Source organism: Notolepis coatsorum (genome assembly GCF_963971535.1).
Source record: "Notolepis coatsorum genome assembly, chromosome: 12".
Classification (NCBI taxonomy): domain Eukaryota; kingdom Metazoa; phylum Chordata; class Actinopteri; order Aulopiformes; family Paralepididae; genus Notolepis; species Notolepis coatsorum.
Genome location: NC_140176.1, coordinates 53,147,777 through 53,219,865, shown reverse-complemented (window position 1 = coordinate 53,219,865; position 72,089 = coordinate 53,147,777). Strand labels below are relative to the sequence as shown.

The 72,089-nt window shown below is 43.7% G+C and overlaps 2 protein-coding genes and 1 long non-coding RNA gene across 4 annotated transcripts; 1 reads left to right on the top strand and 2 right to left on the bottom strand.

Moving 5' to 3' along the window:
• Window positions 1–1,692: 1,692 nt before the first annotated feature.
• Window positions 1,693–11,630, bottom strand: LOC311238489 (inositol monophosphatase 1-like). 2 transcript variants are annotated; one of them, XM_084326574.1, is made up of 9 exons: window positions 11,612–11,630; window positions 9,714–9,810; window positions 9,087–9,220; window positions 8,635–8,739; window positions 8,317–8,362; window positions 7,108–7,216; window positions 5,218–5,326; window positions 4,345–4,496; window positions 1,693–2,126 (listed from the first exon to the last, which is right to left on the bottom strand). In XM_084326574.1, exons 2-9 carry the CDS (start codon window positions 9,774–9,776, stop codon window positions 1,999–2,001), a joined length of 846 nt encoding a protein of 281 aa, XP_084182700.1. In that variant the 5' UTR covers window positions 9,777–9,810; window positions 11,612–11,630; the 3' UTR covers window positions 1,693–1,998. The 2 variants fall into 2 exon arrangements, with proteins under 2 accessions (XP_084182700.1, XP_084182699.1); XM_084326573.1 differs by lacking the exon at window positions 11,612–11,630 and adding an exon at window positions 11,014–11,185.
• A 34,690-nt stretch (window positions 11,631–46,320) lies between these two features.
• Window positions 46,321–61,340, bottom strand: LOC311238490 (inositol monophosphatase 1-like). The gene is made up of 9 exons (XM_084326575.1): window positions 61,290–61,340; window positions 60,828–60,911; window positions 53,387–53,520; window positions 52,664–52,768; window positions 51,700–51,745; window positions 51,342–51,450; window positions 50,975–51,083; window positions 48,029–48,180; window positions 46,321–47,818 (listed from the first exon to the last, which is right to left on the bottom strand). Exons 2-9 carry the CDS (start codon window positions 60,888–60,890, stop codon window positions 47,700–47,702), a joined length of 837 nt encoding a protein of 278 aa, XP_084182701.1. The 5' UTR covers window positions 60,891–60,911; window positions 61,290–61,340; the 3' UTR covers window positions 46,321–47,699.
• A 1,662-nt stretch (window positions 61,341–63,002) lies between these two features.
• On the top strand, window positions 63,003–63,682 carry LOC311238440. Its single transcript, XR_014620362.1, has 3 exons — window positions 63,003–63,051; window positions 63,161–63,226; window positions 63,355–63,682. It is a non-coding gene; the product is annotated as an uncharacterized lncRNA (long non-coding RNA).
• The last annotated feature ends 8,407 nt before the right edge of the window (window positions 63,683–72,089 follow it).

Below are 72,089 nucleotides of genomic sequence, written 5' to 3'. Positions count from 1 at the left end.
TCTGTCTGTCTGTCTGTCTGTCTGTCTGTCTGTCTGTCTGTCTGTCTGTCTGTCTGTCTGTCTGTCTGTCTGTCTGTCTGTCTGTCTGTCTGTCTGTCTGTCTGTCTGTCTGTCTGTCTGTCTGTCTGTCTGTCTGTCTGTCTGTCTGTCTGTCTGTCTGTCTGTCTGTCTGTCTGTCTGTCTGTCTGTCTGTCTGTCTGTCTGTCTGTCTGTCTGTCTGTCTGTCTGTCTGTCTGTCTGTCTGTCTGTCTGTCTGTCTGTCTGTCTGTCTGTCTGTCTGTCTGTCTGTCTGTCTGTCTGTCTGTCTGTCTGTCTGTCTGTCTGTCTGTCTGTCTGTCTGTCTGTCTGTCTGTCTGTCTGTCTGTCTGTCTGTCTGTCTGTCTGTCTGTCTGTCTGTCTGTCTGTCTGTCTGTCTGTCTGTCTGTCTGTCTGTCTGTCTGTCTGTCTGTCTGTCTGTCTGTCTGTCTGTCTGTCTGTCTGTCTGTCTGTCTGTCTGTCTGTCTGTCTGTCTGTCTGTCTGTCTGTCTGTCTGTCTGTCTGTCTGTCTGTCTGTCTGTCTGTCTGTCTGTCTGTCTGTCTGTCTGTCTGTCTGTCTGTCTGTCTGTCTGTCTGTCTGTCTGTCTGTCTGTCTGTCTGTCTGTCTGTCTGTCTGTCTGTCTGTCTGTCTGTCTGTCTGTCTGTCTGTCTGTCTGTCTGTCTGTCTGTCTGTCTGTCTGTCTGTCTGTCTGTCTGTCTGTCTGTCTGTCTGTCTGTCTGTCTGTCTGTCTGTCTGTCTGTCTGTCTGTCTGTCTGTCTGTCTGTCTGTCTGTCTGTCTGTCTGTCTGTCTGTCTGTCTGTCTGTCTGTCTGTCTGTCTGTCTGTCTGTCTGTCTGTCTGTCTGTCTGTCTGTCTGTCTGTCTGTCTGTCTGTCTGTCTGTCTGTCTGTCTGTCTGTCTGTCTGTCTGTCTGTCTGTCTGTCTGTCTGTCTGTCTGTCTGTCTGTCTGTCTGTCTGTCTGTCTGTCTGTCTGTCTGTCTGTCTGTCTGTCTGTCTGTCTGTCTGTCTGTCTGTCTGTCTGTCTGTCTGTCTGTCTGTCTGTCTGTCTGTCTGTCTGTCTGTCTGTCTGTCTGTCTGTCTGTCTGTCTGTCTGTCTGTCTGTCTGTCTGTCTGTCTGTCTGTCTGTCTGTCTGTCTGTCTGTCTGTCTGTCTGTCTGTCTGTCTGTCTGTCTGTCTGTCTGTCTGTCTGTCTGTCTGTCTGTCTGTCTGTCTGTCTGTCTGTCTGTCTGTCTGTCTGTCTGTCTGTCTGTCTGTCTGTGTGTGTGTGTGTGTGTGTGTGTGTGTGTGTGTGTGTGTGTGTGTGTGTGTGTGTGTGTGTGTGTGTGTGGAGCAGAGATTTAAATGGTGTCAAATTAGTAAAGTACCATGAACATTATTGAATGTGTTTCCATGGTGAGAATCCATGCAGACTGTAACATATAAACACGCACAGGCAGGCAAACACACATACATATGCAAATCACTCTGGTGCGGAAATGCGGGCCGATGCTGTGAGTGCAAAATTATAGCCGTCTCCCCTCTTCAATCAAAATGTGATCGACGAATGTAGCCTTGAGGTCGCTTGAACCTTCGGTTAGAGAAGTTATTTACGGTGATTAAAATGCACTGCAATGTACTTTCAGACACACACCCAGTATGCAAATGAAGAAATCAACCATTATTACCGTACACGGTATCTTCATTTTATTATGATGTTATACGGTGCATTCCTTGAGTTCCAACTGGTTCATTCATGTCTTATAATCATGAATATTGTTTATACATTTTAAGCCAACATTGTGCATACTAGGCATAGATGATGGTGAAAAAATTATTATCTGCATACTGTTTGAAGTAACATTAACTTCAGCCTCTGTTGTATGGCATTGGAAAACACGTGAATACTTGAAAACTGTCAAAACATTTGAAAAAAAGGACAGCGGCAGTAGACATATTCAGTGAAAACATTTGTAAGTGCCATCGTTTATTTCTTGGCCCTGGGGGCGTCATCCCTCTCCGCTTCGAAGATGTCGATCTCCTTGATGAGGCGATCAGCAATCGTTTTGTTGTTTGCTGAGACCATCCTTCGAGACATCAGGTCAAACGGTCCCCCTGGATCGTCAAGTAAAGTAAGAAAATAGTTTTCACTAATTATATAATAGAGCGATAGAATCTACTCATAAGGGTTAGTCATAAATCGTGTGCATAGCCACCAAATCCGGCCAAATCCTCCCCCCTGACAGACCTTTCCATCACAGTCGAGAATGCAGCTGTGACCGCGTCCCCGACCGCCAAGAACCTTGGTGTTGTCCTCGACGACCAGTTGAACTTCTCTGCTCACATCGCAGCGACAATCAGAACCTGCAGATTCCTCCTGAGCAACGTCAGAAGGATCCGCGCCTTCCTGACAAAAGAAGCCACCCAACTCCTCATCCAATCAACAGTCATCTCCCGCCTCGACTACTGCAACGCACTGCTCACTGGCCTCCCGGCCACTGCCACTAAGCCTCTTCAACTCATTCAGAACGCAGCGGCCCGCCTGATCTCAAACCTACCGAAGTCGGCCCATGTCACCCCACTTCTTAGGGACCTGCACTGGCTCCCCATTGCTGCACAAATCCGCTTCAAGGCCCTCGACCTGGCATACCGTGCGGCAAAGGGAACCGCTCCCGCCTACCTCCGGTCAATGGTCTCTAACTACACACCCACAAGACCCCTACGCTCTGCATCTTCTGGCCGCCTCAGACCTACTCCTATCCAAGCTCCGGGAGGGTCATCAAAGAGAAGTCGCCTATTCTCAGTCCTTGCCCCACAATGGTGGAATGAACTACCCACCCCAGTTAGGACAGCCGAAACCCGTCCAATCTTTCGCCGTCGACTAAAGACGCACTTCTTCAACCATTATCTGAATAAAAAAATTATAAAAAAAAAATCTAACCCTAACTAACCTTACTGTCATGCACTTGTCCTAATAAACTAACCTACACTGTAGCACTCAACACTTTATGAACATTGTTACTCAGCTGATAGAGTTGTGCTCTTCCTGATGACTTACAGAACTTGTAAGTCGCTTTGGATAAAAGCGTCAGCTAAATGACTAAATGTAAATTTAATGTAAATTAACTCACTAATACAAACACTTGACATAAAGTGCATTTAGTTTAACTCAATGGACGCCAGACCTGAGGATAGTCTGGTTAACTCGCCAACCATTCAGCGCCAGAGTATAGTCGGGTTTTCATCGTTATTTCTTTTATTCGATATTTCTATTCATTTCAGGCACACGGACCTCGGGTTACCACAGGGAATCATCCTGAGATCGCTAAAGTGCAATACTGGCCGCATCCTGCTGGGTGGCAGTATCGAGCACCCTTTGGAACCTTGTATCTTACTCTGTGTTACGTTCAAATCCCTCCGGGCGCAGTTTTCTGGGTCAGGGGAGTCGAGCCCTATGCATTTGTTGTGGTGGATTATGTTGGAGACACGATGGACACCAATACTTGGAATCGCGATCAGACAATTGGAATATTCTTTTTGGGGTACCTCCTAGTGAAGGTAAGGACTATTATGACATCAATCCTGCTTTCACATCGATCGCAACGTGTGTGTGTGTGTAACGTTACTCCACAACGTATGCCGTTGGTGACGATCAAAGCATCAAGAAACGACGCCCCCCCCCTTTCATGCATTCATGATGAAACATAATACCTATTATATACATTTTATTTGGAAATAGTAGCGTGTCCAGGCAAGAAACGCCAACACTTTTAGTGAAATTCACATATTGCTGCATATCGCCGTTTTCTGGGATTAACCAGGATCACTCTAAAACTATACTTATATTCACCACGGTATAACACGCGAACGTATGGATGAAAACATTTATTATTTTTCACATATTGAACGATAGATAGTTGATGTAAAAATGGCCATAGTATTGTATCCATAGCTATAATATAGGATATAGATATAGCCCTGCAAATACCACCACTTATTCCTATCTCTTAGAGCGTTGGCGTGGTAGGAACAAAAGATGCTCAAGTCCGTGGCGTCCAAAGAGTTAATACATATTTTTATGTTATCAACTTTTCATTCACTAACTAGTTGACTTGTAATTACTTGACAAAAAAAAAAAAAAAAAAAATTGACCCATCTCCAACCATGCCCTCTTTTATTGATCCTCCAATCACAACTGTTGGTTTCCTCTGACAAACTGTTGCTTTCCTCGAAAGCAACAGGTGTGATTGGAGGATTGAGAAAAGAGGGCGGGGCTTGAGATAGTCAATAGGCCTCCGCTCATTACGAGGTGAGAATCTGAAGACCCACTGACCGTTGACGTCCAGTAATACTCCTCCAGCCTCAGTGACTATAACTGCCCCGGCGGCGACGTCCCAGCAATGGATCCCGATCTCAAAGAAGGCCTCCACTGCCCCTGAGGCCACCAGGCACATGTTGGTGGCTGCTGTCCCAGACCCACGGATCCTGTGATGGGACAAAACCGTGGAATGTACGAGAGGATGAGAAATATGCTCTTTGTCTCAAGGGGGTTGAATAATAACGTATCACCTATATATGCCTGTGTATAATGCACCTGTGTATACTGTTTACTTTACTTACTCATAGTATATATATTCAGATTCTAAGTGTCTTATTGCCCATATTTATTTATTGCCCAGCTTTGCAATCTGAATTGTGTTCTTTTCAGGTGGCAGAGATCAGATGGGATTTGAATACTGTGTAGGGTCACATGGTGCCACGGAGCTCTCACCAGTCCAGACTGGCCACAGGACTAGTGCCGAGTGAACATTGATCAACATTGATCATAATTATGCACAATACGTGTGTGTGTTAGCCTAAAATCTGCAATACATTACAGACTACACACCAACTTAGAAAAGAAGATGATTTTTTAGGTCAGTGGTTAAGGTTAGGGTTAGGGGCTACGGAATGAATGTACGTAAGTAAATCCAATGTCCACAAAAGTGGCATAAGTAATGTGTGTGTGTGTGTGTGTGTGTGTGTGTGTGTGTGTGTGTGTGTGTGTGTGTGTGTGTGTGTGTGTGTGTGTGTGTGTGTGTGTGTGTGTGTGTGTGTGTGTGTGTGTGTGTGTGTGTGTGTGTGTGTGTGTGTGTGTGTGTGTGTGTGTGTGTGTGTGTGTGTGTGTGTGTGTGTGTGTGTGTGTGTGCAATGCAGGTCCACTCACCCATGCACAGGGATGCAGAGAATCTTCTGCATGGTGGAGAAGATCTTGGAAACGGTGTCTGGGGTTCTGTTGGACCCAAGCTCACTAATGATCATGGACTTCTTGATTTCTGCAACAAGAGCATACTATGCTTTGAAGTGCTGCTTCGTGACGGTACGTAGGAGAAATGTGCTGGCGAGCATGGATGGGCACATACACACACATACACTCTTAAATACTAAACACTGCATGGACTCTGGCACAGTGTGCTACTACTATGTATACAATGTATCCTATGATCGATAGAATATATTATTTAAGCATTACATCACACGCAGGAGTGGTTTGTGAACAATAAACCATGCCTAGGGGTGGTCGTTAGACCCCCCTAGGCATGGTTTATTGTTCACAAATCACGACTGCAAGTGGTGTAAAGCTTTTATACAACTGCCAGATTCATCCAACCTTATTTCTATACAATAAACACACATTAATCGAAGATTTATTGAAAAAACCATCCGCCAGAAAAAGTAGTTCCCACAACTACAAAAAAGACAAATTGCCTCCATGTGGAAGCAGCTTGAAGTGCATCCAACCAAACTAACACATCCAACTGTGTATTATTGGAATGATTGAGAGAAGTTGCCTCATGTGGAAGCAGCTTGAAGTGCATCCAACCAACTAACACATCCAACTGTGTATTATTGGAATGATTGATTGAAAATTTTATTACCAGATGCAGAATGGGTACAATACAGTACGGCTCAATACACACAATTGTTAAGGGAATGCAGACCTACTTTCCATAGAACTTCATTCTTAGATGCTTCTATATAAAGTAGGTAAAACAAATTAAAAAGTTTTCTTTGCCCTATAGGAAAAAAACGTTTTCTTCACCCTATTCTTTTATTTATTTTTTTAAACCTACTGTAGAGGGCCTAAACTTAACCAGTTGGAAACCAAGCGTACAGTAATAAAATTAGCAATCAATCAATCAATCAATCAACTCAATAGGCCATGCTCACTTAGAACAGCGCAGCACCCAGCTCTCTGACTATCCCCCGCGTTGCAGGCAGAGTGTGTGTGTGTGTGTGTGTGTGTGTGTGTGCGTGTGTGTGTGTGTGCGTGTGTGTGTGTATGTGGGGGGGGGGGGGTGTGGCGGTGGGTGGAGACTAGAGCGAGCGCTGACAGTCGAAAGGAAAAAAAAATTGAAAATAAAATTGAAAATTAATCAATCAATCAATCCGCGATTTTTCTTTTGTTACAGAATGATTCAAGACTCATCAATTACATCATCCAACATTGTTTAAACGACTAAGACATTCGCTGTGACAGAATCGCTTGATATTTAGTCGTTTAGTCGCTATCAACATATCCATTTGTAAAGATTATTGTCCACCTTCTTGTGATCCGGCGGAGTGATGTGATGTGGTTCGGTTGTGGGCGGGTCCTGGGCCAGCAGCGTGGAATTGTTGCCAATAAAGACGTGTAAAATGACTGTTTCAGCCAATCACAATCGAGAAATTTGCATGCCGTTGTATAATATTATATACAGACAGTGGCTCAGGAGGTAGAGCAGTCGTCTGGTAATCCTCTTCCCAGCAGCATGTCAAAGTGTCCTTGAGCAAGACACTTAACCCTTAACTGCTCCCGATGTTCATGGTTACCGAACTTGCATGGCTGCCTCCACCAAGGGTGTGTGAATGGGAGAATGTGAGGCACGAGTTGTAAAGCACTTTGGATAAAAGCGCTATATAAATGCAGTTCATCCATTTACCATTATTATGTTCCATTTTATTATTATTATTATCGAGTATTATCTTTTTTCCTGCCTGTACCTGCCCTCCCCCCCATGCTGCCTGCATTTCCCCAAGGGGATTCATAAAGGAACACTTGACTTGACACACACACCTGTCACATCAGATACTTGCAGTCTATCTCCGTCACAGAAGGCTCCCTTCCCCTTCCGTCCGGTGTACATCTTGTCCTCTAAACAGCTATACACCACACCAAACTCCAGCTGGAAACACATAAAACAACACACATACAGTACACACACATACACACACACACACACACACACACACACACACACACACACACACACACACACACACACACACACACACACACACACACACACACACACACACACACACACACACACACACACACACACACACACACACACACACACACACACACACACACACACACACACACACACACACACACATTGTTTAAGTTACTCAAGTCATGTGATCTACTCATAAGCAGTGTGTATGTACCCAGTTGTTTAATTAGCTGCAATCAAGCAGCTGGTACAGGTTGGTCTGCCCACCCATCAGTTAGAATTGAATATATATTATAATTTATAACGTACTTTCAGGAGAACCTATGACACATATCACCATTCCTCATGCACTCATCCTAAGGCCCCCTGCTCCACCCTATCTCTCCTCACACACACTACAGGTAGACACCCATGCAGCTTTCCCCTTCCACCATGAGTCATTCCTGACTCTGTCACTTTGTTCCATTCCCCCTTTGCCATTCCCTATGCTCAACCATCTACATACCAATCACTGCCTATCACAGCCGGGTAAGCACACTTGTGTAGTTTGCATCCACGCCAAACCGCCAGTTTGGCACAACTCTTCTTCTCTGCACTCTCTTGGTTATTGGTGTAAGCCTGAACTAATGTAATGTGTAACTTTAACCCTTTCACTGCCACACCACAGAAGGTTAACCCTTTACTATCACACTACCGACGGTAACCGTAGTGAAAGGGTTAACCTTCTGTGTGTTGTCGCAGTGAAAGGGTTAACCGTTTGGTAGTGCGGTAGTGAAAGGGTTAAGGGGCAACCATTGGTGTGTTGTGGAGGGCCCAGGGCCAAGATGAGGGCCCATAGGAATGTCCCTACCCCTGCTGCTAATTCAGCACCGCTAGACCCAACAATACCACTTACCCTTCACTCAGAACACTCCTGCTGACTTGTCTTGTTGTACACAATTAGTAAGTTGCTTTTGGATAAAAGCGTCAGCTAAATGACTAAATGTAAACATAAGAAACTCTAAACGTATTGGTCACATCGATTTCAGTCATTATTTTAAACATACCTCTTTGTTGACAGCAAAGCCAATTGACACTGCTACAAATGGAAACCTGTGAATAGGTAATGCAGAATGACACGTTTTTCTACGCAATTCACAAGAATCAGCCATCGCTAGTGTAAGTCAACTCGGTATGAAAGTGCTTGTAACAATAACAGCTAATAACAATGTATTCCAACAACACTGGTGCTAATTTGTCAGCAACACAATCACCAGTGTGGAACAGTTTTTGAAAGTACCAACAGCAGACTTGGTTAAATAGGCTGCCAATGACTTGAACCTTCATTTAAAAAGGCAGATAGAAGTTATCTGAAGATATCTTACCCATGGACAAAGTTTGTAGTGCCATCCACAGGGTCAACGATCCAAGTGGGGTTGTCTGTAAATACACAAGGCTCCCCAGCCGCCACCGACTCCTCTCCAATGAAACTGAAACACGAGGGATGAGATAAAGGCTATATTATGACACTTGTGTTTGTATTATCTGTTGTATTATTGTCAGTGGTGCAAGGTAACTAAGTATTTTTACTCAAGTACTGTATTTTGAGTATTTTCATTTTAGGGAACTTTATACTTTTACTTTGTACTACATTTATCTGAACCCATCAGCTACTAGTTACCGTTGAGTAAAAATATTTTGCATAGAAAACATGGCAAGAATTGTGTCCCATTTGAAGCCTGCCCACTTCAAGAGGACGTAATCAGAGCAGCATAACTGGACCACATACCACTTTAACTTAACATAAAGGTAAATGGATCAATGGATGTGTCACCACCTGTGTGTGGGGAACTTCTCCTTCACAGAGGTGATGATGATCTTCTCCACCCTCTGGTCGGTCTGCGTGACCAGGTCCACCGAGCAGCTCTTGGTCATGACCTTCACCTCGTTCTCCAGGGCAGCCCTGATTACCTGGTCAAACAGAACGTGCAGAGGTTGTTCTTTTTCCCTCTTGGAAACGCTATCTTCTAATTATAAAACAATGTTACGAGTCTCAGGGTGCCAGTAGCTGTTGTTACATCATCGTCAGAATGATCTCATGTATGCGAGATCAGACATATGAAAGGGTTAACCACACATACTCACATTTCTCTTGGCAAACATTCCCATATTAGGTTTTTTGGAGGGAGTTCTGATATTACAAACAATAAATCATCTCTCCGTCACCATGACAGCTTCCAAGCACTCTCTTAAGTTGAACCAGTCAACAGTTTTGTTTTTCTGCACATTTTCTCCTTATGATAAATGTTCAGACTGAGATACACCTAGGAATACAAGGGAATGAGAACTACGCTATTTGAAAATGAAAAGCCTTGAGCAACATTGTTTGGCCTCCTCACCGTTGCTTTGTGTAGAGGAACTACTGAGATGAAACGTATATTATGAGCCGATCGCTCAAGCTTACCACTCCGGCTTTCCTCGCCACTGCAACAGCGTGGTCAAAAGCTTCCTGCCAGGGGTCAGACATGTTGTTTCTCAGCGGGTTCCTCCTCTACGAGAGCCTGCAAAAAAACATACGCTTATCAGACCACAGCGATGGCTTTAAAAGCATGGAGATTAAAAACATTAGCAACAAATATTATTGATAGTAGTCGATAGTTGTTCTGCCGCAATTAGGCACTCACTTCAAATTCGAAACCACCATTGAAAGGAAAATAGTTTGAAGTGAATTAAGTATACCGTTTGAAAGGGACGCTGTATAATTTTGTATCTTATGTTCAAACGGTGTATTTAATTCTCTTCAAAACGTGTCCAATTGTATTAAAGGTTTTTAGAGAAAACTGGACGAAGCACCCGTACTCTGTAAAAACTGAGCGTCATCTTGTCACTTTTAAACTATCAGCTAATTCTATTCAACTAAGACTGTGTAAAATGCAATTCATAAATGGTTCAAATTAATTGAATTCAGCTCAATTCGATTTCAAATGGCACATAGTATTTTTTTTTTATTATGTATAGGTTACTAATAATTATTTAATAAATATTAATTAACCCCAATCCCAGTGATATGTCTCACTGAGATGAAACAGTGATACACTGTCTGAGGCTCACGGAAGGATACTGTGAGAACCACGGCAATCGTCTCTCAGGACAGATCGGGGTTATATAACACTTCCCTTGTTGCTGGCATCCGTCTGTCCTCAGAGAACAGTTTTTCTTTCCTGAGAACTGGCAGTACCACAAGCCATGGATTTTACAAGCGCCACAACTTAACTACAGTACACATGGCTTGTTGTAATAAGAAGCATTAATGTATGATCATGGGTCAAAAAACAACTTGTCTTTTTCAATTATCCCACAAAAAGATCATGTAATTTTCAAGAAATCATCCAAAACTAACATTTTGTCAATGTAACACAGTGTAACAGTAGAATAAAAAGAGTGAAACTGTTATAGCTGCAGAGAGGATGCCCCTTCAGTTTGTAAGACTGAGACCTCAGCTGAACTTGTTGTACTAACATACACACACAGTTTCACTGCATTAGTACACTCATAGCCTTCATCCACCTCTCTCAATAGTCATCCATCACATCTCCCTAGTCTCTCTAACATAATGCAGAGAAGATAAGTTGAGCAGTAATGCACGCTTTTATTGGAGACTAAACGTCCACTATGAGGATAATCGCACACCTGCACATCATCTTACTGATAGCCGTTGCATCTATTTATTATAAAAAGTTTTAATGAAAAGAAGAAAATCATACCTTGAAAAGTTGGGTTTTATCAACGGCGCTGCCTTTCTGTGTAATTCCACGAGTAGAAGTTGCCTCTACCAGAGGATATATAAAATAGCTGGCATACGACTAACACAGGGAAAAGTACTAGCACCGCCCTTGCCACATTTCCTCATTACTACCCCCTCGGAAGGTGGAAAAAAAACCTTGTGTTGTCATAAAAGCCAGACTTGCAACAACATGATGCTGATGGTTACCGAAATGAGGACAAGCCTATATGGGAAATTGCAATGCATGAGATGGTTGTAACCACTCGATGATGCAGTGCATCCTAATCCTGTGATGTTTAAAACCACCCAATAACAGAAGTAGAGAGTGCTTCATCACTCACACATATTCTACCATTTCTAGTATTATGTGGTCTTTGCATTATTTCCCATATGCTACAGCACACGACTAGTACAGTATACTGTATACTGTATATTGATCAGTGTGCAAAGTTCCATATTCTCAAGAGGACAGCCCATTGCCTGACTTGGTTCTGACATGGGATTGGTACACCGGCGAAACAAAAAAAAATTCTTGGCTGGTTTCCTGTTTCCTGACAGTCTTGTTATTGGGTACTCACATTATTGTCCTTTGTTGCATTCCACTGCTGGAAACGATTTTGAGAGCTCCCTTGGCAAATCATTGTAAATTTCGCATCCCTGTGCGTGCATGCATCCATGCGTGCATCCGTGCGTACATTTGTGCGTGCATGTGTGCGCACACGGGTGCAGGTGTGCAGTCTGTATGACTGCCTGTGTGCCTGTTTGTGTATGTCTCTCTTTTTACACAGAGATTTTGTTCCATAATCATCGAAATCAAGAACGTAAGCTATGAACAAGTCACGAAGCATGAGCAGCAGCAGTTGTAATCGGACCTTATCAAAGCAGATATTACGCCATAGCAGCGTTCTCATGTCTCTACATGAGAGTAGTGAGAGACAGCATTACTTAGTAGTCCCATGGATCTCTGCCAAAAAAACAACACCTTTCATTCTCAGCCCCCTCCTTTTGCGCTCTGCATATCTCGACATGTTTCCATTGTTAACGCTTCTATTTCACAAGCAAAATTAAAGCGTTTTGCATTGGGGAACTGTCTCAGAAAGTAACAAGCAGGGGGTGTACGTTTAAATGAGTGTCTCCTCTAAATCTGCCAGCACTCTTCAAGCAAATTGGTGCCCCACAGAGTCGTTGGGATACCAACATTTGAGGCGCGCCTTATTAGAATGAAGCTTTGGGCAATCTTTAATAAAGAGAAATTCCCATGCACGAGGACTGTTAAGTTTTGTAGGGAATATCTGTCTTCTAAAATTCAAATACAAGCATTCTGGTAACACTCCCACCAGACAGAAGTGCAGGTCACATACTGGAACCAGAGGTGGAAAAAGTACTGAAATATATTACTCAAGAAGAAGTACAGTAGTTACCTACAGTTTCTACTGTACTATATTTGTATTGCCTGTATTTATGTCTTCTACTGTTACCATGTCCATACCTGTACATCCCTTCCCCCCTCCCCTATGACGCCTGCATTTCCCCAAGGAGATCAATATCACCTGAGACAATCACCTGCCTCTATCACCTGAGACAATTAAGGAAGTACAGAAGTATCCTGACTGGGAATATCACTGCCTGGTTTAGCAACTGCACTGCCCAGGACGCGTGAATATTTTAGGCAACCAACTTGTGTTCAGCGTTTCTCTGATTGGCCACTACGCCCATGTGACCGCCACTACGCCCATGTGACCGCGGCAGCGCGAGAGAGCTGCAGTGCGGAAATAGGCTGCATTCTATTGCCATTCTCTGCGACAAACTCTAACCTTAACCAACTCCGAAACAGCGCCTAAACTTAACCCTTCTAACCTTAACCAACTCCGAAACAATGCCTAACCTTAACCAACTCCGAAACAATGCCTAAACTTAACCATAACCTTAACCAACTCCGAAAGAATATTGCCATGCTCTAAGACAAACTCTAACCTTAACCAACTCCGAAACAGCGCCTAAACTTAACCCTTCTAACCTTAACCAACTCTGAAACAATGCCTAACCTTAACCAACTCCGAAACAATGCCTAAACTTAACCGGCGAAAGAATGCACGTAAAAAAAAAAAAAAAAAATTTAAGGGATTCGAACTTGTCACAAACGCACCGCAGGATCCACAGGAAGGCGGCGAACCAGTTGAGCTAACCGTCAATGTTAAAAGAGGGGGAATTACGGCTACATAATGCTGCCGCGGCAGAGCGCTCCACGGCAGAGCGGAGTGGCGCAAGTTGGTTGCCTAAAATATTCACGCGCCCAGGACAGGAAGGCTCTACAGAGAGTGGTGCACTCAACAGAGCGTACTACTATTGCACTACCACCCCTGCAGGACTTATACAATAGGAGGTGCAAATACAGAGCCTGCAGAATAATGAAGGACCCTCACCACCCCAACAACAGCCTGTTCAAGCTGCTGCGGTCAGGCAAGCGCCTCTGCATACATGCAGCAAGAACAGAGAGACTCAGACTCAGCTTCTTCCCCCAGGCCATCAGAACACTGAACACTGATCTCTCCATACACAAGCACACATGAACACACACCACACATCCTGCACTCTCTCACACACAAACTAACTACAGGTAACTTTAAACACAAAAGAAAAGGTCATTTTAAAGAAGAAAACATAACTGTTGTTTGTATAGTATAGTTACTATTAGGGATGCTCGATATTGGCTTTTTTACCGATACCGATATTCCGATATTGTCCAACTCTTAATTTCCGATACCGATATCAACCGATATCAACCGATACCGATATATGCAGGGTTTCCCACCCCAAAAAACGGAATAATTTCAGGTAACTAATCATTTCACTGGATATATATATAACAAATATTGTTATTGTTTTTTTCTTTTTTTAAACCGATACCGATATTTTCCGATATCACATTTTAGCTAGTATAGGATAGTTAATATATAGGTCTCTGTGTGCCCAGTTGAGGTCTAGCACCCTGCCATTGGCTGTGGAAATGGATAGATTCCAAGGTAAACCTGAGGAGGAGCGGTTGTGTGTTCTCTGTGATCTCGGAGTGGTGGAAGATGAATATCATTTGGTTTTTTATTGCCCCTTGTACACCGATTTGAGAGTTGTATGTTGAGTTATTTTTTTGCGGAGGAGATCTTCAGTTTTGCAGGATTTTTGGAGAAAGCATGGCACTTGAGACAAAACACACTATATCCTATATAATTGTATATGAATTCCTCTTGTTTCTTTGTTTGCATGCATTGTTTACAGCTTGTTATATTACGTTTTATTTTTTTTGTGGCCATCTTGGTCTATATAACTTATTGTTAATGTCAAGTATACTATTATATACTTATTGTTTATGTGTCTTGTAAGCCCATATGGGCTGGGCATACACCTGTATGTAAGACACGAAAATAAAAAACATCAAATCAAATCAAAATGGACTTCCGGTTTGACGACAGTATGTGACAGTCGCATTGTCACAAGCTCCGCTCCAGTTTTTGTTAATTTCGCTTAAAAACCTACTTTATACAACACTAATGTGTTTAAACCTCAACTTATATATTAACTAAGACCTTCAACTAACTATATCAACAGGAAAAAACAGCATGCCAGCAAAGAAAGATAATACAAAGAGCCGTGAAGCAGACATTCCAACGGCAGAAGTTGCGGTGACGCGCTCTACTGTGAAGGGGAAAGCAGACACTATTGAGAACAAAAAGCTCGACAATCTCATGGATTCCAACATTCCTACGACCTCATCCGAGACAGACATGGAGAATACTTCACCCGATTTCAAAACGGTGACAGCTCTGATAAAGATCTTAACCGACAAGGTTGATAAAGTTGATGCCAAGGCTGGTAATATAGCTAGAGCGGTTGAGAGAGCCGAAGCTAATGCTATCGCATTTAAGTTAGCTATAGAGGCTAAACTTGAAGACATCAACGCACAGATTGTAGTACAATCCGATCGCATAACGGCAGTTGCAAATACTGTGAACGAATACTCACTGAAACAAGAGGAGAAGAATAAGGAACTATTTGATACTATCGCCGAAGTATCGAAGGAGATGCAACTGGGAGACAAACAGCTTTGGCAGATGATCCAGGACAACAAAGAGGAAAACTCGGTCAGACTGCTCGAAATCGAACGTCACGCCCGCAGATTTAACCTCTGTATAGTGGGTTTGGATGAATCAGTCAATTGCACAGATGCCAAGTTTGCTGCAGTGCTAGTCGAAATTCTAGGTCCTGATATCCTACCTACAGAACCGATAGTGGACAAACGCTACAGAATTGGCACCGTAAACTACAACAACAACAAGGAAAGAGTGATCATTGCTAGTCTACGGGAAACTGTAACAAGAGACACGATTATCAGGGAATCACGCAAGAAATGGGGAAAACTGATATACAAAGGGAAAAAAGTGTGGTTCTATGAGGACATGTGCAAAGAAGCCATAACTCTACGGGCCCGCTACAAGGATGTAGTACATCGGCTATATGAGAAAGGTCTCCACCCTGTCTTACGGTATCCAGCTATTCTTTCCATTGTGGAGGGAGATGGAAAGAGATTCGTGCTACGTTCGCTTGAGGTGGCAGAAGATTACATGAAGAATATAAAAAGTGGATGACAAGAGTCATCTTTCTTGGATAACTTCACAATTGCATGGACATCAAAAACGGCATCATACAAGCTTTTGACAACATTGAGGGACAAGTAATTTGATATAAAACGCTAAACACCATATATATATATATAGATTCATGGTAATATGCAGGTCATGATTTGATACCGACTATTTTGGAACATTCTAGAATTTTCTATTCTCTTTTTTTACTTGAAGGCTATGAGTCATAATGGAATATACTGGAATACACTGGATTGTTATTGTTCTATGACACGAGGAATGTACTGGAACATTATAACAACAATCTGCAAGTCATGAGCGGCTGACAGCATTCTGGAATACAATGCCTTGTTCAATGATGGCCCCGGAAAATAACAACGATATGAGACTTGGTCATGAAATAGATGTGAAGAACAACGACCACCATAACAGATTAATGATCACTCATGACGGGGGACGATCTGCATACAAGTATTTAAAAATCTCCTTGTCATTTAGATGTGTAAACATGCAAAGTTATTTAAAAAAATATATATATTCAAGTAGTTATTCCCTGATTTTATGGGTTTCATATCTAATTCTAAACATCATTATTTCTTATTCTTTATTCTGAAATGTTCTAACCAATGTTAGTGGAAGGTTTAAAAAAAAATTTAAATGAGTATACTAATTGAGGTATATTTTTCATTTTGTTTAATTACATTAACGGGAGAGTGGCTTGGCCACAGGTGACATTCTATTAAATTAGAATTAAAAGGATAGATTCTATGGTATACATAGGAAAGCTTAGGATAAATTGCTCATTCTGGGCTGACCGGAGGTGCAGGATAGGAAGAAGTTGTACGCGAAGGAGGTATCAAATAGGTACCTTGTACGGCTCTGGAAGGGAGGGGGGATCAGGGGTTTATTTGTATATATGTATGTTTTTATGCTCGGCTCTCAACGGGACCTCAATAGTGGGATGTAAATCCATTGTGAATTCGCACTCCAGAAGTATTACCAACAACTACAAAACAATATGTATAGATTATGGCTAGTTTGAATATAATGATCTGGAACACTGGGGGAATAAATAATCAACATAAACGCAAAAGCGTGCTCACATTGATGAAAAACAAACAGGTTGATGTGGCTCTTTTAAGCGAAACGCACATTTTAGTGGGAGACAAAGCTACGTTAGCGGACAACATATACCATAACATTAGTCACTCTTCCTTTGGAACGAGAACCCGTGGAGTTGCTATAGTCGTGAAACGGAAGTTGAATATTGAATTGAAGGGAGTATGGTCTGATGCAGATGGTCGGATAACCATAGCTAAGATTATACACAAGAATAGGAAAATAGCGTTGGTAGCGGTATATGCCCCAAATCTATACAAAGCTAATTTCTACACTACACTTACCAGAACAATGTTAGACCTTCCAGAATACTCATTTATAATTGGTGCAGATTTTAATGCCATCTGGGATCCTGCCAATAAATCCAGTGTGATGTATTTCCTGTCCTTAAATCTTTTAAATCTGTTTGCCATGCATCTTCTATAGACACCATTTTTGGATATATTCCGTCGTCCTCAATTCTAGGCAGACACATGGACACAGACACCCATCTGCTTACTCTACTTTGTTTGAACACATAATCTGGTCCAGGCCAAGCTCTTGAAAGTTGGGTCTGACACCGGTTGTCTGCTGCTTTCCTTGTCCTATTCATGTCCCTAGCCTGGCGGGAGTGTGGCGGTAGTCTCACTCCAAAATCTATATCTGGAAATACACCATCCGCATATATAAGATAAAAATTAACCTCTCCCAATACTGTAAGTAGTGAATGTAAGAAAAATAAAATAGTGTCCACTGTCTGTTCATCTTTACCCGATTGTCGGCAAGGATATAATACTGTGTGCCAGCTGGGCGTCTCTTCTAGAAGCCCTTCGCTGCGCAGTGATGCATTTAGTATAGTCATGATATTTGCTGTAAAGAATACATTCTCTCTTGTCAACGTCAATGCATTCTGGCCCATACAAGACTGATTAGTTGAGCATTGATAACATGGTGAGTCGAATGCTATCTCTCCTTTCAACTTCCTCTCTTTTATGTGATGTGTAACCCATTTGCAAATGAGGCCTCCTTGTCTAGTTAATTGGTCCATTAAATTTAGTAATCTAGTAGCCACGCATCTCTCTACTTCAGGAAATATCGTCTGCCATGTCACAAATTTGCTCGGCTTCTAAGAGTCAATGCTATTGGCAAATTATCAAATGGGTTTGATACGTCATTTGTCTTTGATATGAAATATCCTAATTCTTCTTCCCAAAACCATTGACACAGAAGAATTGGTTTCCAGACAAATGCAGTAGGAAATATGGTAGCATTATTCAAAGTTGTGACCTTATCATCTCCCCATATTACAATCCAATTTTCCCCATATTGTTTTTGAATTAAATCTACTGGTTTCATCACTTTATATTCCTGCATTTTAAAAGATCTTCCACAACGACTCCCTGGCCTTTTTGCCGCCATCTCTGGTGGGCAAGGACTTGTGGGAAATGTATTGTAACATGGAAATAGATTGTCTGGGACATTGGTCAATGAACCATTTCCATGTAATCGTGCACTTGATGGGATTCTCACAGCCATACGCACTTTCCTAGAGGTACTTCCCTCCAACATTGACCATGGCCCTCCACTTTCAATTGCAATCCACAGAGTCATACTTAATGCAGACCATCTTGCATCACTTGGGATTATCATTGAATGTGACCGAGGGAACTGAGCTAATGAGCCTATATATTTTGATACTCCTTCTTCATCTACTTCCGCTGTGATATTCAAAATTAATGTTGAATGGGATGTATAGCCAACATACTGGGTCACACAAGTTCTTTCCTTTAAAAACACTAATATCGGCGGTTAGGTGGCCGAGCGGAGATTGCGTTCGTCACCAACCCCGGAGCTGTGAGCTGGATTCGCCTGTTCGAATCCAGCTCACAGCTCCGGGGTTGTCACCAGCTTGGCTGGCCGTCTGCACTAATACAATTGGCTGTATTAGAGGGTGGGAGAAGCTGGCGGGGTGGGTCCGGGTCGTTGTAAACAGCGACTCCTACAGTTCGGTCGGGGCGCCTGCTAAGCGCTGATAGGACTTGAGGGGGATAGTGTGGTCCTCCCACACGCTACGCCCTCTCGATGAGAATCCGCGCTGCCAGGTGAAAAGAAGCGGTGATTGGCTGGACGTGTGTCGGAGGAAGCACGTGGTAGCCTCCACTCTCCCAGATGATCTGACTGTGGGGGGTAAGTGCGCAGCGACCAGGAAGGGACTGGGAATTGGCATACGACTAACATTGGGATGGGAGAAAATCGGAGGAAAATGGAGGGGGAAAAAGATAAAAAAAAAAAAAAAAAAAACACTAATATAATATCTTTGACACCTTTCCCTGTCCTGCAAAGTGTGAACCAACCGTGTCATCAGCTGTGTCATTTACACAAGTATTAACTGGTTTACTAAAAAACAATAAAATATAAAACATAATTCTTAAAACAAGCACACCTTATTGTAATAAAACACCTATAATTAATACAATATCATTCATTACTACCAGTCTTCACATATTATCACATCATTATTTAAGCACACAATAATTACTGTTTCTTTTCTTTTACTCTTGTTCTCCTATATCAGTGGCATAACCTTCTATACCAGTAGATGCTGCTAATAATATTTGTCCCTACTTTTGTCAATGCTGTATAGAAGCCTATGGTGAAAAATTTATCAAATTTCCCATTCCCTACCTTCCAAAAATGTACATTAACAAAGGGTAATTCCTTACAAACAACAATCTACATAGTCTTAAAGAGCTAATGCCACTTTGATACAAAAGTAACTAAAACATTGCAGCAACACTTTTTCTCACTTTCATTCAATCAAGTAATTACCATCCACACTTTGAAATAAACCCACCACCTGTGGGGAAAGTTACAGTACTTCCCTCCTTTTTATCCACAAGAGCATAATAAAAACATCTACTCTAGAACACCAATATTTTCCCCACTTTACCCAACATTAACGGTCTTCACACCCCAAATGGCACCCCCATTAAATTAGTTCTTCTTATAACCAATAAAACATCCAATCTAGCTTGAAAGTAAAAAAAAATAATCTGGTCAGACTAGACACATACCCTTCTTTCCTCCCCCATTTTAACATTTTAATCTCTGCCAACATCAAGTCACTTCTATGTGTTAGCTGCGTGAGTTTTAACCTGATACTCTGTGTATGTATATTTGTGTATTAAATTTGCAATGTGATCAATCAGGATGCAATATTTCTACTGAAATACAGCGTTTCAACAGCTCAAAACTGTCCTGTGACGCTGTTTTCTAGTTTCTATAACCATATCTATCTATTTATTTATCTGTAATTATTTTTAACTTCCATATCATTTAACCTGTAAAGTAATCTTCTATTTGACAGATATATTTGCTTTGTAGCATAGGCAGTGTCTCCAAAGTATTCCGGTATATTTGCCAAACTTCTTGTCAGTAAAAAGAGCTAATATATTGTAAACAACTGCTCCATTCACTGTAAACCCTGGTTGTTCCATCCAGAAGCAACTGCATTTGTAAGCATACTGCTCAAATCATACTTTAGTTCCCCCCCACAGGCTATACATATAAAACATTCGTCCAACATTATCCAAACATATTTTCCTTCTCTGTTACGTTGATACAGCACGTCAACGATACTAGTCATTTTTGTCAATGAAACCTATTCTCCCGTGGGAACTGGCGGTGCTGACGTAACACTCGTTCATTTAAGCCAATGGACGTTCACATTGTTCACAGTTATACAACACACAGACCAATGAGAGACGTCGATATTCGATGCAAACTCTCCATTCATTCAAATACCGGAAGTAAACACGTTCATTTTGTGATTTCTTTAAACGCTTTTTTATCACATGAAATCATAAGATAATATCCTTATTCTAACGTGAATCGATATAAACTATATTATACGTGTTTATGCTGTTCTTAAAATGCTCTAAGTATAGTTTTGAATTTTTTTTTTTTTTTAAACACGTATTTTTTAAGTACCAAGGACAGCGCCTTTATTAGAGTGCTCACGCTGCCTTATTAACTTATTAACCCTTGTGTACCCCTGGTCCCTTTTTCTACTTTTTTGAAATATTTTGAGTGTGTGTGTGAGCACAGCGGTGTCTGTGTTTATTATTATTTCATGAAATTGGGTAAATATCTTAATTTTACATATATGTTCATTGTGTGAAAAGCTTATAACATGAAACACTCTAGAAAAATAGTTACAGTATTTAGTGCCTTGTTTACCCTTGGTCCCTTTTTCTACTCTCCGTCCGCGCCAATGTTAAAACGGCATTTTTAACCATTTTTAAATATGCTCTTATTCGTTCAATTCTCTATATATCTTCCAACCCTTTGCATATTCCACGAGCTAAGGACCTTGTCTAGGCCGGGATGTGCTGTTACCGATGTAAAACGCATGGTGGCGTCATCGCTCCACAGATAACTTTGCCACAATTCAGGGGAGGTGAGATATGCTGTACCGGGCTGATAGTGATTGAAACGCCGGAGACATCGTTTGGGGTGGTGGGGGGGGGGGGGCGAGTGGATTTTCTGAGACAGAACCAGATACGAACCGGGCCGCGCAGTCGACAGAGCGCCATACGCCGAAATACAAGCCCCCCATCGCCGGCGCGCGCCAACGAGGAAGTGGCAGGCACGGAGCAAGTCTGGTTCTATTCCCAACAGCGAGGCGTGTCCAATATTTCTGCCGCAGAACAACATGAAACAGCCCGCAACAGATTTGGGTAAGTTGAGCGCTTAGTAACGTTTCGCCTCAACGCCGTTTCTGGCCGAACTAGTCATCGAATCTTTAATATTTTTTTTGATTCGTATTCAGAGGTAATTCGTCGAGATATTTCTAAATGTTATTTATCAAAAAAAATATGGGAAATATGGTCAAAAACAACATTTATCCGTTTTTTTTGATGAAAAAACACGTTCTATCAAACAAACACAGGTTTGAGTGGTTATAATTCATAAATATGAGTAATCTGTTGAGAGATATATTGAGATTATGCTATTACTGTTAATCATGGGTAGAAAAATGTTTTAAAAATAGTAAACAGTTAAAATTATATGGCTTTAAACATGATGTATCATTTCATCTCCCAAGCCCAGTGAGTTCCACCATTGCTAGGGAGCCACAAGGGTGCAATTTTCATAGTCAAAAGTTTTGGAAAGACGTCTCTTTCTTTAGTACATATATGTAGACTTCCATGGATTCGTTCTCTATTCCTCAGAGCTTGGAAATGCGTCTTATCAGACCGTCAACGTCATTGTTTTTGGGACTCTGAATACATATATTTTTTATAACAGTCTTCGTCCACTTCTTAACAGCACGGGATCTGCCAATTTCATCCTATAGTAATAATTTGTACTTCGTTACCTGTTAATCAGTGCGGGATCTTCCAATTAACCTAGGATTCTAATTTTTTATTAAATAATTCTATATGATTCAGAGTATTCAATAACCATAACTTTGAGAACCCCTAAAACAGGCTTATTTCCGTTCCCCACCTAGGCGCGACCATAGATTTCAAACGATTTGGCAAGTTTAGCAGGTTTTTTTAAACATCTATTCCTAATGAATTATGCCAATAGCTTAATTAAACAACTCATCGTCCCCAATGTGGAGTTGGCGCATTTCCACCTCTGGCACTATTACCACAATGTTCTCTCTTTATCAATAGTAAGATTATAATTATCATTCTATAATTTTCATCACATCTCTAATAGTGTGGGATCTTCCAATTCGTTTATTCAATAATTGTCTTCGTCCACTTCTTAACAGCACGGGATCTGCCAATTTGTTCCTATATTAATAATTTGTACTTCGTTACCTGTTAATCAGTGCGGGATCTGCCAATTAACCTATATCTAAATTCCTACTATTTGGCAATTCGCCTGACAATGAGACAACTTAAAAGATTGATTCTTTTTATTCTGTGATTCTCCGTTAACTCCGTTGTGTCTTGCCAACATGTTACTTTCCTCTCTGAGTCAGTCATTCTCTCCTTCTGGCAGTGGTACACAATTTTACATTTTGTCAACATGTTGCAGTTCTACTCACCTTCAGCTTTTGAAGAAAGGAAACTCAGTGTTTGAAGAGAATAGCGATGTCCTCCTTAGTTCTTTTGAAGAGTTCTGCTGGCGAGGTCCAAAAGTTGTTTGTTTCTTTTTGTTGGTTCGGTCCTAATTCTGGTTTATCGTCCCTGGGTTTCTGGCACCATTAACACTATGATCGCCGCGGACGAGTTTTCACGTCATTCCGAGCCATGCTCATTCTGCGGAAGACGCCGTAACTCGTCTTTGATGTCAATATTTCAAAAATCTGTCATCGAAATCATATTTCCTTTCCGGAGCCCTGAGACACACTGCTGATCTCCTCTCAACTCTCTAGCGGTTCAAGAGCGCCATCTGGTGGCCGATCGGCAGATCGCCAACCGGATATTAACCTTTGAACCGGTAGTGCTCATCCATATGTGGTCCGGCCACTCGCTATAGCTCCCGCGACTCCATCTTGAAACACTGGATAATAGATCGCTCGCCCTAACTCAATAAACAACGTTATTTGGACGTATATACTATTATACAACCTGGAAATGGATCGGGCATTTCTACATCCCATAATAGAAAAAAATCTGTTCCACGCTCATCTGCCAGCGGCGCGAGGAAGCCACGGTAAGATTCAGCGTTATTTTCTAACGTTTTCTATACTAACTGATCTGATGAACATATGACCCACTCTGGATGAATCATCTAACGCTGCCCATGGAATTATAAACGATCCCCCGCCCATCCGGTCATCATCAGATGATGCGTAGAAACTTCTAGAAGTACGTGCAGTTGAAATTTTTTATCTCGCACAGATTCCTACCAAACTGTATTTGATCATCAATATAATGCATTTGGGGCTATAAATCACGTTCTGAAGAAAGCTGCAGAAAACGATAAAAACATACTTATACTTTAGACCATATTTTTTGTATGAATATGTGAATGAAAAAGTTTAACGTTGCTACACCCTGAACAATACATATAGGACATTGAATGGGCCATAATAATGGCAATTTAGCAATAGAATTTAAAAAGTTATAGCCCTGCAAAGAAGAGGAACTTCTCCATAGACAAATAGAGCTGGCGAGGGATGGTAAATTATGAATTTAACCCATGGCGATTAAAGTGTTAATGAGGTTACAAATCAGCTGTGACTTTGTAAACAACAATTATGGAATGACCAATTTCAGAGCAAGAAAGTAGACGCTAGATACAAGTTCAAAGTCAATGGCTTCAGGTTCTCAGTCGATTTATTCAGCAGGGCACCAGCGTAGAATACGGCAATATCATCACAGGATGCAAAAGAATCTCTCAGTGACACAGCCAGTTTGGTTCTGTCGTGTGTCCCTAATGTCGAGACTGCTCAGTATTTAAACACTTTCTCGACCCCCGTACCTGGTACTGGAGTCGACTGGTCCACATAGCATAATGACAATACATTTATTTGATCACAAAGGCTGACTTTCGTTCAAGACATTAACATGGTAATTCACTCATTCTGGCTCCTGGGTGGGGATGAGATAGTGTGTGGGTGTGTGTGTATGCATCTATTGTGTGCCTCTCTCGGTCATCAGGTTTGCAACAAAACGGGTTCCTGGGTGGGGGTGAGATAGAGTGTGTGTGTGTGTGTGTGTGTGTGTGTGTGTGTGTGTGTGTGTGTGTGTGTGTGTGTGTGTGTGTGTGTGTGTGTGTGTGTGTGTGTGTGTGTGTGTGTGTGTGTGTGTGTGTGTGTGTGTGTCAATCAGGTTTGTCAAGGTAAATATAGAAGTAAATATAGTAGCACCACATAGACTGCAGGACATAGTATTAGGGATGGGTACCGAATTCGGTACTTTTGAGGTACCGAACCGAAACACGTCGGTACTACCGAGTATCGAATCAAGTGAGAAACCAAAAAAATAAAAAATAAAAATAAAAAAATAAATGTTACTTTTTTTTTTTTTTTTTTTACTTTTTTTTTTTCATGTCAACGTTCACACGCACAATATATGCTTACCTAGGATTTGACTTGATTCAACAACAAAGCAGTCGGAGCAATGACAAGCCGAAAACTGTCGAAATTGTAGTTATTTGAAGTTTGGATTTTTTTTTTTTTTCGACTGAGGTAGGTAAATTACATTTCTTGAGACTAAAGTACAGAAAAAAGGTACCGTTGGGTACCGGTATCGATTCACAGGTACCGGTACCGGTATCGGTTCAAATGTGAAAGGTACCCATCCCTACATAGTATACACCAAATTATCAATTAAGCAATGCGAACTGAAATTTGGCCCCATTATTACTCATGCGATCCGGATATGGCGTGAAACACACACAAAAAAATATTCTAACCCACATAAATGGCATAATCATACTCCCTTATTCAATAACAATGCACTCCTGATTGGAAAATGACCTATAAGATTCCCTAGATGGGAAAAGCAGGGCATACACACATTAGGAGATGTTTTCAACAAACAGGGTTTTTGTAGTTATGAGGAAATACACAAAAAATGTAATCTCACCGGTTCCACATATTATTTTTACGCACAGTTATTGTTATGTTTGAAGGCTCACGGTGTTCCATTAAGGATACCAATTGTACACCACAGATACCACAAATTCTTCTATGAAAGAGAGACATCGAGAGGTTTTGTATCAGATTTTTATCATCAATTACTAACGTCCTCGTATGAAATCCTCCACCTAGACTCAGTCTGGGGGAGGGATATACCAGACCTGGAAATAGATTTTGATTGGCAAGAAGCCTGGGCAAATGTTCGACTTGCATCAAGGAACCCGGACCATCAACAAATCAATCTTAACTATATTCATAGGACATACTTGACTGAACAGAATGGGTCTTAAACAAGACTCCAAATGCTCCTTATGTACAAATGGGGACGAGGGGACATTTATGCACATGTACTGGGACTGCAAACCAGTTAAGATATTCTGGAAAGAAGTGACCCAGCAATTATCAAATCTCTTAACTCTGAATATACCTGTACACCCCTCTGTATTACTGCTGAATGATGTTTTTGAGTGTGCAGTACCTATACAGCTAAAGAGATTGGTTTTATCTGGTATCACAGCGGCTAAAAAGCTGATAGCATCACGATGGTTTTAACCGGAAAAAATGTGCCGGAAGGTCTGGATTCTTACATATCTAGATGTGATTTATCTAGAAATATCTACAGCAAGAATTTTGGGTCTCAATGAATCCAAAATGACAATGTGGTTAGAAGTGGTAGAGAGAATAAAAGCTAGCATATAATGGTAATGCCTGGTTAGGAGCGAATAATAATGGATGGATTATCCAATGGGGGGTCCGGGGGGGGGGGGGGGGGGTAGCGAGCAAGAGCATAATTGTATGTAGGGTATTAGATAGCAGGTATTAGGTGTATATCTTGTATAAGACATTTATCTAAATGGTGATTTCATTGGATGTGCACTGTTAATTAATGCTTGTATATCTAATTTTGTTGTCATGTTTGTTTATGTGTTTGTTTAAAAAATAATAAAAAAAAAATAAAAATCAAATCAAATTATAACTGTATATTGTATAGTAGTGTATATAGGACTCATTACCTTTTAAATCGGAAGCTTAGCATTGTATTGTATATATTTTTTTTTATCCACTTTTTCTCCTCCTGATTTTCTGTGTTTTACTCCCATCCCAATTTAGTTGTCATGCCAATTCCCCCCTCCCCTTCCTGGTCGTTGCTCGCATGTGCCCCCCACTGGTTGGTCTAGGGAGGGTTGATCGATACTATCACATGTCCCCTCCGATACATGCGGAGTCAGCCAGCCACTTCTTTTCACCTGCCAGCATTTGTGAGGTGTAACGTGTGGGAGACTCACATTACCCTCACCATCTCCCTTCCTCGCTGTGCAGGCGCCCTGACCGACCTGTAGGAGTCGCTGTTCACAACGACCAGATTACCACCCAACGACTTCCCTCCTGCTGACTCTGCCAATTGAGCCAGTATGACGGCCGGCCAAGCCGGAGGCAACACTGACAGCTGGATTCGATACCAGTGTCTCATGCGTTGGTGACGAGCGCTTAGTCCGCTGCGCCACCCAGCCGCCTAGCATTGTATTGTATCTTAATACTTTTTATCATGTCTATTTTATTTTATTATTATTTGTATTTTTGCACAATCAAGGCGGGCATGGCCACCTTCATTTCACTATATCTCGTGTATGTATGTGACAAATAAATCTCTTGAATCTCAATAAAGGAATATCTTATCTTACCTGGCACTCTAAAAAGTATTTTCAGACAAAAATCATAAAGATTATGTGCATGCTATATGGTCCCCGAGTACTCATTCTGGCTCGGTCTATGCAAATATTTTTCAAATATTATCATTCACTATAAATCCATGGTTTGAGGATAGTCCCCATTTAATCAGACCAACAAAGCTTGTGTCTGTTATGTCCAAAATTACTGTTAGACTGTAAATGACACTTACAACATGTGTTTATCATCTTCTCCAGAGTCAGACAAGAAGATTGATATCACTTTCCTCTCTGTGCGTTCAATAGAAACCTAGCCTAGCTTAGCACAAATAAATGGAAGCGGATACGGACCACTAAGGAAATTGGTGTCTATCTTCTTGTCTGACTCTGGAGAAGACGGTAAGCACATCCCATAATGTTGTTCCTTTAAGTAGAAGTGAAAGTACAGAAAGTAGTTTTATCAACTTTATTACAGCGAGTAGGAGTAAACAGAATTTCTTTTAAAGAAACTTGGCAACAGGTCAAAGTATAAAATAAAGACAAGCTAATGACACTACACCATGCTTCAAATGAATGAATGAATGACGTTTATTTCGAGCCATTTAGCATGCACAAAAAAAATATATATACACAAAACAAATTACAATTTGGCCGAAAAGGTTAGGGCTGAAACTACAAGATTGTAAATGGCCTAACCCAGTGCATCATCTTAAATGTATCGTTGATCTTTGTTATCAACCAAATAAAATCTTAAAGAATAATAATCATTAACACATTGGGTGCCAACAACGAGAAATATCGTTGTTGGCCGCCATGCGTTGAGTGCCAATGACGAGAAATCTTGTTATTTAATCGTTATTTCTTTTATTAGCAATATCCATTCATTTTTCATCCATCCAGCCTCACGTTATCATTGGGACTGGCTCTGAGCTTGAAAAGTGCAAATACCGCCCCCTATCGTCTCCCGGATGGTATTGCACCCATTGGAATGAGCCATGTAACCTGGGACTATTGCATTCATTGAGGCAACCGAAAGCAGCATGGATTATCTGTTTCGAGGTCTAACGTTGGATCAATAAACACGATCGATATTTGGAATGGCGATCAGGAATTGGATTAATCTTTTTGCAGAACATCTGATGTGAGGTAAGGACTTTATTTTACCAGTCTTGGGGTAATCAGAGTTTTTTTCACAGATTTCACAACGTGTCTCATATGTGTGTGTGCGTAACGTTAGCGCCAGGCAGGGCATAGATAATCGATTTTTCAGCCCGCTTCTCTAGCGTGCATAAGTACACATACTATCGATAATCTAGCGTTTATTTGAAAACGATTCATAAATAGGCCGAAAAATGACAACGTGGTTTGTGTATTCCAGTAAAGGGCTATTTTCGCGGATTTTTCTGGAATCACTAGACATCTTCAAAACTATACTCGTATTCAAAACGGTATAAAATGGAATGAAAAAACAATCCGTACATGTTGACTGCAAGCAAGTTATTGATAAGCAACGGTTGTATTAGACACATAATTTAAGATATAGTTTATGCGTTCGCAAATATCCCTGTCCTCTTATTGACTAAAGCGCTGGCACTCAAGCGATAAATAGCGCACCCCCTGCTGGCAACCAATGTGTTAACAACAATCAGCAATACAAAATTTTAGCAATTGATCTAATCAATTTGATTCAAAAACACATGGTTAACCATCCACGGCATACTTTTCAAGAATATGTTGTTTGTACTTCCTTTGGAAATTTGTCGTATTTTTACTTTCTTTTAACTCCTCTGGTAGACTATTCCACAACTTCACCCCACAGACAGAAATGCACATGCTAGGGCGGCGGATTGGCGCAGTGGGCAAGGCGCTTGCCTCTAACGCAGGATACGCTGGGTTCGAGCCCAGCTCTCTGCGTTGCTACCGGCTGGCCGGTCGTTCATACTAACACAATTGGCAAGTATTAGAGGGTGGGAAAGCTGGTGGGTGGGGATTTGACGTTGTGGACAGCGACTCCTACAGGTCGGTTTGGTGACGCCGGTGCGACGGAAGCAGGAAGTGACAGGGGCAGCGCGAGCCTCCCACGCGTTACTCCTCGCCACAGAGTTCAAGCTGCTGTGGCGAAAAGATGCAACAGGCTGCCTCCTCGTGTACCGGAGGGGACACGTGATGCAAGGCTTCTGTCTTCATTACAACCTCCCTGTGGGAGGCATAGTCTAGCAACGTTCAAGACAGGGGAGGGAAGAATTGGATATACGAAATTGGGATGGGAGAAAAATTGAAAATGGGGAGAAAAAGTAGATAAAAAAAAAATGCACATGCTTTTTATAGTGGTGTGTACAACCTGCTATCACACACAGGTCCAACTGGTTCAGAGGAAGCTGTGGCGTGACATGTGATGAGAACATGTGCGTGTGTGTCTGCAGCATTATCACCAATACGCCTCCCAGCAGTGTTGTAAGAATTCCAAAAACAACTTGTGAAAGAAGGTGTCAAGCGTCAATGTGCAGCAACGCTTAACCGCAGGTGAAATAACAGACGTCCTCTGAACTGATCAGAAAATAACACATGAATCCATTTACATCGTATTTACAATTTCCCAATGTAATATCATGGTATGTATCACTATCCTAAGGCACTAGCCTGCAGCCTGAATATGTCATGGTTATTAAACTGCTTTCTTTTTAATAATTTCCCAAGTGGTGTAGGTAGATCATTTTACTTTAATGCACAGAGAGGAAATTGATCTTCTATCTTCTTGTCTGACTATGGAGAAGACGCACGCATTTCCCATAATGTTGGCGTGTTCCAACATTACATTTAATACTGTAATTTTTTTATTCATTTAAAATAAACAGTATGTATACATATATATACACCTATCATAGGCACAGCATGAGAAGTTCTGTCATCACTGTACAGCGTGTGCCAGTCGTGCTGAGGAATGTTGTAAGTTCTTCCTATGTCTGCACCATTGTAGCCTCAAAACGTCCTGCACATGTATCATATTAAGCTAATTTAATCTGATAAAAGATAACCTTGATGAGAATATTCTGTATTCAAAGACCGACATTCTGACTGTATGACCAAACCACTGTACTAAAGTAAAAAGGGGAAACTGAGCGGCTGTTGGGACAGGTTCAGACACAATGTTGAGTGATGCACCACACCTTGCATAACTGAACAGTTAGTGCAAAGGCATGTTGAGACACTCTAGACCCTGGTTTGCCATGTGGTTCCCACCAGCATACAAACTACTAGGATTATTTTGTACCAAACCTGCATATCACACCACCTTACTGTAAAATATTTAGGTGTCGTTTATAAACCACAAACAGTTTCAGCTCATGCTGTCTGGCAGACGGTACCGCAGTCTCAGATCCACATCAAAGAACACTGAAGAGCTACTTCCACCGGGCAAACAGACTGCTGGCGGACAGACTCTAAATGATCACATGAGCAGACACACAAAAGCACCTTAAGTGACTTACACACTGTGGTAGAACTGGATTCCCCCCCACGACCCCAAATTGTAATTAACCCCTCCCTGACAGACAGCATTGCCCCCCAATATCCAAGTTCTGTCTAAACCTGTCTAACCTTCAACCCCACCCCCCTACCACCACCTCAAGCCCCCACCCTCCATTGTATCCAAAGACCCCACACACTCACCTCTCCTGTCCAACCACCCCAAGCCCCCTCCCAGAGCAGAGCAAACCACACTAACTCACCATTCCAGACAAACCACCCCGAAACACATCAACCCAGTTCCATGGACCCGAAATCCCCCCCATGGAACAGACCAATCACCCATCTTTCCAGTTCGACCACTGACAATGGACACACCTATTGCCCCTCCTGTATAGACTGTATATAATGTGACCACAATGGTTGATCGAGAGCTCAGTTGGGGACACTCGGCCAGTGTACTCTCTGAGTCATCCTGCTGTAACTCTTTGATTCTCCTGAACCTGCTTTGGTATTAAACCCATGTTTGTTCAAGCCTACCTGACTGTCTACATTTGATTACTCCGGGAACAATTCTCCCACAACACACAGCTGATATTTATACTGTAGAAAAGTATCCACCGTTGTTTACCTTGTAAAAAACATATACCTTGTATTGTATAGTTTGTATAGATTGTTGTGTATTGCCGTTTATACAACGGCATGCAAATTTCTCGATTCTGATTGGCCATTTACACGTCTTTATTGGCAACAATCCACGGTCCTGGGCTCAGGACCCGCCCACAACCGAATCACATATCACTCCCCGGCTCACTCCGGGAGAAAACAAGATCGCGGACAACAAATGGATATGTTGATAGCACCATAACGACTAAATATGAAGCGATTCTGTCATGGGGAATGTGTTAGTCCTTTAAACAATGTTGGATGATGTAATTGATGGGTCTTGAGTCAATCTAGAACAAAAGAAAAATCGCGGATTGATTGATTGATTGATTAATTGATTGATTTAAATGTCTACTTCCTTCCCACTGACTGCAGCGTTCACTCTCACACTGTCCGACGCTGGCGTACCCACAAACACACACACACACATACACACACACACACACACACACACACACACATACACACACACACACACACGCACACACACACACGCACACACACACACACATACACACACTCCTGTCTGCAACAGCGGGGGAGTCAGACTGAGAGAGAAGCAGCGCTGTTTTGAGTGAGCATGGTCTATTGAATTGATTGATTGGTTGATTGCTAATTTTATTACTGTACCCCTGGTTTCCAACTGGTTAAGTTTAGGCTAAAAGAAATAAATAAAAAAATAGGGCGAAGAAAACGTTTTTTTCCTATAGGGCAAAGAAAACGTTTTAATTTGTTTTACCTACTTTATATAGAAGCATCTAAGAATGAAGTTCTATGGAAAGTAGGTCTGCATTCCCTTAACAATTGTGTGTATTGAGCCGTACTGTATTGTACCCATTCTGCATCTGGTAATAAAATTTTCAATCAATCATTCCAATAATACACAGTTGGATGTGTTAGTTGGTTGGATGCACTTCAAGCTGCTTCCACATGAGGCAACTTCTCTCAATCATTCCAATAATACACAGTTGGATGTGTTAGTTTGGTTGGATGCACTTCAAGCTGCTTCCACATGGAGGCAACTTGTCTTTTTTGTAGTTGTGGGAACTACTTTTTCTGGCGGATGGTTTTTTCAATAAATCTTCGATTAATGTGTGTTTATTGTATAGAAATAAGGTTGGATGAATCTGGCAGTTGTATAAAAGCTTTACACCACTTGTAGTCGTGATTTGTGACCAATAAACCATGCCTAGGGGGGTCTAACGACCACCCCTAGGCATGGTTTATTGGTCACAAACCACTCCTGCGCGTGATGTAATGCTTAATTACAAATCTACTACGGTTGAGGAACCGGGAAAAACAAGCATCTCACGTTTTTTTAATGTACGTTTAAAAAGGCTGTGACAATAAAATAATCTGAGACCCATGTTACTGACCAAACACTATATCAGTGATGGCTGTCAGAATGTAGCAATCTTATAAACACTCTTGTAACACTTATTTTTGCAAAAAACATTTTATTCATTTAATTTGTAATTTTTGCCACAGCCGCTCTGACACTCTTGATACTGATACTTCGACTTGTGTTTAATAAGCTCAAATGTTTCTAACTAACTTTTTGTCCCTTTCAGGCCTATACTTTAAAGGTAGAATCTGTAATGCTGTCAAACAGCTACCTCTAGGCATAAGAGCCCCTGCTTGCACGTGCCTCAGAGATGACAGACTGTTGAAAAGAAACATCCTTATGTATCCTCCTGCATATGGTCAGTCCCTAGCCATAGAGTACAGTCAGGGATAACTCCATTGAGAAACCTTTAGGTCCAGAGATTGAAGCCGCTGTGCTTCATACTGTAGATGTGATCAGTTTAGGTCTAAACATATAATAAGATTTCATTTGCAAAAACCTATATCTCTGTTTTTTGTCATTTTCATAAAAGAGTTTCTTATTGTGCATTCCAGTTATATTATCGTATAGCTTACGCTCTGCTCTCTAGTGGAACTATCCCTTTATCCAATCTAATAATGAAAAAAAATTCTCCACATGTACACACCCATCCGCCTGGCCACACTCACATCCGCTCCTCTACATAAGCGGGGTCGTGGTCACACTAACAGCTCCTTCCCTATTTTCACCACGTAAAGTGCCTGTATACACCACTTTAAGTTTAGTGCCGAAATAGTTGTTGGTAAGGAGCTACGTTGACATTGTATCTTTGTTTTTTTCTCTCTCGCAATTTTATGAAAAAAACTAAGAGATAATGTCTTCACCGTCGGAGGGTCTAATGAATGAATGAATGAATGAAAACTTTATTTAACAGATTGCAGAATGGGTACAATACAGTACGGCTCAATACACACAATTGTTAAGGGGATGCAGACCTGAGAAAGACGTTTGTCTTGTTTCCATCAGGGTCCCCCATTTTCAATTCATATAGACATTTATGACATACACAACATACATGACATTTATGGCATAGGGACATATAGGTATTTAGTACTGATACATTTGTGACATAAACGGTATTCAAATATACAGTACTGTTACCCCTAGATCCTGACAGAGTATATACATATGATGGGGAGGGGACTGTACATTAGGAGGGGGTGGGTGGGTGGGAGAGAAATATACATACGGCGGGGAGGGAATATATACATGCAGTGGGGAGGAGACTGTCTATTAGGAGGTGGTGGGGGTTTTGGGCATTTACGGTGGCCAGTTTCGAATTGCAGCCTCCCGTAGGTGCTCTTTAAGAGCGGCTTTGAATGTGGGTAGGGATTCACATTCCTTTACAGCTTTGGGTAGGGCGTTCCACATTGATGTGCATTCGTGTTCTGACCGTCTTGGTGGCGCTCTCTGTGATGTTTTGGATCGACACGCGTACCTACCCCCCTCTTAGGACTGGGGATGGCGGCGTGACTAGGACACAGGACTGGTTCTGGTCGCGCCGGACCAGGTCAGTTAACCCGTTGTCCGCCGGGGTGCAGATCTGCTGTTCTGGTACCCTGAAGGACTTTCCGGGGGGGAAATGCCGGGTCGGCCCGGGTGTCGCAGGGATTGATGTTATGGATGTGTGTGTCATAGATATGTCACTACGAGTTGTCCTTCACAGAATGCTTGGTCCATATTGTATTGTACCTTGCGCTGTGCTAAGGGGACTGGTCCTTCTCCATTCGTTTTCGCCCCTCCCTTCCCCTGCTGGGAGGGGGCTGTCGAGGAGGTTTCTATTGAACCCCTCTGGCATCCCTGTGTACGTCCCGGTCCGCTGGGCCCAGGTCCGGACTTGTTCTCGTCGACCTGTTGGCCTGGGTTAACCCCTTTTGAAAACTGAAACACTTGTACTGCCTGTATAGCTGGTGTATACGCGCAGTTGTGTTTCTGAGTTGTTTCTTGGGGGGTTAAGGGAACAACCGCCTCCTGTTAAACTAAACATAGGGGGGTGGTTGATTCCCCGGTGTGTTGGTAGCAGAGTCGACTCTGGGGTTGAGGCCGGGCTTGACCCCGTCTGCCCGCGAGTGTGCCCCCGCACTTTTCATGACATCTGCCAATCATGTCAGCCTTCTCTTGGACCTCGACCTCTCTAAGGGGTCGGGTTTGTGGAGGTTGCGACATGGTGCACAGCATACCGAACGCCCCTTCCGCCGGGGGGGGGGTGTTTCACAGTAGACCCCTTAGGCGCCTGTCTAGTCCGCAGTGCTCGAGTTATGCTCTTGGGCCTGTTGCCTGGATTGAGGGATCAACCTCTTGGGGGTTGTCTCCGGTGCGCCGACTGGCCCAACAGTATTGTGGGGGTGTAGCCTCTGTGGAGTGCTTCAGGGCGGCGTGCTGTAGGGGGGAAGGGCCTGCTCTTGGATTGGGCCCTGTCCGATACGCTGGCGATTTGGGGGGTGGTGTCACCAGTGACCGTCTGGTGGGGTCTCAATGCTACGGCATCGTTGGCCTCACCGGGCCCCCTTTTTTTCGGGGGGTCCTGGCCCTCAGGCTGTTCCTGGGGCTGGGTCCTCCACGCTCCGCTGCTATGGCCTTGCCACGGGGTTGGGTTCTTGACCTTTGACCCCGTGATGTTGGGGGCTGTGATGGGGGTGTTTTTTCTTCCCGTTCGTTCCCTAGTGGCATGTGGGATGCGCGCCTGAGTGGTCGCGGGTCCTTCTGTGTGAAGGTAAGTCCCACGATCTGCTCACCCTGTGCGTTTGAGGTGCTAAACCCTCTTCGCACAGTCGGATCCGATTCCCTCCCGTCCCCCTCTATGGGGGGTCCGGGGGCTTGGGTCCTCCCCGGTTCTGATGGTTGTGGGGGGCCTCAGCGGGTACATCTGTCGAGCTTCCGCTCTGCTCAGCTCCTGTGTTCCACTAGAGAGCAGAGCGTAAGCTATACGATAATATAACATACGGCAGGGCTATTCAACTGGCGGCCCGCGGGCCGGATGATTCTGACCGGCCCGCCAAAGATTACATGATAAGAAAAAAAAAGAAAAAATGTTTTAACTTTTTTCTTTTCATGTCAACGTTAACACTTTGATTGCCCAAGGTTAAATTCATGATATACCATCCCTTGTCAGCTCTATTTAACATGGAGAAGTTCCCCTTCTTTGCAGGGCTATAACTTTTTAAATTCTATTGCTAGATTGCCATTATTAGGGCCCATTCAATGTCCTATATGTATTGTTCATGGTGTAGCAACGTTAAACTTTTTCATTCACATATTCATACTAAAATATGGTCTAAAGTATAAGTATGTTTTCATCTCTTTCTGCAGCTTTCTCCAGAACGTGATTTATAGCCCCAAATGCATTATATTGATGATCAAATACAGTTTGGTAGGAATCTGTGCGAGATCAAAAATTTCAACTGGACGTACTTCTAGAATTTACTACACGTCATCTGATGTTGACCGGATGGGCGAGGGGGCGTTTATAATTCCGTGGGCAACGTTATACCATTCATCTAATGTGGGTCATATGTTCATCATAGCAGTTTATATCGAACACGGTAATACTACACGCTAAAACTCACCCCAGTCTCCTCGGGCCGTTGGGCGATCAGCGTGGAGTAGACAGTTTTCGATTATGGGATGTTGAAATGCCCGATCTATTTCCAGGTTGTATAATAGTATATACGTCCAAATCATGTTGTTTTTTCGAGTTATTTCCACCGATCGATGTTCACTGTGTGAAGACAGAGTCTCTCTAACATTAGCGAGTGCCCGGACCCCATATGAAGTGAGTCCTGCCGGTTCAAAGGTTGATATCCGGTTTCGATCTGCCGATCGGCCACCAGATGGTGCTCTTGAACCGCTAGAGGGTTGAGAGGAGATCAGCACTGTGTGTCAAGGCTCCAGAACGGAAATATGATTTCGATCACAGATTTTTGAAATATTGATATCAAAGACGAGTTACGGCGTCCTCTGCAACTTGAGCATGGCGGGGAATGACGAGTTCCGGCGTTTTCGGCAGTTAAAGTGTTAACATGCACAATTGAGCCAAAAGTCACTCAATTAATGACAGATTTCATTGATAAATTGAGGGAAAACTTTGCAAGTCGATTTGATGAATTTGACATGTCCAGAGAATTGATGCATTTTGTGAGCAACCCATTTGCCAATGTAGCTGCTATTTCCACAAAAGGACAAGAGTTCCTTGCATCACTTCACATTGATGAAGGTCTCCTGCAACTTGAAATAATTGACATGCAAGCATCATCTGCTCTGAAGCAGGCACTTGAGAATGAATCCACCACAACATTTTGGATAAAGTGTATTCATGTCAAGACATTCCCCAAAATAAAAATGCTGGCAATATCTGTGCTAACAATGTTTGGCTCAACATACACCTGTGAATCCAGTTTCTCTCACATGAATGCCATTAAAACAAGCAACCGTGCCTCCTTGACAAATGAGCATTTGCATCACTGTTTGCGGGTAGCCCTCACTTCCTATGAATCAAATCAAATCAAATTTATTTATAGGGCCCGACAACACACGTTAATGTCCCCATGGGCCGTACAGGTCTTCTTTAAACAAGTCAAGAAGACAACATAACAATAAGTCAAGAACAGAACAAGAACACCATAGGGTCCAAACATTTTTTAGATGAATGCAAATAAATGAAAGAATGCAAGCACTCCCAGACATACCCCACGCGAAGGTAAGGAAAAACTCACTAAAACCTAACAATAGGGAAAAAAAGCTCCACAGGCAATGTGGAGGAGAGAAACCTTAGAAGGGCCGTTCAAGGGGGGATCTCCCTTCTTAGATGTCGGTGATAGTAGTGTTGCAGACGGACAGTTGGTAAGCATGCACTCATGTGTGTGGTGAAACACAGATGAGTGCATGCAATAGCAACTGTACATTTTGAAAAATTAAAGATAGAGCTAATAGCGATAGCAACTGAACATTTTGAAAGATTAAAGATAGAGTTGATAGCGGATCTATTTGAGGCACAGGGGCGGCGCAAGAGGGTCAATGAATGACCCTCTTTCTCTGCCATTGCCCAGTCAAAGAAGTGCAATCGCTCTCATTAGATGTGTGTATGTAGGCTAGGCCTGTCTGCCCCCCACCCCCCTGATGTTTGAGAGTTAAGAGTGGACAATAAGTGCTAATAAGATGCTGTGATTTGCTGTTGTTGCACAGACATGAAGCACTTTTTCATAAGCTCAGCTGCACTATAAATGTGTTTTTTTGTTCAAGTGTTGATGTTAGAATGTTCAGATGCACATCATGCACTTGTTTGTTTTTTATTTTATTTTTATATTGAAATGTTGAAGAGGAGATGTTGCAGTTGTTGCACAGTCATAAATGAAGCACTTTTTGCAGGAGATGTTGCAGATGTGGCACATAAATGAAGCACTTTTTTTTTAAAAGTATACTACTTTTGCAATGTAGTTAAATAAAAGTTGTGAAAATGTGGTTGCGTGTTGTGTCAAGTGTACATATATTCATAGCACGGGGAGGCGCGGTGGCAGTCCGGCCCCTGGCCCCTTGGGTTTCTGACAATGTGGCCCCCTGAACAATTTAGTTGAATAGCCCTGACATACGGTTATCCTATAACCATAGTTATACGAGTGTAGCGAGCGCTCTGCTCTGACTCACTGAGGACCCCGTGGTCTTCGCCTTTGGTGGTGAAAGACTTGGGAAGGAGCCGTTAGTGTGGCCACGACCCCGCTTATGTAGAGGAGCGGATGTGGGTGTGGCCAGGCGGATGGGTGTGTACATGTGGAGAAAAATGATTCATTATTAGATTGGATAAAGGGATAGTTCCACTAGAGAGCAGAGCGCTCGCTATACTCATATAACTATGGTTATAGGATAACCGTATGTTAATATCAATAAAATTGCAGCTGAATTGTTTTGATCAAGTAAAAATAACATAACAAAATACAGGTAACTTTATTGAATAATTGTTTTATTGCAAATTAAAGGTAACTTTTTTAGCAAAGGCAGATAACGACACAGTCATAATTTTCAGCTTTTCTCTTCTTCTAAAGTAGTTGTCAAATTGTATGTTTTTGAACTTGTGCACTGTCCCCAACTTGAGAAGGATATTGTATGTTCACCTGAAGGGTTAACTGGGTTTCACTCAAATGACCAGACCGAATTACCTTTTCCCCTTTATTGATATTCAAAGGTTTTTCCATTCATTCACCCATTTTTTACTTCAGCCATGTTTTAGCCAGTAGATGGTTTTGGTCTTTAGCAGAATAATTAAGCTAAAAAACCTTAGCATAGAAACACAGAAAAAAGCAAGCAATAAAATACACACATGTAGAAGTTTAACAGTCAAAGTAAATTAAATGACTCTCTACCATAAAACATTGCTGGTGCTCTACATTATGCATCATATAACTCAGTTATCTAAATTAGCTATGCAACATAAAGATCACCACTCTTGTGACTAATCTTATATTTCATACCGGCTTCGCGTCTTGCTTCGCCTATTGGACTATGCACGACTATGCATTGCACGTGTCTATTGCACACGTTGAAATAACTTTTCATGCACCTTACAGTACATCTACCTAGCCACACCCACTTCCGTAGTATATAACCAGGTGTAGTGGCCATGCTCACCCTTCCTCACTATTTCACGTGAAAGGACAGCATGATCTGCAGCGCTGTACAAGAGTGTTTCGAAAAGAAAAAGAAAAATATATATAGTGACCGTAAGATGGACAGAGTTCCACCACCACAACAGTCCCTTTCGGGGCTACGTCACCCTGCTCTTGTGGGGAATCTTTGGACCGGCGTGCTCTCACTGAGAGCTTGCAGGTGTCCAGAGTAGACGTGGCGGAGGATAGGAGTGTGATGCGGCCGCTGTGTGTCCTTCTGGCGGTGTCTTGGGGACGAAGCGGGTTTCGCCTCCGGGCCTCTTGACCTCAGTTCCCTTGATGGCTGACGACCTCAGCCTCACTCTCGGGGTATGCGCTCAGCGCACCAATCCGTCGGAATGCGAGAGCAGCGGCCAGTCTGTGGGGGTAGGCTACGGGTATCTTAAAGCCGGGACCGTAGCCCCGTCCTCAGACAAAATGGAAGTGGTACATTTCCCTGGGTGTTCTTCTCTATCTAAATAAATAGAGATGAAGGACCCCGAAACGTACGTTCTGTGTGGCGTGTCAGGGCTAACCACCCCGACCGCACAGCATGTATCCCTGGCGGAGGGGATGCAGTAAATTATTTCTGCAGCTTTCCCCCAGGGTTATCATGGTTGTGGCCGCAGCCTGCGATATTGAGCTCCCTAGGGAGAATACGCGCCCTGATCAGGCGCTAGTGTGCATTTGACCCTCACCATGAGATTGTGTCAAATGTGAGGAGTTTTTAACAAAACATAAAAAGAGCCCTACTTGTCCTTAAAACGGCACAGGTGTGAGGCTGGGTCTGGGGGCTTTAGACCGCTGGGCGCGCTTTGATAAGCCGCTTGCCTCAGTCTTTTGCCCGAGATGATGTGCGCTCTGATCAGAAGCTTTTTACCTATAGTTAAACGGGCGCGCGTAAAGTGGCAGGTTGGCAGATAAAGCCAACGCCGCCGCTGTGCATGCGTGTCATTGGACGTATTTATCAGAGAAGAGGTGCGTCCAGTGATACATCGTATTTATCAAAGGTGGTGGTGGGCAATGCGGTCTTGGATCTCAGAGATGCCGAGACCCTTGCCCGGGCCTCCGGGGCTATACTGCACTTAAAGGATAACTCCACTTTTTTTTTTAAATTAGCTTATTTAACATCTTCCCTGGAGTTAGACAAGAAGATGCATACCTTTTTTGTCTCTGTGCGTGCATTTTAGCTTTGGGAATAGACGCTCCATTAGCATAGCTTAGCTTCATCACTGGAAGTGAGGCAGGACAGTAGCCTTACAGTGCCTTACAGTGTATTGCAAGGTCTGACATTGACCAAACTTGATATGCATGACCTTGGTGGGCTCTAGGTCAACTCCTGAAAAGGGGGTCAATGTCAGACCTTGCAATCAAAAGTTAGGGGGCGCACTGAAATTATGGCAAGGGTTATTAGCCCCCTAACTTTTGATTGCAAAGTCTGACATTGACCCCCTTTTCAGGAGTTGACCTAGAGCCCACCAAGGTCATGCATATCAAGTTTGGTCAATGTCAGACCTTGCAATACACTGTAAGGCACTGTAAGGCTACTGTCCTGCCTCACTTCCAGTGATGAAGCTAAGCTATGCTAACGGAGCGTCTATTCCCAAAGCTAAAATGCACGCACAGAGACAAAAAAGGTATGTATCTTCTTGTCTAACTCCAGAGAAGATGTTAAATAAGCTAATTTCCCAAAATGTTGGAGTTCCCCTTTAAGCTGGTTTGGGGGACCCTGCTGTTTTTATCATAAATCGATCAATACAGACCGTATTAATTAATGTTTTGTTTATTTTTCAAATGTAGCCAAGAGTAAAGACCTTAACCCTATCAAAACAGCAGTCAAAGTGTATATTTTCAGCATTTGTTTACCAATGTTTTTAAGATAAGAATTTATCTGAAAAATTTGAATTATATCTTTAAATTTAAATGACTACATCCAGATTTAGCTGCCATTGGAAAGTGGAGCTTTGTCCCTATCCATAGATGTATGATTTGGCCATAATAAGGTCAATGTAAATTTTTTATGTATAATTCAAATGGATTATCATTTATTACTACAAATCCTTCCGTTTAATCATCTTCCCTTTATTAATTTGCTTAGATTTTCTGTACACTTGATCTCAAGAAGGTGCTGAATGAGCTCAGTGAGCGAAATCATAAGAACCTCAATTATAACATGGTGTTATTCACCGGCAAAAAAAACATAATTTATATTCTCCTTTGTTTCATCACAAAGTGTGGTAGAGTACAGGGGAGGGGGGGGTGTTTCATGATGAGAAGGGAATAAGCTTTTAAAGTGCCCTAAACACTGTTTACTGTTTTGTGATGATAGGTCGGTATAGAATGATGTTGTGCAGAATAATTTAAGGTGTAAAATAATGTTTGTGAAAATGATCACAATTAATTGGTTAAAACCCAGTCCCCCAACACATAACCAATGGCTAAACAAAGTTAAAGAAATTCAGGACATGGAGACCGGAGAGGATGACTCATCTGATCAGGTTGCAAGGTGAACAGTTCGATAGAAAGTGGGCTTGTATAGAGCGAATAGGGCTATAAAGGCACCGTATTATTTATTTTCATCTTATTATTTTCTATCTTATCCCCCATTTTATTGTCATTTTCTTTTTTAAATGGTTTGATCCACACATGTAGTATTATTCTGGTTTACCTGTTTTTATTTAAATTTTTATTTATTTAAATTTTTATTTTTTTAGGCCCCTTCCCCTTCCCCAAGCATAGCTGTCTCTTAATGACACGGTACAGACATGATGTTAATTGAGAACGAGTTGTAAAGTATATCTGCATATCTGTACTGTCTTGATTTTGTGCTGAATAAAAAAAAAATATATGAACAAAAAATAATAATAATGTTTGTATTATCTTATTTGGCGGTTACCAAAGTCACAAATGACTTACTGCTCTCTCTTGACTCAAACCTCACTTCTGTGCTCTTATTGCTTGATCTCAGTGCAGCCTTTGACACTATCGATCACTCGATTCTTCTAGGTCGGCTTGAGAATCATGTTGGCATTCGGGGTCTCGCACTAGCTTGGTTTAAATCCTATTTAACTGATAGAACACACTGCGTGGTCTATAATGATTTAACATCTGAGACCCTCCCAGTGCAATGTGGTGTCCCACAAGGCTCTGTCCTGGGCCCTTTGCTATTTTCGATTTACATGCTACCCCTCTGCGATATCATACGCAAATTTGGCATAAACTTACATTTTTACGCTGATGACACCCAATTATATATACCTATTAAGCCAAATGATTCCTCCCAACTACAAAACCTTGAGGCCTGCTTGCTTGCCGTCAAAAAATGGATGTCGCAAAACGTTCTACTCCTTAATGCAGATAAAACTGAGATGTTAATTGTTGGCCCCCCAAACCACAGAGGCCTGTTTCAGGACATCTCCCTCAACTTTGATACCTGTCATGTATCCCAGAGCTCCACCATAAAAAACCTCAGTCATTTTTGATTCCTCCCTCTCATTTAATGCACATATAAAAAATGTCACCAAAATTGCATTCTTCCATCTTCGTAATATCGCAAAAATTCGCCCCATTTTAACTCTGGCTGATGCTGAAACCCTGATTCATGCTTTTGTCTCATCACGTCTGGACTACTGTAATGCACTTTTTTCAGGCCTACCTAATTCAAGGATAAAAAATCTTCAACTTGTGCAAAATGCGGCTGCACGGATACTAACTAGAACTAGAAAATTTGATCACATCACACCAGTTTTGTCCGCCCTACACTGGCTTCCTATCCAAGCCCGATCTGATTTTAAAGTGCTACTCCTCACCTACAAAATTTTAAATGGGCTTGCACCGCTTGTATCCGATCTCATCTCCCGATACTCGCCCGCTCGTGCTCTGCGCTCACAAAATGCGGGGCTTCTATCGATCCCTAGGGTTAAAAAGAAATCCGCCGGCCACAGAGCCTTTGTCTACCGCGCTCCCTACCTGTGGAACAAATTACCTGCCGTCATCAGGGGCGCCTGCTCTGTCGAAGCTTTTAAATCCCTGCTTAAGACCCATCTTTTCTCTCTCTCCTTCAACCTACCCTGATCTCACCTGGTCGGGGACTGACCTTTAGATTAATCTGTCTAGTTTAGTTAGGAAGGTTATTTTATTTTCCCCCATGTCTGCTCTTTTGCAGCACCACAAACATGGGAACTCTCTAACTCCTCCCCCACCCCTTCCCCCCCCTCCCTCCCCCCCCTTCCCTCCCCCATCTATCTGAGTGCCCGTCTCCTAGCGCTGACTAAGGTGATGGATGCCTCGGGGTCTTGGCCAAGATTGCAGTGACTGCTCTACTTGCACCACCGAGGCCTTGGATCAGTTACTTACCGTCGTCTGTCCGTGGTCCTGTCAACTGATGTGTCGACGCGGTTTCATTGCTGGGTTAAGTACTTCTATTCTATTCACATAATATGCTTACTTCATATATCTACTCCATTCACATATGCTTACCACTTGTATCTATTGCTATGTCCGCCCACTACAATCACATGAGCTGTCTAACGCCTGTCCCGTCTCCCTGTCCCCCCGTGAGTTGCTGTCCTGGAGTGCTGACCGGAGTGTCGGACGTCCCGTGATGAAGGCCGGGAGGATGCGACCCCCTCTGCGTGCCCTCCTGTCTCCGGAGGTCTCGTAGTGGTGACCGGAGTGCCGGACATCCCGCGATGATGTCGGGGAGTTCGCGACCCTCTCTGCGCAGCCCCCTATCTCCGGCTGTCCCTGAGCAATGACCGGAGTGTTGAATGTCCCGTGATTAAGACGGGGAGGACGCGACCCTCTTTGCACCGCCCCTGTGCCTCTAATAGATTCGCTATCAGCTCTATCTTCAATCTTTCAAAATGTTCAGTTGCTATCGCTATCAGCTCTATCTTTAATCTTTCAAAATGTTCAGTTGCTATTGCATGCACTCATCTGTGTTTCACTACACACTTGAGTGCATGCTTACCAACTGTTAGTCTGCAACACTACTATCACTGACATCTAAGAAGGGAGATCCCCCCTTGAATGGCCCTTCTAAGGTTTCTATCCTCCACACTGCCTGTGGAGCATTTTTCCCTATTGTTAGGTTTAAGTGAGTTTTTCCTTACCTTCGCGTGGGGTATGTCTGGGAGTGCTTGCATTCTTTCATTTATTTGCATTTATTTTAAATTTGTTGGACCTTATGGTGTTCTTGTTCTGTTCTTGACTTATTGTTATGTTTTCTTCTTGACTTGTTTAAAGAAGACCTGTACGGCCCATGGGGACATTAGCGTGTGTTGTCGGGCCTTATAAATAAATTTTATTTGATTTAATTGATTATCTGATTGATTTGGTTTGTGCCTGTAGGAGGAGCTTCCAGGATAAAGCCTGGGATAGAAGCTCCTCTGGAAAAAGAAGTAGAAACAGGCTTGGAAGAGAGACACAGCCGTGCTGAAGCTAGTTCCCATAGCCATGGGTAGTTGTTGCGTGATATATATATATATTTTTTAAAGTGTAATCGTTTTGTATTTTTTGTTTGTATTTAATTATGTTAAATACGGTTTTTGCCCGTTTTTTCCACTGGAGAGCAAAAGAACAGAGAAATTAAAAAACAACCACCGGGTGATGACAACCTGTCTCCGACTACGTTTTTTCCACCGCTTGGCCACATCCTCACACTGCAATTCACTTTCAGACAGCACAGTTCTGGGTAGCAGCCATATTACGTCACCTGACCTGAATACTGCACACTGATTTGCAGTGAACGGATTTATCTGGCTCTATTAAAAAAAACAGCACTGGTGACAAAACTCAGGGTTCATGATGGGCTACTGTATGTCTTAACAATAACTCAACAAGTCAGTTCATTCTTTTTCTCACAAAGATGGCATTTATAGGTTTTTGCTAATTAACTATTCAAATATATAAAAATAATACAGCATTCATAAACAATGCAAAAAAAACAACACAGAATGGGTAAAAATAAAGCACTTATTTTGTATGGATTGTAAGTGTGGTCTCCAAGAAGTGAAAGGTCGAAGGTCAACATGAAGGAATTATTGGTTTAATTAGTTCAGTGCAAAACATACCATAATCACATTCTGGACGGCTCTCAATGTAATAAATCAAAACATACAATACTTTACAATCACACACTAAAATGCTGCACTACTGTATAGGACGGTGTTCTAACGCTCTGAGCAACACTACTCCAATACCATTTTACTTGAGCCATGAATAGGGAGCTTTGGGATTGAAGTGGATTTGCGATACTCTCCAGAGGGTTTCTGACAGGTCATTCACTGCATCATGCATTTTGATCACACACGCACATATATGGCTTGGACAGCAATGCTGCACTTTCCCTATACATAACAACAAACGATAAAAGCCCTGAGCCTTTGAGTGGCTGATTGAGAAGGCAGGACAGTGAATGAAACAAGACGAAACCAAAAAAAATCTTTCTGAGTACTTTTCAAAGTAATTAAACAAGATCTGCTGGGGTGTTTTCAGAGGGAAATATATATACTGTATATATATATGCTTAACTCATTGGGCGCCAGACCCGAGTAAAGTCGGGTTATCTCGCCAGCGGTTGAGCGCCATACCCGAATATAGTCGGGTTTTCATAGTTTTTTTTATAATTTTTTTTTATTCTATGCAATTTCACGGACCTCTGTGTTACCATACGAAATCATTCTGAGATCCCTAGAGTGCCATACCGGCCGCATCCTGCTAGGTGGCAGTATCGCCCACCCTTTGAAACCTTATTTCACACCGTGTGTCACATCTAATTTCGTCCGGGCGGAGAATTTTTATCAAGCCAAGTAAATCGCTTCATCCGACCACTTTGAAACGCGTTCAACACATTTGAGGCATATCTTGTGCCGCTTCATGTCAGGGACCCGATCGACATCAATACTGGAAATCGCGATCAGACAATTGGAATATTCTTTTTGGGATACGGCACGGTGGTGTAGTGGTTAACACTGTCGCCTCACAGCAAGAAGGTCCAGGGTTCGATTCCCGCTTGGGGACCAGGTTTCCGCGATGCCAGGTACCCAGGTGGGGGATCTCCCAGGCCTTTCTGTGTGGAGTTTGCATGTTCTCCCCCCCCCCCCCCCCGATAAGAGAAACCCAATGGAAAAACATGCACAAGTTCTAGGGATGTCCGATATTATCGGCCGACCGATATTATCGGCCGATATCGGCAGTAAAATGTGATATCGGAAAATATCGGTATCGGTTTAAAAAAAAAATAAAAAATATTTGTTATATATATATCAAGTGAAATTATTAGTTACCTGAAATTATTCAGTTTTTTGGACGGGGAAACCCTGCATATATCGGTATCGGTTGATATCGGTTGATATCGGTATCGGAAATTAAGAGTTGGACAATATCGGAATATCGGTATCGGTAAAAAAGCCAATATCGAGCATCCCTATGCACAACAGATCGCTGACAAAGACTGGCAGGAGCACTTGGATTGGTCCCCGGGCGCGACCCTCGCCGACGCCCTGTCTGCTCCCGGCAGCCCTTGGGGGGAAGGACGATGGGATGGGTTAAGAGCAGAGCTCAATCGCATCGGAGACCCTGAGAGACAATTGCATGTGTGTCTGTGTGTGTGCCGCCCATTGCATGTCGTTGTGTCGTTGCATGCCGAATAAAGACCTCTCTCTAAAGAGGTCCTGCATTATTATTATAGATACCTCCTAGTAAAGGTAAGGACTATATGACATCAATCCTACTTTGATCCAACAATGATTTCACATCGATCGCAACGATCAGTAACGTACTCCAAAACGTATGCCGTTGCTGACGATCAAAGCATGATGAAACATAATACCTATTATATACCTTTGATTTGGAAATAGTAGCGTGTCCAGGCGAGCAACGCCAACGCTTTTAGCAAAATTCACATATCGCTCCATAGCACAGTTACCAGGAATTAGCCAGGATCACTCTGAAACTATACAATATTCACCACGGTATCAATCAATCAATCAATCAGATTTATTTATATAGCACATTTCACATGACGCGTGTCAACGTGTGCTGTACAGAGGGTAGATACACAAGATACATATAGACAACAATCACACTCCGTTTTATGGGAGGGCACACAGGCAAACACATAGAAAAACAGGGCATGAGTCAGTGAACGGGAAAGGCTAGTAGGTAGAAGTGGGTTTTGAGCCTCGATTTGAAGGCATCTATCGAGGGGGCGAGCCTAATGGAGGTGGGGATGCTGTTCCACAATTCAGGGGCTGCGATAGCAAAGGTATAACACACGGACGTATACATGAAAAAAATTATAATTTTGCACATGTTGAACGATGGATAGTTAATGTCAAATGAGCCATAGTATTGTCTCCATAGCTATAATATAGAATATAGATATAGCCCTGCAAACACTGCGACGCACAGTAAAAATCCCTATCTCTTACAGCGGTGGCGCACTGAGTACAAGGATAGCTAAAGCGGCTGGCGCTGAAAGAGTTAACTGTGTGTGTTTCCTCTAGCCCTCTGTGTCATCTCTGCCACAGTTGAACTCGGTGATACTCCGGGAGATGCGCTCCGCTATCGCTCTGCTACTGGCTATGATCAGCCTCCGAGACATCAGGTCAAAGGGCCCCCCTGTTTAAAAACAACATGCATGCAGGTCAAGCCACCGCTCCTCACTCTAAACACCACTAATCACAAATATTAACGACAGCGTTATGAAACAAGTGTTTACACTATACTCAACCATGCACCTTGGTGATTTAACCATTTTGTTTTTGACTGAATACTCTTCGTTGACGTTTTTTTATAAAGTTTTTTTATTTATTTTGATCCGTGACTCACCAGAGATGTCCATGATGACGCCCCCAGCTTCAGTGACGACGGCTGCCCCTCCAGCCATGTCCCAGCAGTGGATTCCCATGTGGTAGTAAGCATCGGCCGCTCCAGACGCCACCAGACACATGTTCACCGCCGCGCTGCCTGGACAGCGGATGCTGTGGACGCACAGATAAGATGTTAGCTGTGGAATTTTTATGTTATTCCAGTCACGTCACTCTGGCCCCTCCCGGTGGCTTGTTTAGAGCATGCTCATTTCACTGTGTGTGTGTTCGTGTTCCCGACTTCACTGTATAATCAGGGACACATTTCAGACTAATTGGGAACAAGGACATGATCCTCGATTGAGGAAAAAGCTCATTCTTGAGCTAGCTAGCGGTTCGAGTTCAGTTTAATTTAAGCTTGAACGTGAAAGTTCCGCGTTGCCGGTCCCGGATGTCGCCCGAAATGTAACCGCACAGAACTGCAAGCACTGCGATTGGCCCACTAGCCTTTCCACATTTACCTTGATCTCTGAGAGATTAGCCAAAAGGTTTGCATGGAACTATAAATGCTCAAACCCCTACAACCACTGCAGATAAAGAGCCTATGTGGAAGTCTAAAACGGCCTTCAGGGTTAGTTTAATGTCAGGGTTAAGCAAGGCTAATATATCTTAGTCACCCAGTGGGAGATGAGGGTATGACACATGCGTAAACTGTGATGGTGCAGTGTTCGGTGCCAAACCTAATAGATTTATTGATTTTAACTGTGCATGCATCATACCCATTTTTCTTCATAGGATATGATGGCCATGTCCTCTCCTTGAGGTTTCCCCCATTTCCAACTTACAAAATAATGATGAGGCCTTTCTCAGCCCTATCTGTGCCATTTACTGGATACATGCAACTCTGGCTAGTTAGCCACAAAACAAATGTAAAGTCAATGGGGCTATGCCTCAAGTCTGTACGAGCCCTGAAATAAATGCTGAAAACCTAAACCATAGAGTATGTTTCAGGGAGTGTAATCATTTCAGTGTGGCCCCACTGACTTTGCATTAGTTTTGTGGACAACTAGCCAGAGCTGTGATCATTAATAATAATCTTTTATATAGCACCTTTCACGAAACCCAAGGTCGCTTTACATAGGGCAATAACAGACAAGAGAAAAACATGGTAGACAGACACACAACATTAAATATAGGAAGCTAGGGATCAAAGGCCATGTTAAAGAGGTGAGTTTTGAGGAGTTTTTTTGAAGCAGTCCAGAGTTGGGGCTTGCAGAGTTCTGCGGGGAGGGAGTTCCAGAGGGTGGGAGTTGCCACGCTGAAAGCTCTGTCCCCGAAAATCTGCAGTCTGGTTCAGGGAATGGAGAGCTGACCAGTGTCCGAGGATTGCAGAGACCGTGACTGAGTGTGGGGGTGGAGGAGGTCAGTGAGGTACTGAGGTGCCAGAGCATGGAGGGACTTGTAAGTGATCAGGGTTTTGTAGGTGATGCAGGATTTGATGGGGAGCCAGTAAAGGTCACTTTAAAAAGGAAAAAAACAAAACCTGTTTTTGTATAGTATAGTTAGGATAGCATAGTGACATTGTATAACTGTATTATTGTATAGTAGTGTACATAGGACTCATTACCTTTTGTATTTTATCTTAGTACGTTTATCATGTCTATTTTATTTCTATTCTATTTTATTCTATTATTCATATTTTTTGCACAATCGAAGCGGGCATGGCCACCTTCACTTGACTATATTTCTTGTGTACGTATGTGATGAATAAACCTCTTGAATCTTGAATGTGGATGAGGGTGGGGGTGATGTGCTGCCAGGTGAGAACCCTGGCAGCTGAGTTTTGAACGTACTGGAGCATGTCCAGGGTTTTGCTTGGAACCCCGGACAGGACCCGATTACAGTAGTCCAGGCGGGAGGTGACGAAGGCATGGATGAGGGTCTCTGCTCTGGAGTCGGAGAGTGATGGTCGGAGTCTGGAGATGTTTCTGAGGTGATAGAAGGCGGAGTCCAGGATGACGCCTAGGTTGTGGACCTTTGGGGAAGGGCAGATGGAGCGGTCCAGGGTGAAATGTCCAACCGTCCGGAGCAGGGCCTTGGGTGCCACAACCACGAGCTTAGTTTTATTGTTGTTTAGTTTGAGGAGGTTAGATGACATCCAGGTTTTTATGTCGTGGAGGCAGTTGACAAGGGAGAATGGGGGGGGCTGGGTGGATGGTTTGGTGGAGAGGTATAGTTGTGTGTTGTCTGCGCAGGAGTGGAAACTGAGGCCGTGGCGGCGGATGATCTGACCGAGGGGGACATGTAGATGGTGAACAGGATTGGGCCAAGTGCAGAACCTTAGGGGGAACCTTGGTTGACTGGGGCCAGGGTGGAACTGGAATCACCGATGGTGATGAACTGTTTACGGGTGGTGAGGTAGGACTGAAACCAGGAGAGTGCTGAGCCAGTGATGGTTGGAAACTAATTGGTGAGTAGGAAACAATGCTAGGGGTCAAACATTCTGAACTTACCTTTTAAGCATGTTTTGGTAAAGGTTATGAGCCAGGGGATGAATGTACTGTATGTCAATGCAATGTTCCCATATTTTGCTTAGATAAATGTGTGCATTTGTGTGTGTATGTGTGAGTGAGTGAGTGAGTGAGTGAGTGAGTGAGTGAGTGAGTGAGTGAGTGAGTGAGTGAGTGAGTGAGTGAGTGAGTGAGTGAGTGAGTGAGTGAGTGAGTGATTGGGTGATTGAGTGAGTGAGTGAGTGAGTGAGTGAGTGAGTGAGTGAGTGAGTGAGTGAGTGAGTGAGTGAGTGAGTGAGTGAGTGAGTGAGTGAGTGAGTGAGTGAGTGAGTGAGTGAGTGAGTGAGTGAGTGAGTGAGTGAGTGAGTGAGTGAGTGAGAGAGTGAGTGAGTGAGTGAGTGAGTGAGTGAGTGAGTGAGTGAGTGAGTGAGTGAGAGAGAGATAGAATGCGGTCTAACCCATGGACAGGGATGCTGAGGATGGTCTTCATGTTCGCCATCATTGTTTTAAAGTGCTCAGGGTTCTTCTTGAAGCCCATCTCTGTCAGGACCAAGGACTTGGTGATGTCTGCACATGGAGATAAAAGGAGAAAATGGATGAGACGGCAGAAAGGCTCAAGACCACGCTGTGTGGAGAAAAACAGCAAAGCAAAAACAATAAACCTCAGTGTGCTAAATTTGCATAACTACTGCTTCACTTTGTAAAGACACTGAAAGAAACGGCCCAATGGAATCATTTCTCTATATCTACAGTATGGCTGATGAGTCCACCTGGTGGCTCTCGTTACACATACAGTATCATTGCCTGAAGTTAATTTCCTGGTACCTTCTTGGCCGGACACTTTGATAGGGACTCCGTTGCAGAACGCTCCCTTCCCTTTACGCGCTGTGTACATCTTGTCTTCGATGCAGCTGTAAACAATCCCAAACTCTATCTGACACCAAGATGCGACACAGAGAGACAAGCATTGAGACCATGTGGTGCAGGAGACTGTATAAATTTGCAATGGTTGGTGGGTAAAACACAAGTCATACTATAATACTATATGTGGGTATATACTATTTCACCTTAATGTGAACATTTGTAACGTGAGGTTTATATTTTCCATGCAACACATAAATTACTCCAAAGCTGACACCCACAATGTGAAAACAATATTTAATACTGAAAACTGAAACCCTACCTCTTTCTTCACAGTGAAGCCAATTGATACGGACACAAAGGGGAACCTTAAAAAAAATATATATATATATTTAAAAGATAAACAAAATGCTTGAAGCAGTACATTTAATTAAGTCCTTGAGCATTTGAGCTCAGAGGAATCAATTCCTATTATTATCAGTTGACTTTCATCTAGGTAGGCTAATTATACTTGACAGACGGGTCAGACCAAGAGAGATGCTAATTAAGATTAAAATAGTCCTGATGAACTACTAGATCAAAACAAATCCACTGTGGTACTTAGTTTCTGGATGGTTCAGTAGCGTTGTGTTCACTAAAGGTGAATGCCACCTGTTTCAAGAATGTTACATGTTATTTCTGTACACTGGGACAGTTCTGTCCACATCTGTGAACAATACTCTCATAATGCTAGAAATCAGAGAGAGAGGACCCTACATTTTGTGATGGCACCTAGGGCTGCTCGATTATGGCAAGAATCCTAAGCATGCTGCTGTGAAGGAAGCGTGCGCTGCATTTATGACACAAGACAAAATTAGAGCAACACGGTACAAGGCACAATAATAGTTGTATCCTGATTATCTTGTTTTCACGATCGTGGGAAGCCAAAATCATAATTGAAATTGAAACTGGATTAATCACCCAGCCCTAGCAACTAGATGTAAAATCTGGTGCTGTTCCACAAAAAATGAATGTGGCACTTTATTGTTGTTAGGAAGTAGGAACCTAATTTCATGCTCCAAGTTAGGTTTATATTCTAGCACTAGTATAAGTTTAAGAGGTCACACAGACATGTTATGGCTCCAGTGCATCTTCACTGTCTGTGGGGGTACTTTGTGTGCACATGTGTGGCGCATGTTTATGAAATTGCCTGGACCATCCAGGGGCACAGGGATAACACACATCCTTAAAAACGGTTGGCGTTCCCATTTTAAATGTATGGCTAGCGCTGGGCATCGGGGCAGTACCTGTGAACAAAGTTGGTTGTGCCGTCAATAGGATCTATAATCCAGGTGGGATGGTCAGTTAGGATGCTGGGGGCCCCTGCTGCCACTGACTCCTCCCCTATGAAGCTTTAAAAAGGACACAGTGTCAGAGATGCAAAACATTCATCATTATATTACAAAGCTGGTACATCTATGTCTGTGGATGAGAAGTGAATGTAATCTACTAGACACTTTTGGCAGGTAGACAACCAGACTATTTTCTATTTTAAAATGGAAGAATGACTGAAGGGATGAATTTATTTATTTATGGATGTAAAAATTATATTTCGTTCCCAGGTAAATACCATCCGTCTCCTCTCTATTTCATTCATTCAATCTTTATTTATACTAGAGTAATTTACAGTGCCGTAGAGATGTTACATTCACAAGTGTCACAGTGCGTTCATAAATATAAAGACATCAGACAATCAGAATAATTAAGAGCACATTTTAAAATACATTAAAAATATATTTGGTTTAAAGAATAAAATAGCTAAAAATTCAAACAGAGGTAATAATTTAAAAACAATTACATATTGACCTGATTGGTCATTATGGTTCTAAACCGACCCATAGACACTAGAGTGTCTAGTTTCAGTGTTTCCTGCAGGGTATTCCATGATGTAGGGGCAGAAAAGCCCAAAGCAGATCTACCAAGTTCAGTACAATCTACATTTACAGGGAGATGAGGTGGAGTTCAGGTACCTGTGGGTGGGGTACCTCTCCTTGATAGAGGAGATAATGAGTTGCTCCACCCTCTGGTCCGTCTCCGTCACCAGGTCCACAGGAGAGCTCTTCTGCATGATTGCGATGTCCTTCTGGAGCGCTTCACGGATCACCTGGCAGCAACACAATGACAGCTAAGTCAGTCAGGGGAGTCCACTGCATGACTGGCTTCATCTGTTTAAATTAAAGGTGTTAAATTATTCTAGTGACATCGCAACCCCACATAGAGGCACGCACGGCAGACCTGATGTGTCGAATCTGGAAAGTTTGTAGACAAATAGGTGGCATTCTGCCGTTTGCAAACTTTTCTGATTTGACTAGTCAGGTCTGTGGGGTGCGATGTCATCAGCTTGCATCATTGTGCAGCAAAAGTTCATATTATGGAAAAACTAAACCATTAATCACACATTTAACACAACCAGCAGCCATAGAAAAAGTAGTAGGAGCCTGTCAGCAAGCCAAGAGTAACCACAGAGCAAGCTTTTGATAGTGTCCATCCAAATGGAAAAACACTATCAAAAGGTGCTGGTCCCCTGAAACCAACGGCATGAAGCCTAATCGATATTGAATCGAATGCGGGACCTTGTGAATAAAAAACAAATTGGGTAATAATTGCCACTATGGTTTTTGAAGGCTAAAAAAATACTTGCCCCATTGGATTGGATTGTAGCCTGGTGAGAGGAGGCACAGTTCTAAGTTTCTCAAGATAAAAGCAACCGGACTTCCGGTTTGGCGAGGAGCAGGTGAGCAGCTGCAGAACAGAGCTCCCGGTCCAAAATTCAAGAAAGGTGATAAAAAGTTATAAAACACGATAAAAAGTAACAACTCGAAGATAAAAGAACGATGACAAGACCCAGTGCACAAAACTCGAGGAGAAGTGAGAGAAGAATGACCCCTGACAAAGAAAATACAACAAAGGGAAAGGTACAACACGAGGGGATGACGCAACAGGTAAAGCAAGACAGCATAACGTTAGACAACAGCGAGGCCTGGCTGGATGACGAAGCTACAAGCTAACATGGAAGCTAACACGATGAATATGCAAGCTAGCATTCGGATCGGGCTAGAAGCAATACAGAACGCCAACGATGCCAACATGCAAACCAACACGCAGACCGGACTCGATGCAATACAGAATATTCAGAGGAGCATGGAGGCTAATTCAAAAGAAATAAAACAAATGCCCCCCCCCCCCCCCCCCCCCCCCAAAAGAAGGACAAAGAGAAGCTGGATACACCTGGACCAACCAGGACTCATGCACCGAGGTCAACCGGACCATCTGAGATGCAAGCACGGAGATCGCCCAGACCGGCCAAGATTCAAGCATTGAGGCCACACACACCAACCGGGATTCGCGCGCCGAGATCAACCAGACCAGCCAAGATTCAAATATCGAGATCTCACACACCAAACAGGACTCAAGCACTGAGGTCACACACACCAACCAAGATTCAATACCACATATGCATATTATTTGATAATGAATAGATGTTATGACTCGAGACACACTACAAATACCACACAAACCACTGAGAATACAGACAAGGTAAACACATTAGTTGGGAAAATTGATTCGGGACATATAATATAAATATCACGCACTAGACTAAACTGAAGACACTAACACACATGACGCACAACTAAGACGGTGGGGAACAAGGCTAAACACATTCGGAGACATGACCGGGAGCTCTGGAACTGTACTATCATATGAAAGATATAAATTCAAATAAAATGTTGGACAATAATAGGGGCATTGGAGAATCCCCATGGGGGATATCTCCGTCGTTATAGGAGGGGCCCTCTCCAGGAGAGCCTTACCCCTCCAGCCCGCCAACGGGGGTAAAAAACCTGGGAAGTGCCAATTGTCTTTAGTCTTTTTTTCTGAGTTATGTTAGAATAGCAGTTGCTTTAAATGTGCACATGGACATTTGTGAAAGACAAGAATTAAAAAAAAATTGGACAATAATAGAAGCTTGGAGAATCTCCATTGGGGATATCTCCGTCACTAGGGGGGGGGGGGGCTCTCCCTAGGAGAGCTGATTCCCCTCCAACCCACCAACGGGGGCAAAAAGTGCTAATCATATAGCTTATTTTATTTTCATTTCATTTTTTAAGTCATGTTAGAATAGCTGTTGCTATAAATGTACATAGTGATATCAGTGGCATGGGAGGTACAGAAGTGGGCAGGCTTTGTTCAGTGGGGGGGAATGTCGGGGGGAGATACCATCGTTCCCGCGGTTCGACCCGGGAGAGGGGGGCCTTGCATGTTGTGGGGTCGATAAGTGTGGGGTGGGGCCCCTTGGGGCCCTCGGCCGCCGTGGCCTGGGCGGTCTGGTCGCTGGGCCGCGGGGACACCGGGCCTGGGGTCACGGGGGGTCTGGGGGCCATTGAGGCGTGGTGATCTGGCCTACTGCTGGCCTGGGCTTGGGGTTCTCGTGGGCCGGGGGCCTGGCGGTCGGCGGGGACGGGTGGGGGCTCCGGGTGCTTGGCTCCACGTGGTGGACCTGGGATATGGGGGTGTTCTGTTTCTAGGGGAGGATGGCGGGAGGGAGGGGTTTCTCATAAGGGGGTCAGAGCGGCTGGGCTTAGCCCAGTGGGGTCTTGTGTGTTGTGGGTTCGGGGTGCGTGGGGTTGGGTTCTTGGTGACATGGGAAGTAGCGGGCTTGGCTCGGTGGGGGGGAGGGCCCTCTCCTCTCCTCTATTGGGCCTGGCCCAATTTAATTCAAGGGACCCGTGTCGTGCTGGGGGCTCAGCTCCTCGTGTGGCGGACCTGGGATATGGGGGAGTCCGACGGGCTTAGCTCAGTGGGGGGGACTATCGGGGGAGGGGGGCCATCGTTTCGGCGGTTCGGCCCGGGAGAGTGGGGTCTTGTATGTTATGGGGTCGATGTACGTGGGGTGGGGTTCTTGGTGACATGGGGGGTAGCGGGCTTGGCTCGGTGGGGGGGAGTCGCTCCTTCCCTCCACTGAGCCTAGCCCAATTTAATTCAAGGGTCCTGTGTCGCTGGGTGCTCAGCCCCGAGTATAGCGGACCTGGGATATGGGGGAGTCCTATTTCTCGGTGTGGATGGCGGGGTCCCTCTTAACACTTTGAGTGCCAGCAGGGGGCGCCAGAAATAGCTCTTGAGTGCCAGCGCTGTAGTCAATGGGAGGGCGAGCACATTTGCGAACGCATAAACTATATCTTAAATTGTCTAATACGCCTGTCGCTTATCAATGACTTGTTTGCAGTCAACATTGTCGAAACGGATTTTTTTTTAAATCGGTACATTTCCGTTTTATACCATTTTGAAAAACGCTTGTTTTATTTTTATTTTTTGTATTTTCTTTTTTTATTATTTTTTAAACAAACATATAAACAAACATGACAACACAAGATTAGATATACAAGCATTAATTAACAGTGCACATCCAATGAAATCGCCATTTAGTTAAATGTCTTATACGAGATATACCCCTAATACCTGCTATCTAATACCCTACACACATATGCTCTTGCTCGCACCCCCCCCCCCCCCCCCCCCGGACCCCCCATTGGATAATCCATCCATTATCATTCGCTCCTAACCAGACACTACCATTATATGCTAGCTTTTATTCTCTCCACCACTTCTAACCACATTGTCATTTTGGATTCATTGAGACCCAAAATTCTTGCTGTAGATATTTCTAGATACCGTACTTTTCGGACTATAAGCCGCGGCTTTTTTCCCCATTTTTCGACCCTGCAGCTTATATAACGGTGCGGCTTATATGTGGACAAAATCCGAAAATCGAAATATTGCTTTTTTTACTGCATTGAAATGTTATTTATCTGTTCCCTTATTTGCTAAACTTAATACAACTTGTAAATGAGTTAATGTTATTTGTCCGACAGTATTGTGTCCCAATGGGAGTCATTCTCTGTAGAGGTGGGAACTTAAAGCTCAATATAAGAACGGCCATGCACCACCACTCACAGAATCGAGAAAGAGCAATCAATCTGTCAATCCTTTCCGTGTCCGGGCCGGGTGAGGTTTCCCGTGTTGGTCAAATTAAGCCGCAGGCTCCACTCCTTACATATGGTAATTAAACATTAAAACACATGCGGCTTATAGTCCAGTGCGGCTTATATATGTACACATCATTCAATTTAGCTGCTGCGGCTTATAGTCAGGTGCGGCTTATAGTGCGAAAAGTACGGTAAATCACATCGAGATATGTAAGAATCCAGACCTTCCGGCAAATTTTTTCCGGTTGAAACCATCGTGATGCTATCAGCTTTTTAGCCACTGTGATACCAGATAAAACCAATCTCTTTAGTTGTATAGGTACTGCATACTCAAAAACATCATTCAGCAGTAATACAGAGGGGTGTACAGGTATATTCAAAGTTAAGAGATTTGATAATTGCTGGGTCACTTCTTTCCAGAATATCTTAACTGGTGGGCAGTCCCAGTACATAAATGTCCCCTCGTCCCCATTTGTACATAAGGAGCATTTGGAGTCTTGTTTAAGACCCATTCTGTTCAGTCTTATAGGAGTCAAGTATGTCCTGTGAATATAGTTAAGATTGATTTGTTGATGGTCCGGGTTCCTTGATGCAAGTCTAACATTTGCCCAGGCTTCTTGCCAATCAAAATCTTCTTCCAGGTCTGGTATATCCCTCCTCCAGACTGAGTCTAGGTAGAGGGTTTCATACGAAGACGTTAATAATTGATGATAAAAATCTGATACAAAACCTCTCGATGTCTCTCTTTCATAGAAGAATTTGTGGTATCTGTGGTGTACAATTGGTATCCTTAATGGAACACTGTGAGCCTTCAAACATAACAGTAACTGTGCGTAAAAATAATATGTGGAATCGGTGAGATACATTTTTTTTGTGTATTTCATCATAACTACAAAAACCCTGTTTGTTGAAAACATCTCCCAATGTGTGTATGTCTTGTTTTTCCCATCTAGGGAATCTTATTGGTCGTTTTCCAATCAGGAGTGCATTGTTATTGAATAAGGGAGTATGATTATGCCATTTATGTGGGTTAGAATATTTTTTTTGTGTTTCACGCCATATCCGGATCGCATGAGTAATTATGGGGCCAAATTTCCGTTCGCATTGCTTAATTGATAATTTGGTGTATACTATGTCCTGCAGTCTATGTGGAGCTACTATATTTTCTTCTAAATTTCTCCAGGATGCTGATGCTTGTGGATCAAACCATGTTGTCAGTGGTCTTAAAGTGTACGCCTTAAAATAGTGGAAAAAATCTGGAAATGCCATACCACCGTCTGCTTTGTTTCTCTGTGCGGTCGAAACGGATTATTTTTTTTTTAATCGGTACATTTCCGTTTTATAGTATTTTGAAAAACGCTTGTTTTTTTTAAACTTCCAGAAAAAAATAAAGATTCTGCAGGAATCGCTCTTTAGTGGAATACACAAAACACGTTGTAATTTTTCGGCCTATTTATGAATCGTTTTCAAATAAACGCTAGATTATCGATAGTATATGTGTACTTATGCACGCTAGAGCAGCGGGCTGAAAAATCGATTTTCTTATTTCCTGATTAGCACACACACACTCACAGCCACACACACATATGGGACACGCTGAGATATAGGTGAAAAAAACTCTGATTATCCCAAGACTGGTAGATTCCTTACCTCAGATCAGATGTTCTCCAAAAAGATTATTCCAATTCCTGATCGCCATTCCAAATATCGATCGCGTTTATTGATCCAACGCTGGGTACTGGAAACACATATTCCACGCTGTTCTGCGGCTCGGCAATGAATGGGATCGTCTCCGGTTACATGCCTGACAAGTAAAATGTGGATTCCGGACTCTTTTTTTCCCATCCATTTCATTCAGTCCAATCCAATGGGACAATACCATCCGGAGAGATGATAGGGGGCGGTATATTCCCTGTTCGAGCTCAGATAGATCCCCACTGGTAACGTGAGGCTAGATTGATGAAAAATGGAAATCGATAATAAAAAAAATAACGATTAAATAACAATATTTCTCGTTCTTGGCACTCAACGCATGGCATGAACTAACGAGTTTCTTGTGGCTGGCACTCAAAGTGTTAAGGGGGATTGGGCTGCTGAACATAGCCATTACATAGGAATCCAAGGGAACCGTGTCAATGTATTGTTATGTGTTTGATGTCATTTTAAGTATTGTATGTCTGTCTATAAATGTAATAAAAAATGTACGTTTAAAAAAATATTAAAGCAACCGGTTAAACGATGGCCTGTACCAGTCAACATGCCATGTTTAAATTGGTCTGGGTTTTAAATTCTTTTTTTTTTAAATGTTTAAGCTAATATAGTACAGTAGGTACACAAAATGAATAGAATCTGCACACACTGTGTTTATTGAAGGATCAACGTTTCAATCACATAAGGATCTTCATCGTTGATCTCTCAATAAACACACAGTGGGAGCAGGTTTAACAGTGCGTTCATAAATATAAAGACATCAGACAATCAGAATAATTAAGAGCACATTTTAAAATACATTAGCAGTCTGCCATGCTCAGATACAGTATAATTGCTTTCAGTCACTTTCTCCTTTCAGCTCTTTCCGCGGATGTAACTCTGTGTCAATGATCATCTCATATTCACAAAAGAGTGAACAATAACGACGAAGGCGGTTATGATTATAAGACCCTGTACATGACAATGTACAGTTTATTCCCCTTCGGATCTATATATTTTTTATGATCTCGTTTTACTACAGTTCTGTGTATGTCTTGTATGTCATAAATGTCCTGATGAATTGAAAATGGGGGACCCCGATGTAAACAAGACGAAAGTATTTTTCTGGTCTGCATCCTCTTAGCAGTTGTGTTGACCCGTACTGTATTGTACCCATTCTGCAATCTGTTAAAGTTTTCAATCAATCAATCAAACAATCTTGATGAACCCAACCCAGTTGTACAGTAAATGACCAAGTATGGCTTTGTCAGTATTCCAATGTACAGTGTACAGTGTGTGTGTGTCCCACCTCCAATGTACAGCCCCCACCCACCCACCCAACCCCACCCCACTCGCCCAACCTCCCCCAATGTACAGTTTCTACGTCAAATGTATATACACTCTTTTTCTGGACACTTTTTGTATCACAAACAGTACTGTATTTGCAAATCTGATATGTCATAAATGTATAGATGTAGCAGTACTGTCTATCTGTATGTCATGTATGTCATGTTATGATGAATTGAAAATGGGGGACCCTGATGTAAACAAGACGAAAGTCTTTCTCTGGTCTGCATCCCCTTAACAATTGTATGTATTGAGCTGTACTGTACTGTACCCATTCTGCAATCTGTTAATAAACTTTTCAATCAATCAATCAATGCTGATCCTCTCGTTTGATTACCAGAGTGGGTGTGCTTGTCCTACTTTCTGAATAAGTAGAAAGGTAGTCCCTCACCTTCCCAGCCTGTTTGGTGACCTCCACGCAGTGTTCCATGCACTCTTCCCACGGATCAGCCATTATAACAGCTTAGGAAGCAACCTAGAAATTAACCACAGATGCACAGTAAACAACACTCATGTGTAGTATAAGCAAGACTGTGAATAATAGCTCGGCAACTGCACCGCTTACAAAATTACTCATACTAGTCAACTTGAACCTGTGAGTAATTAACGTTACCCAGGGAAGCCACTAGACAGGTAAGTGAACAATAGCAAACATTCAAACTAATTCGCCTTGCTAGGGGTACAGTGGGTGCAGTTATCCATCCACTACCACTACAGTTTAACAGTTAACGTTAGCTCGCTAGCTAACGTTACCGTCTGCTGTCTCTACTGTCCATAGAGAAGAACCTGCACAAATACGTTGTATTTAATAAAAACAACTACAAAATAAACCACTTTCTAAGTCATAACTTACGCTACGTATTCGTGAACGATGGAAGGTAACGTTACTCCCCTGATACTGTATGGTACTGTACATCGACACGGATGTTTGTGGGTGGGACAAAGAAAATGCCCAACTATCATTGGTCAGTCTATGGTAGAAACGCCCTACAATTTGATATCGACCTCTCTCACTGAATAGGGGGTATCTGCAGAGCCGCAGAGCCAGGCTGGACGGGTTGGAGGCGGTCTGGACAAGTATTTGCACTACTGCGCACCATTTTCAACTTCACTTTCGTCTCGTTTACATAGGTACATCATAGACAGTAATGTTACATCTAGACATTTATGACATGTAATAATAGAGTAAACTTGTAAATAGACAGTAATGTTACATCTAGACATACCAGATCTAGTAATAATAATAATAATAGTCCCTCAAACTGCAGGACATGTAAACAGTCAAGTTGCAGAACAACTGTTTGCACAAATGAGAAAGAACAATTACTTTTTAACGCAGCAACTACTATCGACCCATCTGTTCCTGATGAGAAACATCCTAGAACACTTCAACAACAACAAAAACAAGAAGCGAATGGACAACATCAAAAAGTTATTTGGGACGACAGCGGTGGCAATAAACAGCTACCACCAGGCTGTATTGGGTACATTTTCTACTTGCACTTGCATTAAAGATATTTAATGCATTAATCCTGTTTTTAATTGATCTAGGAAATAATGTATAAATGTCTTCATTCATCAAGTTCACTGTTCCTTACTAAGCTGTGTTTGTCATCTGCTTACAGTGTCACAGGAAGCAGTCCTTGATCTATCACTGGAAGCAGCTCAAGGTGTGCTCCCTGAAGCGGGTTCAGGTCTGCCCCCAGCAATGATAAGTAAGTGGAATTGCATGCCTGGGTCCTTAGAAAGTCTTAAAATGTCTTAAATTCAAGTTTAGCCGCCTTGACTGAAACCATGCATGATTTGTCCAATAATCATATTAAACTGCCACCCACCACCTTAAATAGTGAACTCTTAATTGCTCCAAGTCAAGAGTGCTAACTATTACACCATAGAACCTGGCTTCTGCAGCAGAAGCAGGCATATAAAAACCTATGCCTACCTACAGTAATTCTTACCTCTACACTATTAGTTTTATTAAACATTGTTACTATTTCTCTTATATTTTTGTGTATGTCCATCCCTGTAGAACTTGAGATTCCAGTGGACAATGACTACTCACCAGACCAACCCTGGGCGAAGTCCCGAAACCCTATCCAACAACAACTGGTAGGCAAATTTCTACAAATAATTACTTTCTATGTAAAACTACTCATCTGTATCACAACAATGGTTATTATCTTCAGCTCAGTTATGTCCTGGACCGAAAGAGGCCTTCGGAAGAAATAATTGTGAAGGAAGGACAAACTTGTTTGACACAGGATGAGTTTTGGAGCCTTGGGTTGAACAGCTATATGGATTCAACTGTGAGTAATGGTCTAACAGATTAACATTTATTACCGAAGGGAGAGTTTCAGTCATGTTCACTATAATGTCTTAATTGTGATTTCTTGCAGATTGGAAATGCATGCCTGAAGCTCATTGGTGAACTGGCTCTGAAACGTGTATGACCTCTTTTTTAATTACACATTTAAAAGTAACTTTTGGTACTGAAGGCAGACTATTAATAATCATGTTTGTTTTTTCCTCATCAGGACATGGACATTTATATAGAAGACATGTATGTTGTTCCTACCTGGAAGGACCGAAGTATCAACCCGTTAGCTTCATTTCCGGTAAGTGTAATTAATTGATGAAATAAATATAATTATTCAGTTAGTAAATTGAATAAGCATAATGGCACATCCCTACTCTAATGGTAAACTCATGTTTCATAAATATTAGGCTGACATGAAGATGAAACATGCAATAGTCTTTCCAGCCTGGACCGAAAACCACTTTGTGCTATGTGTAAGTGAAATTAGTAATGCGTGTCTTATAAACTTAATCATGTCTGCCGTTCTGGGAGAATAGCAGAATCCACATTCCCACAGAAACCTGACTGACATGCTGTGCTTATTTTTACATACCCATTATAGGTCTTGAAGCCACGCATACAGGAGATTCTATTATTGGACTCGAAATACATAGAGCATACCTCTGGCTTTGGCGATGAAGACTACAGAACTGTTTTTAGGTACACAGATGAGAGCTACTTTTTGTTGTGTTCATATGGCATTTAGATGTGATGGTTCACCGATGAGCGATGCTGCCCTTGGGGGGAGGGAGTGCAGAGACTCAAACGCATCAGCGACCCAACTAACTGCGTGTCTGTCTGCATGAATAAAGACTTCTCAAAGTCCAGTTATTATACTGATATCGAATAATTAATTCTGCTCCCTCCCTCCAACCTTGGTTGCTATGCCCACACAAAACCGCAAAACTTCACCCTGGACTCCGGTTTTCAAAGACCGGGGTTGCAGTGTAGCAAATCCCCGGTTGTGTGTGGCCGAACAGTGCAACTGCGCACATACAATCATGGTTATATTAAATCCAGCGCTCGTGTGGACTGGGCCTAACTTGCCTGCCATTACGTTGCGTTCTGAAAAGCGAAACTGACCCTGAAAACGAAACGAAAATGGCCCTGTGTGTAACTGCAGCCGTCTCTGTGCTAACAGTCACGTTTTTAGTACGAGAAGACAAGACAAAACGATAGGTTATGTAGATAACCTAGTTATATTAGTATTGGCTAAGCGTCCCGCTCTGAGCCTTACAAGATACTCCTATCTCCTGTGATACCTAATGTATCTCCCACGAATAAAAACACATGCACCCCACCTGTATGGGGCCCCGCCCCTTATGGTGGCACCGCCCATATAACCATGACTCTGGTCATGAAACACCCTTCCTCGCCAAAACCCGTCCCAGGAAAAGATCCCTCAAGAGGGAACTCAGGGCGCGCAGAGCGGGACGCTTAGCCAATACTAATATAACTAGGTTATCTACATAACCTATCGTTATATTCCGTATTTGCATCGCGTCCCGCTCTGAGCCTTACGAGATAATGGGGAAGAGCGGGCGCGAGACCCGACAGATGTACCCCCTGAGGACCCGTAAGCCCACATCAAGGGGTGCGGGGAGCCCTGTCACCCCATCCTTCCTAACGAAGGGGGGGCGCAGTCAACTCCACCTGAATGCGAACAAGAGGGAACTAGAACCCCTTGAACACACCGTACAGGCGGAACCACGTGTGACTCAACACACTGCGGCCCATACCCACACACTCCTGCTACCCGACCAAAGGACGGGAAGCAGGAAAGGCCACAGACCCCAGAACCGCCTGGGAGACAGAACCCCCGGTCATGTCCATGAGGAAAAACCTTACAAAGGAGCCCGGGGAGGACCATGAAGCTGCAGCACAGATGGCCTCCACCGAGGCCCCACCCAGGAGAGCGGCAGAGGCAGCCACCCCACGAGTGGAGTGCGCCCTGACGCCCCCAGGGGGATCCTGCCCAGCCAACGTGTAGCAGAGGGTAACACCCTCGCACAACCAATGGGACAGGCGCTGCTCCGACAGTGCCTTACCAGCACGAGCCCCACCGTAACAGACAAAAAGCTGGTCGGTAACCCTGAAATCCTGAGTACGGCTGAGGTAAATCCCCAAGCACGGACTGGACATGACAGGTGAAGGCCCGCATCTAACTCACTAGTGTGAGGAGGAGGACGAAACGCCTGAACCACAATATCCCGGGAGCGGAAGGAACTCCGGATATTCTTAGGCACGAAAGCAGGATTAGGTCGCAGAGTGACACCGCAATCGGTCCGAAAAGATAGGCACTCTGGACGTACCGAGAGAGCACAGAGCTCACCTACGTGTTTAGCGGAAGTGACAGCCAGAAGGAACGCGGTCCTGAAGGACAGCTGTCCCAACGGCGCCTGCTCGAGCGGCTCAAACGGGGCCAAGGACAACCGACGAGGACCAATTGAAGATCCCAAGTCGGAGCCAAGGAGCGTTGCACCGGCTTAACGCGTCGAGCGCCAAGCAGGAAACGCTTCACAAGAGGGTGGCTGAACAAGACATCCCCTCAAACCCCTCATGATAGGAGGATATAGCTGCTGCATATACCCTCACCGTCGAAGCCGACAGTCTATCAAGGAGAGACTGGAGGTAACTAAGGACAGCATCCAGGGGGCAGGAGACTGAGTCCCGGCCCCCCGCCTTACACCACACTTGGAACATACGTCATCTGCCCACGTAAGCGCGACAGTGGAGGGAGCATGCGCATTCCAGATGGTAACACCATCAGGATCAAGAACCTGCGCCCCTCAACGTACCCGTCCCAACAACTGACCTAACAGATGTATGGGGAAGAATCCCTGGCGGCACGGCATCGGTCCCAGACCTGCCTGGCCATGTCCAGACGCAATCCTCACCCGTCAGGATGAGGGCCGCCCCGCGACAGTACACCTGCACCCACATTCTCCCTGCCGGGGATGTGGGGAGCCCTTAGGCCGCGCAGATGGAGGACGCCCATAGCCAGCCGCCCGCCGCCTGGTGCAGACAGGGGGAGCGTACTCCTCCCTGTCTGTCGATACACGACACTGACGTCGTATCGTCCGTCCTGATCAACACCATTTGTGGACCAGAAGGACCGCTTTCAACACCAACACATTGAACGTAGCGCAGACCGGGCAGCATGGTTTGCCAGCTGCCCCCTACTGCGTTGGCCCGACGCATCACCAGCGAGGGAGGCGTCGGTGAAAAACGTGACGTGAGACAGCGCCGTAACCGTCCTAGGACGGAACCTCCCGAGCGTGTTGACAACACGCTCTGAGATGGATGCCCATAGCCCCCCAACCGTTGACTGGGAAGAGGAATACTCTACATCCAGTCTACAGCAACCCCAGGCTGGTAGAGACCTGCCTGGTACGAGACCTGACGATCCACCTTGACCGCGAAGGACCAGAACGTCATCAGGGCAGAACACTCCGTAACCCTGGATGACGCAGAGGCCCCAGTGCGGCCTCCACGCACTTGGTGAAGATGCGGGGAGCCAGAGAAAACCGAACGGCAGCCTCTGGTACTCATACGCTAACCCTGCAAAGGAAGCGTAGGTAAGCCCTAGGATGGAAGATCGGGGATGCGCATACGCATCCTACAGGTCTATGGAGGAGAACCAGACCCCCACCTGACAGTGTTCAACAGGTAGGAGACGATCCAAAAAATGCTGAACCTTCCCATGGGACAGGTCCAGCCTGGGTCTTACACCCCTCCCTCCCGACTTCTCGGGCAGAGAACACCGGGAGGAGAACGCCACGACGATGGCTTGCTTCGTCCACAGAGATTGGATCTCGTCGACCAGAGCTGTCCCTGCTGGAGACCCCGACAACAGGGTCTGTACCAAACCTGAAAACGGGTGGGGTTGTGTAAACACAAGTCCCCGCCTCACCATTCTCTCCATCTACCTCGACATATGGTACTGCCGTAGTCATATGTGACGACACTCCCAACGCACCCGCCGTCACGTGGCGCAGGTCCGCCAGGAACTGTAGATAGTTGGCCCGGTCCCCCCGCTGTGCGAAGACAACCCTGGAACCGTGCGAGGAGCGCGTTCCGTGTCGGAACACCTGACCCTGACACCACCCACGAGGCAATCGCACCCAAGGGGGAACCCCGACAGAAAGGGCCTGTCTGATACGGGGGGCTTCCGATCAAAAAAGCCCCCCCACTGAACACCCCTCCAGAACATGCTGAAGGAGTTGTTCTGCAGCCGGACATGCAAGGTGTAAGGCCCCCATGGGTTCCTACACACCGTAGCCCTGCAGTGATATTACTACCACCCCAAACCATGTGAGCTGCGACCACTTGCCAATATTTCAGGAGTGGGAGGCACCAACATGATACCTGGCCTGGCGAAGGCGAGGCCGGGGAAGCCCGCACTGTGTGCCTCAAAAGGTTTCGAGCCCCCCTGCTGACAACACTTAAGTTGACAGACGTAACACCAGGCTCAACCAACACAGTTCAAGATGTGGGAGCCGCTTGACAGCACAACATTCTCACGGACAGACCCAGGCTCAGCCATCAACTGGGTGTCAGCCCCTGTCCCCATGAGAAGCGAAAAGGGGGGCCGCCCGCGCATCAACGAAGGCACGCGGCCCGCAGCCAAAGGAAACAATCATACTTGTTTAGAGCCCACTTCTCCCGCTGGTGTTGGGAAAGGGAGTGATCGGAGAGCGGGCTGCTCGCGGCAGGACGGTGACGGCTTGTTTGTTCAAGCCGAACCCATCCTACATGGCCGATCCCTCGGCCGCCAAGGCTGTCGGCCTTGTGGACACCTGTCGAATCAACGCCCAGGATACCTCTGGCGGGGGAAAAACATGGCCGCCTGTCGAGGGCCCCGTCATCGCCGCTGACGAGGCCGTGCTCTCTCTTCTTCTGGCTGCGCGGTGTGAGGCGGTGTAGGGCCTAGGACAATACCGCCCGCGCTCCAGCAGAAGACCAAAATCCCCTGCGGAGAGGGGAACCCTGAGCGGTTATAGCTTGCGGCTGGGTCAAAGCTAATAACGTCAACAACCTTGCGCGATGTGTCGACGTCGGCTGGCCCTCAAGGCCCCTCCACCAGACACAATTTTTTTTAATAGAAAAAAAACACCAATTCGAACACAGTTCTAATCGTTGCCAATTCCATACCGTGGCGGTACAAGCCTTAACAGCCCACCAGCCACTCGTCAGGCCGACCCACCCATGGTGTCGGCCGGGCGGGGCATTGTTTCAATATATCAAAAACAAAGGACTGACGTTAACATGGAGCACCAGTGGTGATTGCAAACAGCACCCTCCACTGTGGTGTGCACCATGAAAGGGTTAAATGAATAAAAAGAGCTAAACCACAAAAACTGTAGAATGAGCAAACCCATACACACAAAGTTTAAGGGGAGACGGACCAGACCCGTCTTCATTCAAAATATTCACAACAGAACACCAGCCCTAGTTTAGCCCATTTACCAAAAAAGGTAAACAAAGCCCCCCCCCTGCACTACTCCCCCAGTATACCGATTGACCGTCAGTATGCATGGTTTGAGAGGAGAGAAAGCTGTAGCAAGACAGACCTTCTCATAGCAGAGTGACAAAACAAAACAATAGCCCCCTACACAGGGCCGCCCCAGGAGATGGGGGGCCTCGCGTCTAAAAACGCACAGGGCCTCACATTTCTCCTAGGCGGCCCTGCCCTTATACTACTGCAGCCTAACGCCAGGCAATGTGGGACCCAAGACAACAAATGCCTGTGCACAGACACGCAACATGTTTATCATGTCGGCTGGACCCATAGCCCCACTACCCGACGCCAACCCAGATGGGAACACCGTTCAACAAACCCCGCCGGAACACAAGGTAAAATACCTGGCTAGGAACCTAGCCACGACCTACCCCGTTGTCAACCCATTTACCCGAAAAAGGTAAATAGAACTCAAAAACCCCACAACAGCTACCGACTGCCTTCATTGATGAACCGGGCAAGAGGCGGGAGAGTGACAACATCTCACGGCGGAGACATTAAAACAGCATAGCAATTAGCAGTAGTAATATCATGCGGCAGTAGCGATAGCATGTAGCATAGCTTTAGATGTTTTAGCAGCACGCCCAAGACAGCTTGGAAACCGTTCCCTGCAGAGAACGTTCACCAAACCATCCTGCCCCCGGCGCCAACACACAACATGGTTGTGTTAACAAAACAAACCAGCATTACTAACACTAATACCCATGCCTGAAGACACAGGGCCTACCTGAGTACAAGCTGGCCCGACAGCCAGCCTTGTACAGCTGAACCTCGATGTGCAGTCATCAAACGAGGAACATCAACACAGGCCCGTCGTGTCGCCGAAAACATGCGTCGAAGATGCCAGGGGCCAGCAACCTCCGGTAAGCTTCCAACATTATTAATCTTCCTTAATCTTTTCATTCCGCTAGCTCGTATGGTGCACGCATCCAATACGCTGGGACGAAAATAGAGGAAGGGTGTTTCATGACCAGAGTCATGGTTATATGGGCGGTGCCACCATAAGGGGCGGGGCCCCATACAGGTGGGGTGCATGTGTTTTTATTCGTGGGAGATACATTAGGTATCACAGGAGATAGGAGTATCTCGTAAGGCTCAGAGCGGGACGCGATGCAAATACGGAATATAACTTCTTTCTCTGGTCTGCATCCCCTTAACAATTGTGTGTATTGAGCCGTACTCTATTGTACCCATTCTGCAATCTTGTTGAAATAAAGTTTTCATTCACACTCAAAATCTGTGTTCATTTTTTATTTTGCATACTAATGTTCCGTGTCTTGAGTCGTACTTGTATTGAAAAACTGATTTTATATGTCTGAGGAGAAGACCGGTACTCATCATCTTCGTCTCCACAAAAAGAAAAATGACATGTGAAGTATGTTGTGTGCCAGGTTCAAACAGTGCTGTATATGTACAGTTTATTCCTACTCCTATCCAAGCTCCGGGAGGGTCATCAAAGAGAAGTCGCCTATTCTTAGTCCTTGCCCCACAATGGTGGAATGAACTACCCACCCCAGTTAGGACAGCCGAATCCCGTCTAATCTTTCGCCGTCGACTAAAGACTCACTACTTCAACCATTATCTAAATAAAAAAAATCTAACCCTAACTAACCTTACTGTCATGCACTTGTCCTAATAAACTAACCTACACTGTAGCACTCAACACTTTATGAACATTGTTACTGAGACGAAAGTTAAGTTTACTCTATTATTACTAGATCTGGTATGTCATAAATGTCTAGATGTACACTTTATGAACATTGTTACTGAGACGAAAGTTAAGTTTACTCTATTATTACTAGATCTGGTATGTCTAGAGATGTAACATTACTGTCTATGTACACATCATGTCTAGATGTACACTTTATGAACATTGTTACTGAGACGAAAGTTAAGTTTACACTATTATTACTAGATCTGGTATGTCTAGATGTAACATTACTGTCTATTTACAAGTTTACTCTATTATTACATGTCATAAATGTCTAGATGTAACATTACTGTCTATGTACCTATGTAAACAAGACGAAAGTGAAGTTGAAAATGGTGCGCAGTAGTGCAAATACTTGTCCAGACCACTAATACTTGTCCAGACCGCCTCACTGGACCAGCTTTCCGAACCGCAACAATGGCCTGAGGAGATTCTCCGGAAAATAGGACCAGATCCTTTGTTCCTTGATCCCAGGAACAAAGGAACCAGACGGCGTGGGAAGAGAGCTGGGATCCGTAACAGGCTGAGATCCAGACGCCACCGAACGCCATTGCCCAGTATATTGCTAGCCAATGTACAATCAATTGACAATAAACTGGATGACATCCGAGCAAGGATTCAATACCAAAGAGACGTCAGAGACTGCAACGTTCTCTGCTTCACCGAAACGTGGCTCACGCCGGACGTTCCAGACCACGCTATCCAACCAGCCGAACACTTCTTTATCCACCGCAAGGATCGTACAGCAGAGTCCGGTAAACAACGTGGAGGAGGTATTGCCTTCATGTTTAACAACAATTGGAGCGATCCAACTAACGTGAAGGAATTATCCAACCACTGCTGCCCAGACCTGGAATATATAACCATCAAGTGTCGTCCTTTCTTCCTCCCGAGGGAGTTAACGGCGATCATCCTTGTAGGAGTGTATATTCCACCGCAAGCCAGTAACAACGTCGCGCTCTCCAGACTCCACGACGAGGTAAATAGAATACAAGCGGCGAACGTTAACGCCGCCATTTTAGTGCTGGGTGATTTCAATAGCGCCAATCTGAGAAAGGTATTACCTGACTTCTATCAGCATGTGACTTGCAACACCAGAGGCGGTAACATCCTAGATCACTGTTACACGCAATTTAAAGGTGGCTACAAGGCTCATTCTGATAGTGGCTTTGGTAAATCAGATCACGCGTCCATCTTTCTTTCACCAATGTACAAACAGAGAATCAAAAGTACTCCTGTAGTCTCGCGAGAGGTGCAGAAATGGGATTTGACGTCAGAGGAGACGCTCCAGTCTGCGTTTGACTGCACAGACTGGAATGTGTTCCGCGACACAGATAACATTAATGTCTACACGGAGACAGTGCTGGACTATGTTTGTACTATGGTGGAAGAAACAATCCCCACTACCAAAATGAGAGTTTACCCAAATCAAAAACCCTGGGTAGACAAATCCGTCCGTGAAGCTCTGAGAGAGCGCACCAAAGCATACAACGACGGCCTAGTGGCAGGCAACATGAATGACCACAAGGTGGCGCGATACAACGTAAGGAGGACAGTGTCAGAGGCCAAACGGCGCTACAGGGATAAAATTGAACTCCAGTTTGAACAAGCTGACTCTAGAGCTATGTGGCAGGGGCTCAAAACGATGACGGACTACAAAGGCGCCTCCCTCAAACTGAACAGTGACATCTCCTTAGCAAATGACCTCAATACCTTCTATGCAAGGTTTGATGCTGGTAATAACAACACCAGCTCACAAGCCACGGCAATGGGGGGGGGGGGGGTCGGCTGCGGATGGAGGCGCAGTGTTCAGGGTAACAGAGCATGAGGTGAGGCGGACCTTTAAAAAAAGTGAATATCAGGAAGGCAGCAGGTCCGGACGGCATCCCCGGCCGCGTCCTAAAAGTCTGTGCCGACCAACTGGCCCCAGTATTCACTGACATATTTAACCTGTCCTTAGAACAGGCTGTCATCCCCACCTGCCTGAAGAAGTCCACTATTATCCCTGTACCCAAAAAATCCAAGCCTGCTTGCCTCAACGACTACCGCCCTGTAGCTCTCACCT

What these genes read in the sequence shown, in the direction of transcription:
- LOC311238489 (XM_084326574.1), bottom strand. Translation starts at nt 9,776, where the DNA reads ATGTCTGACCCCTGGCAGGAAGCTTTTGACCACGCTGTTGCAGTGGCG. An exon ending in ACTACAAACTTTGTCCATGG is followed by an intron (nt 8,363 to 8,634) that starts GTAAGATATCTT and finishes ACCTATTCACAG; the next exon opens with GTTTCCATTTGTAGCAGTGT. An exon ending in GCTTTGCTGTCAACAAAGAG is followed by an intron (nt 7,217 to 8,316) that starts GTATGTTTAAAA and finishes ATGTGTTTCCAG; the next exon opens with CTGGAGTTTGGTGTGGTGTA.
- LOC311238490 (XM_084326575.1), bottom strand. Translation starts at nt 60,890, where the DNA reads ATGGCTGATCCGTGGGAAGAGTGCATGGAACACTGCGTGGAGGTCACC. An exon ending in TCACCAAACAGGCTGGGAAG is followed by an intron (nt 53,521 to 60,827) that starts GTGAGGGACTAC and finishes TGTTGCTGCCAG; the next exon opens with GTGATCCGTGAAGCGCTCCA. An exon ending in CGTCATCATGGACATCTCTG is followed by an intron (nt 47,819 to 48,028) that starts GTGAGTCACGGA and finishes GTTTTTAAACAG; the next exon opens with GGGGGCCCTTTGACCTGATG.